The sequence below is a fragment of the Polyodon spathula genome, chromosome 6, assembly GCF_017654505.1.
Source record: "Polyodon spathula isolate WHYD16114869_AA chromosome 6, ASM1765450v1, whole genome shotgun sequence".
In the NCBI taxonomy this organism is placed as follows: domain Eukaryota; kingdom Metazoa; phylum Chordata; class Actinopteri; order Acipenseriformes; family Polyodontidae; genus Polyodon; species Polyodon spathula.
Window position 1 is genome coordinate 8,008,723 of NC_054539.1, and position 62,057 is coordinate 8,070,779.

Below are 62,057 nucleotides of genomic sequence, written 5' to 3' on the forward strand. Positions count from 1 at the left end.
CAGATATCAATCTGTGATTCCAGCTGGCTCCTACCCAAGCACAACTTTAAGAGAAGTCCCACTGTTAGAGTAACATTGGAAGTACATTGCGCCCTGGGAATGGTTCTTTTAGATCATTTTTGGGCTGTATACTGCATGTACCAGTTTACACTGGTTTACACTGGGAATGTCTGGAAATGGATAAAAAAGAACCTTTATCCGAGTAAGAGAAATGGACAATGAATTCTTAATTCAATGATCCAGAGGCACTTATACCCCTACAGCAGATGTGGGGCTGTGAGTTTATTTAATTCCACAGTAACTAATATTGTAGTTTATAGACCTGGCCTTAAAGCTAGAAAGTTACATAGATACATGAAAAGTCTCATTTTATTTGTATTTTTTGTTATAGTGAAATGGTTTATTTATATACAGTACAGTAGTTAAGCTTTATGCAAAAAAAAAAAAAAAAGATCCATAGATGTTTTACTTTTCTAAATAATATTTTGTTGTCAGGTCCAAATTCAAGGGATTGCTTTAACGTCTTGCATCAATGCAATTATGTTTTTGACTTTTTATTTATTTCTATAATTTATATGTGAAACGTGGACATAACCTATTTTTGATACTTGTATTGTGTGGAATAAAAACTATGAAACCTGTCTGTTTTTGTTTTTTGTGGGTGCTGTTTGGCAAGGAAATACAAAATTAATTCTCACCTTGAAGGTCCCCAAAGATTCTAGTTTTTACTTTTAATTTAGACATCTTTAATTTATACATCTATTTGTAATGTCGCTTGTTCATATAAGACTTTGATTCCAAATTATATGCAAATAAAATGTCACACCATGCAATAAAGACTTAAAGCAAGGTTATTTTTTAGTAACATCAAAACAATTTTCAAATGAGTATTCCTCATATGAATTCAAATCTGATAACAAAGTCACATTTCTTTCTGCACTACCATTATCACCTATCCAAAGAGAAACCATGGCAAAAAAATGTGAACAAGGTACGTACCCAGAGGTCTTGAGGAAACACCTCCAAACTTGCAGGCTTGATAGTCCCTCCGCATGTTCGCTGGAGCAGTGTTAATGGAGGCAGCACAGGGGCTCTGTACCGTTGCATGTCAGTCCCCTGGCTCTCATCAGCAACCCTATTTAGTCTTAGCTTTTCACCTCCCTATACCCACTATAACCGTGGGGAGCAATACCAACACCATGAATAACTAACAGGAATCCTTGCATTTAATCACAAGGGAAATGGAGACGGGGGCACTTTGCTGGGCTTCCAAGTTCACAAATATTTGTTGACTTGACTGTTCTGCATATACAGAACTTTATATCGACAATGTGGTCCAAACAGCCAATCAAACCACCAGCGTTTATCATCAATCCCAGGTCAGCCACTGACTCACTCAGCGTGACCCTGAGCAAGTCACTTAACCTCCTTCTGCTCTGACCTTTGGATGAGACGTAAAACCGAGGTCTTATTGTAAGTGACTCTGCAGCAGCAGTTGTGATGCATGGTTCACCCCCTAGTCTCTGTAAATCGCTTTGGATAAAATAGTCTGCTAAATGACTAATTAATAAGGTTTCAAGATCATTATTGTTTGCTGGATTAAAAAAATAAATAAATAAAAATAAGCGTTTTACAAAACAAGGAATCAAACCAACCTCGAAGCAGACACGTGTGATCTTAACTTAGTGTTTTATTACTTACTTTTGTTCAAAGTATACAAACCTAAATATTATAAGTTTATTTAATTCCTAACCTGAACACAGTAACTCTATCGGTACGCCACAATACTAACGAGGTCTTGCACTTTCCCTGTGTAGTTAGTGTCGGATCTTTAATGTTGCCGAAGACAAAATAGTTCACATTTACAAATCTTACCATTCAAACCTATCAATTTTGATTACAAATGTACAGTACCTGGAAAGATGCATGCAAAATGCAAACCATCAAAGTGTTAAAAAAAAACATTAACAATAACGTTAGCAACTAACATACAGTATGCAAAACAGACTAAGCAGTATTACTGGAAATACGACTGTACTTCAATTCATAGAAGGGAAGTTTTAATTGTTTTTATTTTACAAAATCTTATTAACAAATAAGATAATGAGAAATCCAAATGATTTTAATAATTGTTGTACTACCTTCACACAGAAAGAGTTTTTGAGGCTTGCCTTTATCACTAAATCGGTATAATTCCCCACATCAGCTTCATTTACACAAAATAATGCAAGCATTATGAAAACAGATGGCTATTGCATATGGATGAAACGAGCACCGGCATTATCATAGACATGCTCCAACAATAACTGTCAGACCAGGAATAGGAATAAGACTCCCACTGCATAGCAGTTGAATCAATTCCTGATTTTATTATGAGTTTAATAAGACACACCTGAGCTTGTTACCTATATACTGTGGCTAATCCAGATGGTAGTAAACCCTGGAATGGGTGTAACGGCTATGCAATAGGAGTATTATTTCCATCCCTGAAGACACAGAATACATTGTTAGCTCTCTACTTCAGGTCTCAGCTGCAGCAAAGATAAAATGAAACACCGGCAGACAGAAAGAACAGAACTATGCAGTACCTGAATTTACTGATCTGCTAAAAATCTGTTAAAATAACTGTGGCAGAGCAAAGCTCTGCCCTTTTTAAATTGGCAGGGATGGGGTTAATTTCTGCTACCTGCCTGGGTTTATTATGTTCAGGTGGCTGGGGTTGATTAGTTGATTAGGTTAATTAACGATCAATCAGCACCCAGCCACCTGACATAAAAGGAGGCCTCTGCTTCTCATTTGGGAGGAGGGAGTTGAGGAAGCAGGTTGGTGTTTTGTTGTTTGTATTTTTGAAAGTTTGTTTTTTGTACTGGTTTTTTTTTTGTTTAAATCCCTTAATTTTGCCCTTGTGCACTTTTATTTTTGTGTATTTATGCACTTGTCAACCCAGACTTAGAGTTTTAAAAAGTAATGTTGCTTTGCACAGTAATTCCAATGAAAACACGATTGACCAGTCCAGTTATACTGTATATAATTATTAATTCAATTGGTACAGATTAAAAAACTAAGGAATTTTAAAAAGGAAAAAAAAAAAATCATGACTAATGTATCTCATAATATCCCGTTCAGATTCATCTGACCGAATTCACTCACACGGCCCAGATCAATTTCACAGACTAGCGAATGCATCTCAACAAACTGAGGGTATATTCTTGGGCTTGATTACACTGCACATGATCCATGTATCTGTTACTTAGGGCTCGGTTTACTTCATCAACTACATCTTACAATAATCTGTGTAAAAGCCCTCGGTTAACATCTAGTGTAAATGAGTGAGTGACAGTATTCTGCTATCAGACTGTAAAATAATATTACAAGGGATTAAAACCCAATTAACAACAGAGTAAATAACCCAAAGGACCTTGAGTTCACAAGCTGGGTCAGCTTCCTTGGATGTGGAGCATTCTCTGCTTTATCCAATTATAATAGCCTTACCACCCAGCAGTGAAGAGTACAGCCTGCCAGCACTGAACCGATCCTTTGCGGCTGGCTAGCCCACTCTTCAGTTAGTGGGTTCTTGTGAATGTCCCAGTCCTCTGTTGAGAACTCACTCCACCCTGCTATGGACCAACTTGTAGAAGAAAGAATCCTCTCTCTGGCACAGAACCTTTGGGGTGTCAAACTCCACTACCTTCCCAGCATGCATCACCAGCACCTTGTCCGAATCCATGATAGTGTTCAACCTAAAACCAAATGAAATTGGGAGATGGAGAGAATGCGTTGAGAGAAGAGAATGCACATTTTTCTGTGCCCCCCTTTAGCACAGGAGGTGGTTAAATACCAGGAAGCAACTGTTTATGCTTTTTGATATGTAAAAATGTACATTTCTCCAATTACTAAAAAAAAACAGTGAACTAACAGATTTTCATCGCAAAGAAAAGCGGTCCACTGATAAGGTTGCTTAAGCTAATAAGAACTAAAAACTCATTGAAGCACATCAGGGGTAAGAAGGAATACCCCATCGATCTTCTGTGTGCAGATGAAATGAAATATTCACCTCCTGTAGCACTTGCCCTGCCTGTGGAGGCTCAGGTCTTTGACAAGGTTACCTGTGAGCGATTGTAAGGACAGTCTTGTCTTTGAATTTCTCCCGGATGGTTTGCTGGAGGATTTTGTCAGTTTTCTGGTCCACGCTGGCTGTAGCTTCATCAATACACAAAACCTACACAAAGAAAACAAAACAATAAGTGAAAGGTAAGCATCTTTCAACACATTTTTAATGCACTTCTGACGACACGAATCACTGTCATTTTAGCTTCAATGCTCAATATTATTTTGTCCTTGATAGTATCTACAGTATGCACTTTTAAGATTACATCTAAAAATCAACTGCAATCTCAATGCCACCAGTTAATTGATGTACAGAAGAATAAGTTAAACTGCAGATCTGAAACCGAGAATGAAATAACTATAAAATGACCTGTAAAACAACTCAATTGTAAGTCAATTCACCTTATTGTACTGCAGACCAATAAAACCGCCCTTATAAAAAAGTTTCCCATAGTAAAAGCATAGCAAAGTGTAACAAAGCACAGTGAAGGCATGGTAAAGCATTGTAAAGCCCAGAGGTATCACTATTTATATTTAAAAACATGGAAAACCATGGTAAACAATGGTAAATTCATAGTATAATTAAAGAGAAAAAAGGATCCGCACACCAATTTATTATTTAAAAACTATGGTTCCTAATGGAATGAATGTTGAATTTGACCTTAAGTCCTTTTTGCGATCTATGTTAACTTACATTAAGACACGTTAATTAATATATCAGATTATGTGGTCTCACATTGTCCTTCTCCGACTAACAAATCTCTGCTTCTCAAAAAACTTATAACTGATGCTAATCTTTATCTTCTCTGTCTCGCAGAGACCTGGCACTCTGTAAATGATAAGAACTCACTACATCTATCCACCCCAAATGGCTACTCGCTCTTTGACAAGCCACACCTCACAGGTAGAGGTGGGGGCACTGCTGTTATTGCTAACTCTGTGCTTGCCGCCTCAACTCTCTCTATGCCAGCGTTTTCTTCATTTGAGCTATCCTCCATCAAGCTCCCCTCTCACATAACTCTGCTTTTACTGCAGTTCTCGCAATTCCTCTCTCTAATCTGCACTTCAATTAACAAAATTTTACTCCTAGGTGATTTCAACATCCATGTCGATTTGACTTCTTCCCCTCTAGTGACCAACTTTGTCACACTCCTGGACTCTCTTGGGCTCTCTCAATCTGTCAACGTTCCTACTCACACCTGTGAACACACCCTGGATCTGCTCATCACTAGAGGTCTTGATATCTCCAATTTCTCGGTCTCACTGGTAAATCCATCTCAGTTACATATCTGAGCAGGAGGATGATGGGATATCTGAGAGGTCCATGCTGGTACATGTGAAGCCATCTTGAGGCAGGGAATGCAATTTAAAAGTTTTAAAAAAGTGGTCAAAATGGCACTATATAAAAATCATATTGACTGATTGATTGACTGGTCTGTATTTCTGTATTAATTATATGTATACTTTTTTTTTTTTTTTTTTTACTTATTGTTGCTTTTCTATTGGTGGTTATATTGAATTCAGTGTTTATAAATTTTATACAAGCCATTCTGATTGATTGTCATTAAAAATATGAACCATGGCAAAAACAGCAAAAATACCATGAAAAATACTGTAGTAAACTTTTACAGTGCTGCAGTATCTCTGGTGAGGATGATACAGTGCCGCAGTATCTCTGGTGAGGATGATACAGTGCTGCAGTATCTCTGGTGAGGATGATACAGTGCCGCAGTATCTCTAGTGAGGATGATACCATGCTGCAGTATCTCTGGTGAGGATGATACACTGCCGCAGTATCTCTGGTGGGGATGATATAGTGCCGCAGTATCTCTGGTGAGGATGATACAGTGCCGCAGTATCTCTGGTGAGGATGATACAGTGCAGGTACCTTTTATACGAGTAGTACAAGCAGGCCAGTGCTGCAGTATCGCTGGTGAAAATGACACAGTACAGGTACCTTGGCTTGTGTCAGCAGTGCTCTGGCCAGGCACACCAGCTGCCTCTGCCCCACAGACAGGCTCTTCCCTTTCTCCCCGACTCCTACTCCCAGCCCACCTGTAGGGGAGGCAAAGCCAGTTACAAAGCAGCACAACCAGAGCAGAAGATACAGCTAATGCCAGGGAAACAACCGCACTGAAACACTATCCGACAGGGCCTCAGCATAAACATAACAGAAGTGATCTAGTGATGTGATTTCACAGCTTTCATGACCACAAACGTCTCTTCTTCAGGTGAGGACTGCAATCTGAAGGTAAAGAAGGTTCTTCTTTCAGCTCAGTTCAGACTCTGAGAAAGTAAACTAGGACAATCCTTATGCGGACCAATGTTTACTGTATGTGTTAGATGTGGCTTCACTTCGGTGACGCTGCAGACCATTGCAACGCAATGGAAATTTAACCTTGGCACACACATGTAGTTGTAAATATACCACATAATTGACCAATTGCAGTTCAGTTACACACTTTTCCAAGCTTAATCATTCGCAGTTCCATGTTGCGTTTCACATTGAGTGAATTATTCTCATATTTTCAACCACTTTTAGTGACCCCATTTGTTTAAAAAATATAGTAATTTCTGTATTTGTACCTGTGATTACTGCTTGGTTATTTAAAACAAACAGGAGTATACACATTGAAATGGGTGCAGCTATTTAGATTTCATTTTAGTGTATTTGCATTATAATTGCAATTACTATTGCTTAATTGTAATTGAACAAAATATCAAACAAACAATGCGCTACACTAACGGTAATTAAGCCCAGGTGTGATTCAGAGTGCGGTGGAAGGAGTCTGTCGACTCACCCATGCGTGCGACGACCTCTCTCAGGTGGCACTGCTCCAGCACGTCCAGCAGCACAGCCTCAGAGTGCCGGCCCCAGGGGTCCAGGTTCTCCCGGACCGTTCCGCTGAACAGGAAGGGGTCCTGAGGGATGATAGCCAGCTTTGACCTGCAGGATCAGAAAGGAGGCATCCACAATAGTCACATGATTGTTTGGAGTACTGTAATTTCCAGAACATGGCTAACCTTTGCCCAGTGTTTGTCTGTCTGGTAACACCAAAATTAATGTATTCCCTTACCGAAACTAGCAGTAACATAGATGGTAAGTGAGAATGCTTGTTTTGTTTTGTTTTGAAATGCTGGAAAGACTGAAAAGTACGAGCATAATGAAAAATATCGGAAATACATTTTTTCAGGCAATTAAATGTTAATAATTTCTTCCAAAAAACTATGCGACAGACATTTGATCACCTGAGCTTCTGCAGCCTGACCACGTGGATGGCGACAATATTGATGAGGAATCAGACCCCCTCCTCACCTGAGCTCTTGCAGCCCGACCATGTGGGTGGCAATGTTATCAATGAGGATCTGCCCTTCGCTCAGCTCCATCATGCGAAACAGCGCCAGGAACATGGTGGACTTCCCCGAGCCTGTGCGACCCACGATCCCCACCTTCTCCCCAGGCTGGATAAGCAGGTCCACCCCATCCAAGGCATTTGGGAGACCGGGCCGGTACACCAGCACTGCCCCCTGGAACTCGATCAGCCCCTGTTGAGGCCACTCAGGGGCCACCTAGATCACATGCAGTGCTGCATTACTCTGTTGGCTGGGTTTCATCATTAGGCTGTATGCGTTCTTTTAAGTATTCACCCAAGTTTATATAGGCTATTCTAATAGGGGCCTTTGTAGTAGTGACCGCAATTGAAGATACCTTGTAGGAGAAATATGATAGGTCTACCAGACATGGAAATATATTGCTTTCAGACGGCTTGACACCATCCTGCGTGAACCTCAGAACAGGCTCAGAACCTCCATCCAGACCCCGAAGTAGTTTATTAAAATCCAATAGACAGAGTGCGAGACTAGTATAACATAAGCTCTAGCTGTAGATTGGATGCGGCTGAAAAAGAATCTAACAAAATATAGTCAGTGTTATATAGTCAGTGTTATACAGGCAATGTTATATAATCAGTGTTATATAGTCAGTGTTATACAGTCAATGTTATATAGTCAGTGTTATACAGTCAATGTTCTAACACACCTCTTGCTCACTTCTGTACGGGATCAGACAAAGTAATTACTATTGTCCTTGTTCTAGTGCAGGGGTGGCCAACCCTGGTTCTGGAGAGCCTAATTGGTACACACTAAAAAACTGACCAGGTCTTTAGCCATTGACGATTTACAGATACCTAGATACTTGCAGGAATGTGGCTCTCCAGGACCAGGGTTGGCCACAGAACATCACATCACAAGCAGCTCCATCCCTTTGTGCTTTACCTGGATAAGCCCCTCCTGCGGCTCGATGGGGGTGTCTGTGGAGTACTCCTCCGTCCGCTCCACACTCACCAGCTGAGTCTCGGTCTGCGTGAAGCTGAAGATGAGTCCTGAGAGCAGGGTGGTGACTGACAGGGCGTACGACAGAGCCAGGCCAACCAGACCTGTCAACAAACACCAAGCAGACCAGTGAGGGAAGTCATGAAGAGAAATAGCTCATGAAGAACAGGTTTAATGCTAGGTTTGAATATGCAACGTAGAGTGTGACCGGTTTTAGCAGTAAACAGACTGTTTCTTGATTATCTGGCATTGCATAAATAACATGAGAGACACTGAAGTTATACAGCACAGACTTCACCTTTTATTTTTTTCCTTCCTGAATATTTCTCAATGTAACATAATATATAAATGACTGGTAGGCCACTTTGCAATGATGGAGTGAAAAAACATTCACCGCAGAGCAATGATAGGCAATTTGATTTTTGGATCACCACCACAGGTCATAAAGTATAATAATTGCAAGTGCCTATTATCAGTAGGGTTAAAACTGCTATCCAATGTGAACATTACTTCCATCACTGAATAATGTTTTGTTTAGATTTTAATCTACAGGAGCACCTTGAAGTTGCATTCAGACTTTATCCCGGAAAAGATGACCTTTGCATGTGCTTGTGTTCCGTGTTACAGTATCTCGTTTCTAAATCTGAAAAGGTAAGTTCTGTGGTTCAGCTCTCTCCTAACCTGGATCGACAGATTTCATCTGGTGCTGGATAACCGCGATCGCAGCAATGGCGGTAACCACGGCAACTCCAATCATCTGCAGCCTCATGTCCAGCCACTGCATGGCAGAGTTGCTGGCGAACAGACACCGCTGGTTGCTCTCCAGACGATTCTCGTTCTCCAGCTCAAACCTTCAGGGCGAGGTAAGAACACTGCAGCATTACAGGACCTGGGAAACCACCAGGGAAAACTGTTCCTGTTTATGCATGCTCCTATCAGAGGTAGACAACTTTGACCCTTCCCCTTTGTTCCAATCTAGCCCTTAATTATTTAACTGAACCAATTAAATAAACACCACAGCTAAATTCCAACACGCCATAAAAATAGATCAGAAACATTACTCCCATTTAAAGCACTAACAGTTGGGGGAAAGTGAATTTAAGGGGTTAAAAGTTAAGGTTTGATATTACTGCAAATGTTCTGTTCTCAGTTTAGCTGTCAGTAAAATATACTTGAGATAGCAAAACCTACAACCAGATCTACAGGAATAAGGGGAAACCACTGTACCATATCTCAGGAAAATAGATTGCTAATCACAGAAACCATCAACTAAGTTGTAAATTAAGTTTTAAGCTGAAAAATGAGTTTAGGTCATTAAGTCCTACGAAGTAGTGAGAGAGTACATTAGAAGTGCCTTTGGAATAGGTTAGTGAGCAGAGGTAGAAGATCCATCGCTTCCAGTGTCCTCCACATGTCTCTGCTCTCCCAGTGGAAAGGATAATTGATCTCTATCTTACCTCTATACTAGACTGCTGATGCATTTATACAACGGCATAATATAAACTGCTTGTGTTTTCTTTTTGTATACTACAGTTGGGATTAAATAAAAGTGTTTCAACTTTAGTGATGTGGCTGTATTGTTTTATTCCCAGGAAGTATAAGAATTATAAATTAAGGCAATTGATTTTACAAAACCTCAAATCCCCCCCTCTGCTCCCCTGACCTGGGTGCGGCCCGGCTTGCCCGGATGGTGCTCAGCCCGGTCAGTGTCTCTGAGAACTGGGTGTAGATGGGGGAGAGCGTGAGGCTGTAGAGGCGCTTGAGCTCTCGGGAGGTGTGCCGGTAGTAGTGCTGGATGTAGTAGTAGAGGACGCCCAGCGGCACCAGGACCAGCAGGATCCAGGGCAGCCCGTAGCTCATCACCACCAGCATGCCCAGCAGCCCGAACAGGTTGGCCAGCAGGATGTTGAGGACGAAGGGCAACGTGTCGTCCACGCTGCACACATCCGTAGAGAAGCGGTTTATGATGCGGCCCAGCGGAGTGGTGTCGAAGAATGTCACAGTCGCCTGGCAACGGCAAAAACACAAGGGACGTGAACTCCAAATCATCCAGGTGTTATGATAACGGGGAGGGGGTAATTATACAATAACCAACAAAAATTATGAAGCTGTGTGGTCCAGTGGTTAAAGAAAAGGGCTTGTAACCCAGAGGTTCCCGGTTCAAATCCCAGCTCAGCCACTGACACACTGAGCAAGTCACTTAAACCTCCTTGTGCTCCGTCTTTCAGGTGAGACATTGTTGTAAGTGACGCTGCAGCTGATGCATAGTTCACACACCCTAGTTTTTGTAAGTTGCCTTGGATAAAGCTGTCTGCTAAATAAACAATAAATAATAATTTTTCAACACTGTTATTATTAACAGGTGTTCTTTCTAAAATAAATAGGAGTTAATTAAAGAATGGTGTAAACTCTTTGAAAATATGGTCCAGTGTTTGTAAAGGTAAAGCCATCATATAGTACCTTCAGGACTCGGTCTAACAGTCTTTTGTGAATGGCTGTTGCAGCACAGATGGCTCCGTAAGCAAAGAGAAACGCGCGGACGGCTGTGAAGATGGAATTTGCCGCTGCGATGGAGCCATACACGGTGAGGTAGAATTTCAGGTCCGAGGTGCTGTTGTGTGTGAGGGTGTCTGTTTCTGAAAGGGTAACGGGGTACCTTGTGCGAAAAAATAAATAAATAAATAAATAAATAAATAATATAAAATAATATGGTTCTAAATACATTTATAAATTGCTAAGGACATGCTAATCAGAATGAAGCACTCTGTTTAATTTCCAGAATCACTCACAATAGACCTCCGGGAGAGAAAAGCAGTAACCGGGGTGAAAGGTCAGCAGAAGAGAGGTCACTCTTGGAGGTGTTGTCCTGCTTCTTCAGACTTGATATCCAGTTGGACAGCCACCACTCTGAGATGTTCTTGGAGGCTGTATAATATAAACATTCAACACTATAAGTCACATTAACATTTAAATCACAATGACACACCATGTTCACAACATTTAAAGTTAGAATTACAGATGGACTTTTCCAAGATCTTGTTTCTTTCCAACCGACTGTCGGTATGTCAGACTTTTTTCATACATATATGTGCAGAAAGAGAGAAACACTTATAGAACTGCGATTAAACTTCCAAAGGACATTTTTAAGTACAAGTTGTGCATGTATCTAGGGAACTATTTTGACAAAATTTGGTTAGGCCATTTTTTAGCACTGAGAGTATCAATGGGTCTATGGAGGCATCTGTCAGACTGTAAATTATGTTACGTTTTTACACAAGCTTTTTTACGTGAGGAGGGTGTATGTCACATCTGTGCTTGTCCTACTCCAAGCCCCTTCTAATCAATCCTTACATTGCATGAGTAATAGAGAGAAGAGGATGGAGAAAGCCAGGCAGCTGCCCACTGCCAGCCAGTATGCATTGTAGACCTTCAGCGCCACGGCGCCCGTCTGCTTCTGCTCCTCCTCAATGAGGCTGTCCACTATGGGGGTCTGCTCTGGGGGCTGCTCCAGCTCCTGCTCACTCTGAACACTGTCTGGGGTGACAAGAAACGAGCAAGAACAAGAACAAGATCAGTGCCAGACACAGGCATGCTGCTCCCCATACTCAACCACCACTGGCAAGGCAGTCTGGTGTTTACGGTTTTGTCATTGGCTGCATGCAATTAACAACACAACGTGTAATGTACAGTACAGTAGTCTTCACATATAGGAACACCTTCTACGAGAATACTTCACCTAAGGGAACACCCTTGTGGTGAAACACATTTTTCCCCAATGTAAAAAGGAACAGGAACTTCACTTAAATGAACACCTTCTTGGCACCAATAGCAATTCGTTCACAATGAATACAGTACTGTTTTGTAACCTAATAACTCATCATCATCATCAAACTTAAATTAAAATGGTTTATTCAGTCTTTTCAAAAGTGACTTTGCAAGAGTGTCTTGAGGCACACTGATTGGTTTATTAAATATTTCCAGAACTGCCTTCATATCATCCAACTGTTCTGTATTCTGATTTCCAGGAGTGCAACTTATCGCTACAAAATGGCATGTAAACAAACTGCAAAATGAGCCGCTGTTTCTCTTGTTACACAAAGTTGGAAATTGTTCTAGCTCTTGAAAATAACCTGAATCAGACAAGTCGCTGAACAGTTTTGTGCTTCCTGTTCTGCATCACCATTCTGTTAAAGTGCATTTCTTGTACATTGCTGCTGCAGTTTTTAACGTGTGTAGGAGTGTGGTGTTAATTTAGTTTGACAGTTAGTTTATTAATGTTAATTTGTCTGTTACTTTATTATTAGAGTTTATTAACATACACTTGTCTATTGTTTTGCTTTTGCTTACTCAGTTCATTTCATATGCTGACAAGTAATACATATTTATTCACTCTCTCTTAGTGAACACTTTGCTTGCTTCCCAAGGGTTGTTCTCTTAGTCAGACACTACTGCATTTGTACTGAATATATTATATATTTTATATTATAATGAAAATAACAAACTATTATTACTCCACTACTATTATATACTACACCAGTGGTCCTCAAAGTAATCTGGGCACGGGCATAAATTGATCTTACTTGGCTGTTTGCGGGCACGCTGACTATTGCATAGGTTCTTATCTTAAACTGACAGAAGTGCACTATATATATACACAGTGTCATACGAGCGCATATATATATATATATATATATATATATATATATATATATATATATATATATATATATATATATAACGTGAGAGAGAGAGAGAGATTAGTGGGAGTTATTCTTGGCTCACTCTGATAAGGCCAAGTCTCAGGCAGTAATTGTGCATGCTGCGCTTATTCTTTTAAATAATTTATATAAAATACAAAGTCAAATATTTTTTGTTTACACAGATAACCATGAACAAACTAAAATAAAAGTACAGATAGCGTTTCGCTTTGTTTCAATTTGGCAAATTTGTCAACACTACTCTGTTTTAAACATCGTCATCTCCAGTACAATTATTCAGAGAAAGTGGATTCATAACTAAATCTACTACGGTGTTTTAGTTCTCTGGTGAAATTAAAAAATATAGCGAGTGAAAATTAAATTCTACATACTGAAATGTATTATTTTTCTCAATAACAGCCGACGAAATTCAGTGCTTACCTGGCACATTAGCACCCTGCCTCTGCTCACAAATGATTGGACAGATGTCAGATCTGTCACTTTTCATGCAGAATACTGTGTACACCCTCTGCTTGCTTATGATTGGACAGCTGCGTAAAACTGTTGGGCAAGATATTTGACTCTCCTATTGGTTAAACTTACTGTCAGTACCTGAAGCTAAAACAGACTCAGTTTATGTCCCACTCAGCTAACTTATGGCTGGGCTACCGCAGAGAAAATGCAGATATTCAATTGGTTGATCGTATCGCAGTGGACCTTCAGGAAAAAAAGAAAAAATGTCGAGTACTTACAAGCACAGCATAAGCGAGCAGCGCTGTCAACAGACTCTTATGAAGATTTTGTTGGAAAATGTATTTAAAGCTTTATTTTCCCACGCTACGACCTGCCAGAAATGTGTTCACGACCCGTAATTTAAGAACAGCTGCCGCAGGCACGATGGCCTGGCTTCGCGGGCACGGCTTTGCCTGTAGGCACCACTTTGAGGACCACTGTACTACACCACTGAGCTGCCAGTTTTGGTTTGAAAAGAAATGGTGCTTGGAGGATATTTATATACCAATAGCCAGGGACAGACATATTTACTGGCTATCCTTTAGGCCAGTGGTTTTGAAGCTTTTCATCTCAAGTACTAGTGTTTCCAGTAGGGACCGCCAGGTGTACCAGTAACTAAGTGCAATCTTAAACGGCTGTTGTAAAACTGACACCTACCCCATTACAACCGGTTTTCTCGCTGAAAATGTAATGGCATCATCTAAATTATTTCACCGCACTCAACAACACAGACTGGCTGCTTTGGTTCCCCGTCAGTAACTTTGAAAGTTCACAACAAATGCCTCTCATGATAATTTTTCATTTATCTGTGATACAAACAGATTGATACATTACAATGGTGCGATTGAGGGAGTGTTGTGGTTGAAGAACCATATCGTCATAAAGAACAATGCCAGTGCGTACCAGTTGCAAGCCACTACTGGTACTGCACCACAAGTTGAAAACCACTGCTTTAGGCTGCTTGGAGAGCACTCATACAGAGCCTAAATATGAAATATCCTACAAGCTTTCAGTTATTTTATATGAAACTACAAAATGGTAAATGGAACTTACAAGAAACAAGTTTATTTAAAGAAACGCACAAAGTAATGTGCCTAGCGCCCAACCAGAAGCTGTCTTTGACAACTGGACACACGTATGGTACCTTTTTCCTTTTTGTTCTCATTATTCTTCCTGGCTTTGGGAACGGCTTCAACCAGAGGGAGAATTTCGGCAGGGGTACCTGCAAAGTAAAAAAAAAAAAAAAAAAAGATGGAAACAGTAGAAAATATGCTGCAAAACTAGCAAATGCAACTGATTGGTCATGTAACAAATTTTTGGCACACCCCTAGAAATTAGATGTTGAATCTCGATTCGGATATCTTAAGAACGTATCTTAAAAGAAATATAGAGTGTAATGTATCTACTGTGTTTTGAAAACTTATAACGTTCTTAAGGTACCTGTTTTGACAATTTTCCCATCATCCATTAGAACAACGACATCTGCCTTTTCCAGGAACTCAATGCGGTGGGTACAAAGGATTGTGGTCTTGTGCTTGAGGATTCCCAGAATGCACTTCTCCAGGAGGTGATTGGCTACATCGGCATCAACAGCAGCCAGTGGATCATCAAGAAGGTAGATGTCCTTTTCCTGGAGGAAGACCTTCAGTAAACTTTTCACATGCGGCTCTAGCAAATTCCAATAGTTGGCATCCAGTATCTGTTGATGACTGCCAAGTACTGTGAACACCCACAATTGACTTTCAGCATGATTTGTAAAAGCTGGATTTACACACATATGGTCACATCTTTCTTCATGCGATTTCCCGCTGAACTTTCAACCATTCCTAGCAGCACAGGTTTATTACCACTGGCATTGAGTCCTGGTACTAGGAAATATTCATTATTGATAGGTGCTAGATGAGACATGACTGCAAGAGGCTACCTGTCAATGCCTTCGCTGAATTCCACAGGTGCACTGTTAAGGAGTGCACGATATAGCATATTCCACCTTCATCCTTACTCCAGGAACACTACAGTACTCTTCCCTTCCTCAACTTGAATTCCCGACCCAAGGAAGAATAGAGGGTTGAAGCATCAAGGCATGTACTAAATGTGATGTGCTTCAATAGTTGACCATTCTGGCTGAATGCATGTTCTCACTCAGTCCCAATGTCTGGGATTCAGATACACTACCATATAAACAGCTCTGGCCAGAGCCAGCCGAGCCTTCTGTCCCCCACTGAGAGTCACTCCATTTTCACCAACTTCAGTCTGGTCCCCTGATGGTAACATCTAAACAAAGAAGTGATGTCAGGAGCATGAAAAACAGCTTATTGTCAAAAACATTTTTTCTAAATTGCTACTATAGAGGCTTTATTGTATAAAGTTATGGACGAATAAGAATTAAACACATTGTACAATGCACAAGCCTTTCACCTCTGGAGAATCTGGGTTTGAATCTTGCTTTGCTCACCAATAATACAAGGCAAATGGTCTCAATTCAGCTCTCTGTTGACAGTAATCTACAATTGGTGGAATGAACCTTTATAGGAAGTCTTAAACAAGGGGCTATTGAACATAGACATGTGCACTGGGAGATAAACATGACCACTGCTTGCGCTATCTAAGTCGGTTTATTTATACAAGTTATGAGTTCTCACTTTCAGGTCATCAGTGAGTGCACAGGCCTCAATGACAGCCTGGTAGAAGCGGGCGTTGTAGTGCTTGCCGAAGAGGATGTTTTCCTGGACAGTGGCATGCTGGATCCAGGGCTCCTGCATGGCCAGGCCGAATCCCTGGTCTCGCCCCTGCACATACACTACCCCCTCACACCTACAGCAACAGGAATGGGAGAATCAGCAGGGGAGGGGAGTCTAATTTGCTTTACTGTTTTTTTTTTTTTTTTTTTTTTTTTTACCAGTTTATTTTTTACTGCACCAGAAAAGACATTAACCTAAGGTTTCACTGGCCCAGACAAACCATAAATCAGCCTAATGGGTTATTCTGTGACAAATCACCCAACAGGTTACACCCTATCATCTCCAATTTACATCAGACTTGGTTCTTGGGGTTGTTTCATGGAAACAAGCTCAAATGTACATTTTTAGACAAATCAGGTAAAGGGGTCAAAAGTTAGAGGGGTTGAAATCTGAAATCCCCCCCCCCCCCCTTTAACTTTAACCAACCTTTTACTCAGAAACAGTTTGTGCTACAGACGAGAGAGGTGTCAGTTTATTGGAAATCGCACCGCAAATGCAAAAACGGTTTGAAAGTTTAACTTTTTTCCTTCACTGATGATGTGTTATTCATTTACTCATGTCATATGATTCAAATTAAATGTTTGTTATCTGAAGATTATTCAGGTTTCTTAGAAATAAGGAGGTGGGCAGGTTAGGTTTAGATTTTTTCAAAGCAAACCAGAAATATTACAATATTACTTTCCTGAAGTTTTGCAAAGACGAAGCCGAGACCTTGACCTTTTCTTGGTCATTTGAGATTTTTATTCACCCAAAGGCCAAAGTTAAAAAACATTGTTAAGATGTGCAATTTCCAAAACAATGACACCCCCGACAAGTCTGTAGAACAAATTGTTTGAGTAAAAGGTTCGCATCCATCAACCACATTTTGACCTCTCCCACTTTTGACCCCTTTACCTGACCACTCCTAAAATGTCAACTTGAGCTTGTTTGCTTGAAACAACACAAAAACCAAGTCTGGTGTAAACTGAAGATGCTGGGGTGTAACCTGTTAGGTGATTTGTCAAGCTACAACTCTGGACTACATATCAAACAGATTCAAGATATAAAATAATATATAGGGTTCTTCTCTGGTAAATTAGGGAAGGGGAATCTGTCTCTGTCTCAGATAGATTTTCTAATTTACTTGATATTAGCCCTTACAAGAATACACAGCTTTTACACAGACTTACCTGTTGAGTTCTCCTGTAATGGCTGCAAGCAGGGAGCTCTTCCCACAACCCACCTTGCCAACAACAGCCACCAGCGCCCCCTGGCGGACAAAAGAAACACAACACTTCAAAAGCAAGAAAAAGATCCCCCACTTTAAAATGAATTAAAAATATGTTTGCATAACAGTACAAGAGTATGCATGACATAGACTGAAAGTAACAGTGTACGGGAAGTGCCTCTTCACAGAAGATTTTTTACCCTGAGGAGACACACTGCATGGGAGAAATTTATATCTGTAATTAAATGTACTTGAAAAAATTACATTTCAAATTGTCACGAGTGACCCTAAAACCGTCTTGTATAAGGTGCGAGCACCTTTTTTGAGTGAAAGGTGTATGCGGCAGAGATACATGGCTCTTTGATAGAAATAGCGAGACAGAGACAGCGAATGTAGAGATGGGAGCCCAGCTAACAAGACTGAAGTTTTTTGCAGGTATCAGGCTTTTAAAGACTGTCACCCACACCTGTGGTGGCTTTGAAAGACTCACTAAGAGCGGAAACTGACCCAAGACTGCCACCACTACTGGAAGCAGGCTGATCTTTGGGATACAAGTTGAACATTTGTGAAACTGCAGTTGTAATAACTCTGCTGTGTTTATAAGACTATAAAGCCAGCAGAAATACTAAACAAATTGTTAAAACACACTGCAAAAAAGTTGCAATATACTCTGTATTAACCTACAGTTATGTCAGAGGATTCTATATTCCTTTTTATTCTAACAGTAAAAAAATATTATTGGATCTTTCTAAGTCTGAGTAAAAGGCAGCTGGATTGGGGTCACGCTGACCAAAAAACACCTGTGAAATGAGTTAAGCCTGTCCTTGTCTGAGCTACCAGTGCCAAGGTTTATAACCTTGAGGAGAAAGGCAGAAACGAGAATCTCATTTAATTAACTCAAATGTTCACAGTCAAGTCTCTTATTTAAAGAAGTAAACTTGATCTGAAAGTAGTCTTTAAGCTAAACACATGTATTCTAGAATAATTCAAACAGAATACAAGTGTAAATGTTTTATTATAACAGAAGAACTGTAAGAGTTTGAAACCAAAAGAATACAGTGCAGAAATTAATGAAGTAAAAACTCATTCAAAACATAATGGTACCAGCCTGTGTCAGACATATCGTAGGTCTACCAAAGAAAATGTAATGAAGTTGGTAACCCTGTCTTTGTCTGAAGCGAAGCAGAACCATGTATAGGAGAATGGAGACACTCACTCTTGACAACTGAAGCTAGCTGTACTGGTCAGCAGTTTCAAATCCAAGGTTTCTATGATGATTGATCTTTTTAGAACTAGCTTCTGGTACAGGAAAGGGAGTCATGGTGAACTGTCTACGGCTTCATTAAATTATAGAAATTAATGAAGACTTAGTAAAACAAGTGAGGGGGGGGCAATTCTGTAAAACCATGTTTAAATCTAGTAAGAATGCAATAGATTTGGGAAAATGCTTACAGTAGAGTTTCCTATTAATAAAAACTGACCTTGGCAGGAAAGCAGGTGGTCTGAAACTTGCCTGAACAAACTTTTGTAAAAACAAAGAGGGAGGTCACGTTTAGTTTAAAGCATTCAATAGATAATACGGGACTGTTATATTTTGACTATGTTCTTGATAGCCTAGATTTAAGAGAAAATAGTTTCCTATTGCAGAACATAAACATAAGAACATAAAGTTTACAAACGAGAGGAGGCCATTCGGCCCATCTTGCTCGTTTGGTTGTTAGTAGCTTATTGATCCCAAAATCTCATCAAGCAGCTTCTTGAAGGATCCCAGGGTGTCAGCTTCAACAACATTACTGGGGAGTTGATTCCAGACCCTCACAATTCTCTGTGTAAAAAAGTGTCTCCTATTTTCTGTTCTGAATGCCCCTTTTTCTAAACTCCATTTGTGACCCCTGGTCCTTGTTTCTTTTTTCAGGCTGAAAAAGTCCCTTGCGTCGACACTGTCAATACCTTTTAGAATTTTGAATGCTTGAATTAGGTCGCCACGTAGTCTTCTTTGTTCAAGACTGAACAGATTCAATTCTTTTAGCCTGTCTGCATATGACATGCCTTTTAAACCCGGAATAATTCTGGTCGCTCTTCTTTGCACTCTTTCTAGAGCAGCAATATCTTTTTTATAGCGAGGTGACCAGAACTGCACACAATATTCAAGATGAGGTCTTCAATTGTACAGTTTTAACATTACTTATTTAAATTCAACAATGTATCCGAGTATCTTGTTAGCCTTTTGTATAGCTTCCCCACATTTTCTAGATGAAGACTATGAGTCAACTTTTCATAGATTCCTTCTCCAATTTCAATATCTCCCATATGATTTATTTTTATTTCCTGCGTGCAAATAATTGGATCTATATAATTGCAGACTGCCAGTTCTGAAGTTTAGATATGAACTTTCCGGCAGCCTTTATCCAATATGACTTAGTTCATTTTTAAACCACACCTATACATGAAAATAAAGCCAACCTATTATAACTGATGTTTTGTCTAGATCATTTTGAATGACCTTTGCTGCTGCAACAGTGTTTGATACTCCTCTTTTTTGTGTCGTCTGCAAATTTAAAAAAAATCTAAATCATTAATGTATTATATTTAATTCTGAGGTTTTTATATGTTAACAGCCCAAAGTGACTGAATCCCAACTGCGTTCAGTTTGAATTAATCTTTTGTGCGGGACTTGTCAAAAGCTTTATTATATGCCATGTCATATTTTTGCATGATCCATTATCGAAAATATATTAGAAGTTTGCTATGAACTTTCCGGCAGCCTTTATCCAATATGACTTAGTTCATTTTTAAACCACACCTATACATGAAAATAAAGCCAACCTATTATAATATATATATATATATATATTATATATATATATATATATATATATATATATATAGACACACACACACACACACTTGTATTTTTTATATGCTTGTAATGTATTCACCTGTGTTGTATTCAGAAACTCCCTGATACCAAAAAATGTGGGAGGTGGACTATGGGATGATGGCCAATTAACCTTATAGAAGGAGTTACCGGGCGTTTCTGAAAATATTGTTCACTTGAAGGACAGGAGCTGTCAAGGCAATGTTTAAGATTTAATTTAGACTTCTGAAGTAAGAAGCAAAGCAAAAACTAGGTAAAATCCTAGTTAAATATCGCTAGATTTGCTAACTACAAGTTGTGTGGTCCACGCTCTGAAGATCTCTAATTTTCTAATCTCTGATTGCTGTTTGGGTATTCAGAAGTCTTTTGCCTTTGAAGACAGTTCCTGTTTTTACATTATACTCTACACTTCCATATATATTTTTGAAGGTAAGAATGATTTTTGGATTCATATCTCATGTATGCATGCATCATGATGCATTGCTATAAGGTATAGGATTTATATTTTAGCTTTAGAGAGTGATATATTGGATGCTTTAGGATTTAGCGGTGGTCATTTTTAGCTCTTTGCACACATTGCCTAAGGGCTAGACATGTTATAACTATAAATGTACTGAAGTGTTAACGCTGTTATACCTGTGAAGGCACTGGGATGCCCAGATTGCCCGTCAGCTGGGATTCGAAGAAGTCTGTGAACTACTGGATCTATTATTAAGCATTTAATAAACTGAAAGGGTACTAACACTACTCTGATTTGTTAAAATTTCAAAGTGAATGAGTGATTCTCTTGAATGTTTAAAAATCATCTGGATACGTTGAAAACCCAGTTCACGAACGATCCACTTACAGGAGTCCAAAATGTCTCTGTGTCCTCCTTAAATGTCTCCCGAGTTTAAGAGTGTGTTTAGAGTGTGTGTGTGTATATATATACACACACACACACACACACATAAATAAAAAGACGTACGTATAATTTGACAAAATCTTAAACTATGAGACTTGAGATGCTGTCATGTTAATTTAGTTTGTATTCCCCGTTCCTTTCAGATTACCTGCTGTGCTGCCCTGACAATCTGATCTATATAAACAATGCAGATTTGTATCTGTTAATTTAGAATGTTTGTCCAAAAGACCAATATACCATTGTTTTTCCCTATAAAGACTGAGTGGGGAACCTACAGCCTGCAGCAAAAATGAGTAAATATGAGAATAGCACTTTTTAAAATGTTATTTATAGCACTTCCATATCGCGTGCATTCCATCCAGTGTTGCTCATTCAGGGGTGTGAGCAGTGGGGGGTTTGGTTAGATATTTGGCAAATAGGTTTAGAAATTTAAAGATGGCAGTTGTGGGGTTGCTAGGTAGTGCCATTTCCTTTCACGGGCCACGTGCACCACATTCCACATGCCTGTGCCACTCTGTTGTAAGTTACCGTTGTATCGTGGGTAGCTTCAAGAACTGTAAGAAAGCAACTTTTTCTGTGCTCCATTTATACATTATGGGGTGGGGGGGAAATGCCTACTACAAACAAAAGAAAAAAGATGTGTTTTAATGAAAAACTGACAAATTATTCTTTTTTTGTGGAAGTTAAATGCAAGCCACTACAACACAAAGCACAACAAAGATGAAGAATTTCAAGGGCTACTGTGCGCGAATAAAATCTAAACATTTTAAAAGCCATTTTTACAAAACCAAGAAAACAGCTGGACAGTGTTGTGCAAGCAAGCTATGCTGTAATTGAACTCATTACAAACAAACTTAAACCTCATATAGAAGGACAGTTTGTAAAGGAGGGCACAGTTGCGACTGCCGCCTTATTAAATGGCTTGAGAGTGTGAGTTTATCTCGTAGGACACTGGCGGATACAATCTCAGAATAGCAGAATGGCTAAATGGCACTGGGAATTGCATGCATTATTATTTTTGTAGTAGGTTTCATTTTTAATAGAAAAAGGGTAAAGTCAACGTGAATTGATTTAACATTTCCACAGTTTTCATGTGTTCTGCGGTGTTTATTGGCTATCCGCCGATTTCATTTATTTTGTATCAGGGGTGTTATGTCGGTTAAAACTGAAAATCAGAAGCCCTAACTAGATGGTTGCATAACCACCACCACCCCCAAAATGTGCAAAATGTGCAAAACGTCTAATACTTTTGCACAGCAGTGTATTATACATACACACATACACAGTGGCTCTCAAAAGTATTCACCCCCCTTGGACTTTTCCACATTTTATTGTGTTACAACATGGAATCAACATGGATTTAATTAGGAGTTTTTGCCACTTATCAACACAAAAAAAGTCCATAATGTCAAACTGAAAAATGCAATCTACAAATTGTTCTAAAATACATTACAAATACAAAACAGAAAATAATTGATTGCATAAGTATTCACCCCCTTGAGTCAATATTTGGTAGATGCACCTTTGGCAGCAATTACAGCCATGAGTCTATTTGGATAAGTCTCTACCAGCTTTGCACATCTGGACACTGCAATTTTTGCCCATTCTTCTTTGCAAAATTGCTCAAGCTCCGTCAAGTTGGATGGGGACCTTTCAATTCTTTCCACGTATTCTCAATTGGATTGAGGTCTGGGCTTTGACTGAGCCACTCCAGGACATTGACCTGTTTGTTTTTAAGCCACTCCAGTGTGGCTTTGGCTGTGTGTTTGGTGTCATTGTCCTGCTGGAAGATGCATCTGCTCCCAGGTGCCAGGTCTCTTGCAGACTTCAGCAGGTTTTCCTCCAGGATTTCTCTGTACTTTGCTGCATCCATTTTGCCCTCTATCATCACAAGCTTTCCAGGCCCTGATGCAGAGAAGCTTGCGCCATCCATAGCACTTAGCGTTGAGGCCAAAAAGCTCTATTTTGGTCTCATCAGACCATAGAATCTTCTTCCACTTGGTCTCAGAGTCTCCCACATGCCTCCTGGCAAACTCTAGCTGAGACTTGATGCAAGTTTTTTTTCAACAATGGCTTTCTTTTTGCCACTCTCCCATAAAGGCCAGTTTTGTGAAGCACCCGGGCTACTGTTGCCATATGCACAATGTCTCCCAGCTCAGCCATAGAAGACTGTAACTCCTTCAGAGTTGACATAAGCCTCTTGGTGGCCTCCCTGACTAGTGCCCTTCTTGGCCAGATACTCAGTTTTTGAGGACGGCCTGTTCTAGACAGATTCAGTTGTGCCATATTCTCTCCATTTCTTAATAATGGGCTTTACTGTGCTCCTGGGGATATTCAATGTCTTGGAAATGTTCTTATATCCTACCCCTGATTGATGCTTTTGAAGAACCTTATTCCGGATTTGTTTTGTAGTTTTTGTTAGGAAATGTACTGACCAACTGTGGGACCTCCCAGAGACAGGTGTATTTAACCCAAAATCATGTGAAACACCTTAATTGCACACAGCTGGACTCCACTCAGCTAAGTATGTGACTTCTAAAGACAAATGGTTGCACCAGAGCTTATTTAGGTGTGTCATAGGAAAGAGGGAGAATACTTATGCAGTCAATTATTTTCTGTTTTATATTTGTAATTTAGAACAATCTGTAGATTTTATTTTTCATTTTGACTCTATGGACTTATTGTGTTGTGTGATATATATATATATATATATATATATATATATATATATATATATATATATATATATATATATATATATATATATAGATACTTTGAACTTTTAATGTTAGTATATTGACTTAGTTATTTGACTAGTTAACCTCTCTTGATATTGAAACTGGAACGCATATTTTTATAACTTAGCCTCATTTCTTTTCTATTTTGTTCATAGTCCTTTTGATATACAGTGCTAGTCCATTATAACGCAACCTGTTAAAGTGCAGAATCGCTTATAACATGGTAAGGCCGTGGCTCCCATTTTCCCCCATAATGCAATTTAACTCGCAAACGCTGAGTGAACGTTCCACATCCTTTAAGCGATCCTGGTTATGTTATCGTGAATTATACTATAATAAATTGTAATAGAAACTCAAAAAAAAAAAAAAAAGAAAAACCTACAACAGAGTGACATTACCAAATTGAAACGCATTTAAGTTGAAACTGGGACGTACTTATAAAGCTCCTGTGCTTGCACTGTATTTCTTTTGGTTTTCTAAAAGTAAAAACAAACTGTCCGTTAAAGTTACAAAACAAGTATGAGACAATACAAGTGTGTATAAACATCCTTGGATTCGGTGTCATTTATTTAGGGTTTACATTTATTATAAAAAACACACAATTTAAATAAGTGGTGTAAACTTTAAACTGGTGGAATAGCAGTATCGATTATACTGTATATATTATAATGACCTGGGATTTATACTGTTGCAGGACTGGTCTATGGACCCTGTTGTGTGTGTGTGTTAGCAGGGAAGCGGTAAGTTTGTCTCAGCCGGGAATGGTGGGTGATATCCGGGGAGGCGGCCACATGAATTGGGAATGCACTGTGGGAATGTGCTGCTGTGAGAGAGCAAGACTGTTTGTTGTTTTTGGTGTGGCCCAGGGAATAATCGTCCCAATAAACCACAGATTCGAGTACCTGCAAACTGTGTGTGTCTCCTTCCTTCATTTTCCACTGTACACTACAATATTAATTTGGCTTGTGGGCATTGTAAATCATTTCAGGAACAAAAATGCCAACAATGTTGAACCCCAGCAATCGCATTATAACGGGGTAGCACTGCATTTGAGAAATCAACTAATGGAATTGTAAATCTAATTTTACAAGAAATATGAAATTTATGAAGGACTAAAGCCCTGGTTTATATTTAAATATTTAGCATATAATGGAGGCGTCGTCCTGTATATTAAGAAACTAATATGTTTGAATATTACCAACATAGTGGGGGGGTGGCCTAGGATATTGAGGTACTAATGTTAAATATTACATGTTAATAAATATGCACAGCAACTGTACCTTCTTGATGAGGAGGTTCAGGCTGCAGAGCTGCAGACTCCGCTTCGCACGGCAGTCCCCTGAGAAGGTCTCCGGGGGATCACTGGCTTCTTGAGCAGCCCAGGAGAAGGTGGCCCTCTTCATCTCAATGGTTGTCTGCGGATCCTCAGGAGCCACTGGTAAAACATTTGACAAGAGAAGGAAAAGACCTGGAGTCAATTACAAGTGGAATTATGACATGTGTAAATAATTATAAATACATACTGCATTCCTTTGCATTTAAGACACAGCCCAAATTTCTCATCTTCAATTTGAGGAAAAAATAAAACAATCAAATAAATCTGCATTTACAAAGACACATCAGTTACACATATGGAGGTAGTTTGCGGCCGTCTGCTATCACACAGAGCATTACAGTTATAAGCTGCTTCATTTCCAGTCTGCTATCACACAGAGCATTAGTGTTATATACTGCTTCTCATTTCCAGTCTGCTATCACACAGAGCATTAGTGTTATATACTGCTTCTCATTTCCAGTCTGCTATCATACAGAGCATTACAGTTATGTGCTGCTTCTCAATTCCAGTGTTATTGCTTGGAATGTCAAAAAAATATGGGGGTCTGATCTGCAGTTCCGATCTGTCCAAGTTCGTACAGTTTGTTAGAAACACTTCTTTGAAAATGGCTGCCTGAATGTCATGGATGATTCGAGATCAGGTAGTGAAGTTTTTATTCGTCTTTTCTTGACAGTCAGTCATGTTCCTGTTTGTGTACTCAGGGAGTGAAGTCTTTGTTGTCTTTTCTCGGCAGTCAGTCACGTTGCTGTTTGTGTACTCGGGTAGTCAGGTCTTCCGTTGCCGATTTTAATAATCTTAAATTCAAAGGAATATGGTAATTGTAATTGTAGATGGACGTTGGCACACATGTGGAATTGCAGCTGTAATTTTAATTACACGTACAATTGATCAACTAAAGTTCAATTACACACCTTTCCAAGCTTACATTTGCAGTTCCACATTGCGTTTTACATTGAGTGAGCATTATTTTCATATTTTCAACCACTTTTACTGACCCCATTTGTTTGGAAAAAAATAAGTTATACAATATGTTTATGCATTTGTACCTGTGATGACTGCTAGGTAGAATAAACAGAGCAAACATGTCAAATGTGGGAACTTTTTAGTGTAATTGTAATTATATTGCAATTACTGTAACATACTTGTAACTGTAATTGAACAAAATATCATTGTAACTGTAATTTCAGCAAACAATGCTGCTGTAATTGTATAGTTGACCACAGCTCTGGTGCAGAGTAAACAAATGCTAAACAAGATCAGCTATACCAAGGCTGTAATAGGAGTTTAAATCTTGGTCCGATAGCTGGAGGAAGCGCTGGATTCGATCCAGAGACACCTTGGCCTCTAATGTCCCGTTCACAACCCAGGGGAAGTTATTGAGGGGCAGGATCAGCATGCCAACCAGTGCCAGGGCAGTGAAAACCTGTAAGAAATTCAAACAGACCTCAGAAACACAGGAAAACGGCAGGGATGCTTACAAGCTGGTTGGATAAAGATGGGTCTAATCTTCCCGAAGACCTCCCCCGAGAATACAAGAACTACTTTTTACCAAGGAAATACTCCCCTCAGCATTACAGTACAAAAAATAACATTCATAAAAAAATCAAAACTAAAGTTGCAAATGCCCATGCCCATTCACCGCCATATAATCACCTGTAAGAGCCTACAGCTCAGGAAGAGATTACAGACTAGTCTGGTCAGTAGAAACGTTGCTGCCAAAAACACTGGGAGTCCCTTCTGTGTCGGGTGTTAACTGTACAATTAAATGTAACGGAGTTGCGACTTTATGAGGAACAACAGCACTAAGGACATCTGAACGTCTTCTAACGACACGCACACACACCTTGGCTGCAGTCAACTCGTGGCCAAGCAGTACATATGTGATGAAAGTGAGGATAGAGATGACTACAGGCAGTGCAGCCCAGGTGTAAACACAGACAGCATCCAGGTATTTTATGGTCTTCAGCCTCGCCAGCTCCTCCCTCCTGCAGGCAGAGATCTTCTTATGAAAGTACTTCTCCCATGTGTAGAACTTTATCACACGCATGCCAAACAGGATCTCAGTCATCAGCTGAGTATTTGAAAAAAAAAAGAAAAAAAAATACATCAAATCCATCTCCCCACCCTTAATCACGTCACTGGCCTTTATAAAATTATTAAGGGTAAATACATCTTTTTAAACCTTTCATAAAGAAACAAACTAGTGTTAGAATTAATTGTTGTTCTTTGTGAAGTAGTAAAGTATGAAACTGGAATCACTACAATTGGCTAATGTAAGGGGCTGTCACTTGGAGAGAGTGACAGCAGTAAAAGAGAATAGGAGAGTCATGTGAGCAGCAGGCAGGAGGACAGACAGGCAGGCAGACAGACACACAGACAGGCAGAGAGGCAGGCTAGCAGGCAGACAGACAAGCAGACTGGCAGACAGAGCATACCTTGACACGGGCATCCTTGTGCCTGAGCATGTGCTTGTTGTTCTCCATGATGCGGCTGGCGATGACCTTGTTGAGAGGCACCAGCAGCAGTGCCAGGGCCAGCCCGCCCAGGAACGCCACGCCCACCTGCAGGTAGAGCAGGTACAGAGTGATGGCGAACTGGACGGGCAGGCTCCACAACTCGTGGAAGCTGGGGAAGAAGTTGATCAGACGGTCGGTGTCCGTGCTCATGAAGTTGACCACCTCACCCAGGCTGAAGCGTGCCAGGGTGGTGCTACTGACCTGCAAGGCCTTGTGGTAGATGGCGGAGATGACAGAGGCACGGACTGACAGGGAGACCTTCAGAACTTCGAAGGTGAACCAGTTCCGGAGGACGGCCCCCACGAAGGTGCTGGCAAAGAGCCACAAGGCGCACCACACCCCGCGGCTAATGGGTGCACTGCCGGACTCCATGAAACCCACAAGCTCGTTTAGCAAGAGTGGCCCCGTGAATCCCAGCATGCTCCCAGCCAACTTCAGCAAACCCAGCAAATAGTACCTCAAACCAAACGCCTTGTGCAGGACCCACAGGAGCTGGATCTCCGGTTCTTCAACGGCTTCAGCGTCTGTCCCGTGTTCTACCCGTTCATCCTCCAGTTGGTCTGGCCTGCTCCACAACCCGTTCTGGATGTTTCTCCCAGCAACATGTAGCCTCTTGTTCAGACGTGCTGCCTCGCTCTCCACTCTTTCCTGCCTGCACGTCTCCCAGCAGCGGTCAAAGTGGTCCCGGATGACTCTGGTACGGAGCTTCCTAGGGAGGAGGTAGACGTCGGTGGGCTTGTTCAGCTCCTGCTGCTGGCCCCTTTTCATCAAGGGGTTCAACCACAAGTAGAAGAGCCGAGAGACCCAACTGCTTCCATCCTCTGCGATGATCTGCCCATCCGGCCCCAAGAAGCTTGATCCCGGCAACAACGGTGCGCTATCCGAGTCGTTGATAGAAAGAGAATGGTCTTCTACATGCCATGGAACCGCAAACGCAACCAGGTAGATCAGCAGAAGAAACAGCTGGGCCGACAACAGAACCAGGCGCAAGAGCCGCAAAGGCTGCGTGGGATCAAGGTAGCTGCTATCCTGGCAGTACGATACTAAGGTGATGATCAGAGTAACGACAGGCAAGAGGGCTAGAACCAGCAGTGTGGACGGGCCCCTAGTTATTCCATAGACCGACCACTGAAGCTTCACCAGCGCCACCCCGTGGATGATCCATGCCAGTGCAGAAACTCCATCAGCCAGCACTACCAGATAGAGGGAGGGGTCGCCAAGGAAGGGAAGCACGCCGACGTCTACAAGGAAGAGCAGTGACAGAAGGAACGATGCAGCAGCCCTGCAGCTCCAGCCACACGATGTAAAGCCCAAACGCCTGTTCCATCTTTAAAGAAATAAAGCAAAACATAACATGATTTGAACCTTTCGGGCACACAATGCAGTAAAATACAAACAAATTAAATTACCTCTGCTTCCAATTCCTCCCTCTTTCTAGAACTGTTTAACCCATTAAGCGCCATTGCCCTGATTTGAGAACAGGCTACTTTGTATTATTTTTTTTTAAATTGTAACCAGTTATTTTAATTTTCCCTTTAACTATATTGTTATGATAACTTTCTCTAATTGTGCTCATTGCAAAAGTTTAAGTCTAAGTGTAATGTATCAAATTAAATAGAGCTTGTGTTCTGATTTTTTCAAAGAAAAAAAGTAGTTTGGTATTTAATAGGTTAATGTAGATCTTACTTACAATGGCAAAGAAAACACCAATATACATAACATTCTGCTTTAATGCACATGTGGATGCTTCAGGGACGGAAATAAGGCTCATATTGCATAGCAGTTCCTCCCATTCCAGGTTTTGCTATGCGCTTGATTAGCCAAAGTGTATAGGTAATAAGCTCAGGTGTGTCTCATTAAAGGCATACTAAAACCAGGAATGGATCAAACTGCTATGCAATGGGAGTCGTACTTCAATCCCTGTGCTACAAACACAAGAAAGCAGCTAAAGGTTTAAACTACCTTGGGGTACTTAGGTACCACGCACTGGAGACAGCAAGCAGAGCGTGTGGCAATGCATTCAGAACCAACTGGTTAAAGCACAGTCCAAAGGTGCCATTTTCCCAAACTGGCAAAGGGTCGAGGGGGTCAGTGTGGCAGAGGTCTGCCAGAAAATCAGCCATGTCTCAAAGCTGAACCATGATCTGCAGGGGAGAAAAGAGGCTGAAATGAAGAATGTATTATATTTTTAACAGAATCGTCAGCAAAAGTGCAGACTGATTATGAATCTGCTCTATCTAACAGTACATAAAAATGAAATAATATTGCGCACTGTACAAATTGTAGTTCTCAGTAAACGCTTTAGAATCGGGTACAGCCTCACTAGTATAACTTAACTTTGTCGTAGGATACCCTTGAGACACCTGTCCCTGTTTTCCCTGGATCATCCCGGTTTTGAGGAAGGTGTCACGGATTTCAATATGCATCTCCCGGACACTAAAAGATCTTTGTTTAATCTTATCCTGTGTTTAATTGTATGCTTCCACGTCCGTGTAGATTATACAGCAACACCGCAATGTGTGTACCGTAAATTGAAATAATATTACTGCAACAGACGCACGCTGTCTCAAGATAGAGTGAGTGAGTGAGTGAGTGGTTTAGCTGGAACAAATAAGATTCAAATCATACGGTGATTTGTCTATAGTAGCGCTATCTGAATGAAACAGCGCCTGTACTCGAGTACCACTGAGATGCAATTAAACGATGTGTTTGTACTTCAAATAACAACTAGAAAACCTCCAAGTAACAACTTCTTTGTTTCTGTTTTTGTTGTTTGTTAAAAAAAAAAAAAAAAAAAAAAAAATGCAAAAAAAAAAAAAAAAAAAAAAAAAATGCGAGCCAAACCGTCAATTGCTAGAGGGCTGTCAACATTAATTTTGGTTCATCGCAGCACCTGTCTTACTGTTTTATATATTCTTCCGAATTAGTTGACAGTTTAAGACGGGAACTGCAGCATTTCCTCTTTCTTTCATTGGGAGATCATTTCCATAAGGATTGACAGAGACCCACGCCAATCAAGATGAGAAACAACGACTAAATGCAAAGGATACAGCGCCTCTGTAGGAGAGGATGACTGACAACATACTGAACTACGTCAATGCCACCTCAAAAAAAAAGAAAAAAAAAATTATTGTACTCCGTGTTATATGTTGTGTAAGTACATTTACATCCAGGTATATAGGCTACCTACTACAGCAATATACGGTAAATCAGATGTATTTCAAAGAAAACTACATGCCCCGCACTCCCAGTGAAAGGGATGTTGGTTTCTGAGGGGAAAGTCACTCTCAGCCAGTTTCAGTTAATATTGTATCTAATGTGTGTCATGCAACCGAGACCTTGTTCAGTACACATACAAGAAACCTTAAGTAGATTGAGGGCGTTACATCGGTTGCCAGGCTACATTCCAATTCGTCGCTTTACATCCTGGGGTACTGACAGCGCTTGAATATACAATGTACAATGTCCAATTGATGTAAGTGTTGTTGTAGCAGGAGTAATCTTTTTCTTTTTTACTTATTTATCTCACATATTGACAAAGTGGCAAGACAGCTTCAATAGAAGAGGAAGCGAGTCCTTACATTTGGGGGATGTAAACAAACTGGACTGTCAACAAGTATATTTTGAGGTGTAGTACAGTGCTTATCCAGAACTGGAACAATGTAGCTAAGACACCACAGAGTTATAATTTAGTGCAATCCGGTCCTGATTGTGGCACAGGGCAGATTTAGTTCAGAAACAGAAGGACCCACTTAACACGTGACCAGTACAAATTGTTTCAAATACCAGAATTTCATATGGGATATCTGATGATCAAATAAGTAATTTTTGTAGCATTAACTTACTTAATGATAGATTATATAGATTCATTGAACTGGGCCGGCTGATTGTCCTACCTAAATTACAGTACATTAAACATTAAAGAATTATGAAGTAAAACAACGTGAATCAAGCAGTATTTCTAAAATCATTAGCTGAAACCCATGGAAGAAAAATGAAACGTACCTTTTATAAAAGACGTTGTGTCTGCATTCCAGAACTTGAAGTGCACTTCACTTTTATCAGCAGGGTTGATCTGCTGTCCGGGTACTTTGACCCTAATCAATGAATTATTAAAGATATAGTCACACCTTTTGAACCTAAAACTTACAAATCAACAACACCGAAATGAAACCTATATTGAAATAACGCCAGAACGGCTCTGAACATAAAACATACTGGTATATATATTGTTAGATTTCTTAATACAGTAACACCAAAAAATACTATCTCAATCAATGTACTTCATGTTCTTGTCAGATACACCTCGTTTAAACATGTGTCTCATTTTATTACTCAGATTCATGTTGTACTGTTTATCTTATGATAAAGTCTTTTTTGGATGTGGATGACAAAGCTGTATAGCTACAGTGCAAATGCCGTAGAAGCAATGGTGTTTAGTTACTTACTGACAAACTTGAAACAGCAACAACAATAATAATAAATAATAATAATAATAATAATAATAATAATAATAATAATGTTTGTGTTAACTTCAAAGCGGTCTTTTATTAATTATTTAGTAGTAGCACGAATGTCAAGTCCTGTCATGTATTTTTTGTAAAAGCTTGGTTAATCTAGTTGTGAATTCCTTCATCCATAACAGCTTTAAAAAAGGAACGCCTCACGATTTTACAAGTGCAATGAAAATGCGATCATTGTTTGATCCATGCAGAACTAACACAATAGCAGATATAAACCTGGAAGAACGTTGGAAACTAAAACAAGTAATCTGATTGGTTACTGAAATAGTAAGTAGATGCTAGTAGCTGATGACACTGCTACTCAAATTCCGGGTTTATTTTCTACTGGCCGGTATTTGATTACGTTCTGTAGACACGGTTTCAGTAACGTATGGTAGACTAGTCAAAAACTGACAAGCAGTACAATTCAGATATCTTGTGAATAGTCCTACTGATTCACCTTCAAAAATCACTAGCAGTTTTTACATTTTGAAACTTACCGGTACCACAGAATAAGTTTATGTTGTATTATTGTCGTTATCTGCTGTTTGTGTTTTAGATACTGTTTTGTTTGTTTTTCCTTCAATCAAGATTTTAAAGAAAACATAAACTTTAAAACCGAATGTCCGTGTTTTCCCTAATTGTTAGTCCCCACACTCGACTGTCTGCAGGCGCTAGTATGGCTGCCATCTTTATATCGGTGCTTTTAAACTCCAGGTTTGGTTTAGTTGGCCATCTGTGTTTTGTCATTTTCAATGGAGAAAAAAACAATAGCGGCGAGCTTGCATGCCGAAGAAAATGTATAACCATTATAACCAAACGAAAGCCAACGCTGGACTTAAGTGACTGTTTATGAAGGGCAAAGAAAATCAGACAGCGGAAAGTAGTTTGCACCGTTACTGTAGTTATTTTACCTGTTTTTCCTGCAGGCCGCGATGTTTCCCAGGTTGCCGTTTCGCAGCGGAGAGAACCATCAATTCAACATGCCTTGTCGCCCCGGCCAGGAACAGGTAGGCTAAGCTGCTTACAGCCTGGATCAAAACGCGTTGCGCTTGGGCTTTAGAAATGACCATTTTAAAACAGATCGAAAAACTGAATATCGTCTGTGTAGCTCCCGGTGAAGCTTTTCAGTCAAATAAATAATTCCATGCAGACTTAAGTTGCTGCTGCACGTGTAGCATTTTCACAACACGACCCTATCCTTAGTGTGTGGCTGTTTTAGGAGAATTGATTTCAGTATCGTGTAGTTTTTGCTGGTTTTAAGTCTACTATTACAAACATATACCCGAAGCCCCTGCCCTAATTAATTAGGAATAAAAGTACTTTAAATCCTGCTTTTCATGTGACCACAATGCTGTAACCTTATTTTTACGTTAGAAAAATTGGCAGTTTAACAGACCTACAAATACATAAAATGTGTGTACACAACCTACACTGTTGCCAAACAGTTATACATTTGGAAATGATTAGATAGTGTTGCAATAATGTTTTGTTTTTCTAAAATATAATGCCAGCATATTTTATTCTGAACACTTCACTTTGCCAGAGCCAGAAGTCTGACTGTCCAGTTTGATTGGATTGCTAAAGGTATTTTTCAACTGCCTTGTCAGTCACTATACATTATAATTAAACAGGCACCCTCCTGGCCATTGATGGGCACTATGATGAACGAACCGCAGATTGTTTGAACAGAATATTTCAATCGGATTCAATAGACAGAGAGTACAAGTTATTTTACTTTTCTCATCTCCAGTTTCTTGTGCAATGCTAGAATACACAGAAGATTATCTGCCCTTTATTGTTTTGCTTGCAGGGTCCCGATTATATCCCATATGACCATCCCGGGACAATGGATGTTCAAATCGGACCTCCACCCAGGTACAGCATGTCAAAAATAGCTTGTAATGAGTCACAAGTGTAGTTTATCAGGGCTAACCAAGACATACTTCTTGGGTGATCTTGAGAGTGGGTGTGTTTGTATTATTTACTATTGCTTTCTGCTGTGTAGTGCAGTACATATAGCAGAAATAACAATGATGCAGGACATGTGGGGGAAAAAAGTCATCAGTCATTTGGATTCAAGACGCGAACAGAAAGTGTTGTGTTTGTAGAAAACCAGAAGAGGTTGCATTTTAAAGTCTGCTTTTTACAAGTTGTATTAGATTATTCATAATGTGCTTCCATTTAATAAAATGCTGCGCAAAAACGCTCCCAAACCTTTATTGATGTACTAATGGGTCTTTTTCTCAGTGCTCACAATATGGCAGGAGAAGTATGGTATCAGGGAGTTATCTCTGGAGTCAAGGTGAGGTTCACACCAGAGCTGTGCATTTATATGGGATATAGTAGTGGCAAAAAAGTAACTTGTCTTCCTGTTAATATTGTTTCAAATAGAAGTCTTTTGGGTTCATCGAAAGGGCGGATATAGCACAGGAGATCTTCTTTCACTACACTGAATTTTGTGGGAACCCAGAGACCCTGGTGGTAGGAGAAAATGTGGAGTTCACTATTGCTAAGGTTAAAGTGAGTACTCTTTATTGATTTAGTATGAACATAAAATAGATTTTTGTTGAGTTTCGTTTTGGGAACTGACTTGGTTTGCATGCATTTAAAACAACCATAGGATGGTACGCTTTTTGTATGCTGCATGATACAGCTCTGATTTTTTACATTTAAAGTCATGGCGAGATAATCTCCAGTATGGTTTTGTTAAAATTCAAGTACATCTTATGTTATGCCATTCACAGAAAACTAAAAAAAGAACAACATGCTTTTTATGTTTAATAGCTATGCAATCTTTGCTTTTGTAATTTTTAAAATAAGCCAATATGTTGTGTGTAGGGTGTCTCTTATTGTAAGAGATGACAGATAGCACACTTTGAGGTAATCTGTACAGTAAGACACCCTCATCAACTTAGCACCTCAAGAAATCAGTAAGCGCCAAATCAAATGAAAGGTTAGATTCTCTTGGAAAAAAAACATCTTGAATAACGGAAATGGGTGTTTTCTGTCCACCACCATTTTAGTGAATCCAGTATTTTGTGCCTACAGGGAAGAGAAGTAGCCGTGGGTGTACGGCTGCTGCCAATGGGAACAGTTATTTTGCATGACATCAGTGTCAAGTGGTTTGAAGGGACGGTCATCAGAGTGAGTCACTGAGAATTGTTCTAATGTAAAATATTTACTGAGCAGTATTTTTTGTTTGTTAGAAATTGAAATCATTACAATAGCCACAGGCTGCCTAGTCAAGATGGTCTTTATAGAAATAAATATAGATTAATATAGATTAAAGTGTATTTTTTGGACGTTCCTTGTATACATTTTTTTTTTATTTTGCTGGGACGAGTAGTAATCTTCCCTTACTGTATTTTATTCTGCTCACAGATCAAATCTTTGCCAGGCTGTATCCGAGCGACGATTAACTGCACCAAGGAGCTGTCCTTCACAGTCAATGACATCAGGACGAAGGCAACACTGTTGGAGGGTGATCATGTGCAGTTTAACGTGTCTATTGACCGGCGTAACAAACTGGAGCGAGCTACAAACATTGAAATCTTGCCAGACACTTTTCAGCACACTAATGAAATCCGACAAACGGTGAGTCATGCAGAGACAGCTTATATCAAATGTTCCCAGTCCTCCTCTATAGGTACCTTCTAAGATTTGTTCTGCCTCAACAGTAGAACAGGTCGGTGGTACCTCAAGATTTCCAGTTTCAATCACTTGAAGCCCAAACCAGACTCCGATCCTCGGATCATAGTGACATCAAGTGGAAGCGCTTGATCAAGCACTTTGCTTGCTGTAAAAAAGTAAACCATGTAATATTTTTCTCTCCTGTCACAACACTGCAGGGATGGAAATAAGACTCTTCTTGCAGAGCGGTTTCACCCGTTCCAGGTTTTAATACATGCTTGATAAAGCCACAGTGTAGGGGTAACAAGCTCAGGTGTGTCTTGATCAACTTGTAGTAAAACCAGGAAATAATCAAGCTGCTTACCTTTGGGGAATGTAAACGAACTGGACTCTGAACAAGTATATTTTGAGATATAGTACCGTGCTTAACCAGACATGGAACAAGGCAGTTAAAACACCAGAGTTTTAATTTAGTGCAATCCGGTCCTGATTGTGGAATGACAGGGCAGCTTTAATTCAGAAGTCTTGTAAAAACTGTTCAGAAACTGCAGGAACCACTTCAGTGTAACTGCTGTGCAGTGGGAGTCTTATTTCCATCCCTGCACTGTCAAATTGTGATCCTGATGACGGCTGATTTAAAATAATAAAAAAAAAAAAAGTGTGTTGTATGGCATGCATTGTAGTTTTTGCAAAACAGAAAATGTACCACAGGCCTTATAGTCGTACAGACTATGGGTGCTATTTAATGTGCCCTGTCGATTTTTAAAATACATGTGAAGTTCTCAGAACTGGAGTTGGGAACTACTGTCCTTGGGTGAGCAGGGTGGTGACTATTTGCTTTTTGTCCTCCTATCTCTCCAGGGCTTGGTAGTCGCAATGAATAGTGACTTTGGGTTCATCAAGTGTTCTGACCGCAATATTTCCAAGATGTTTTTCCCGTACAGTGAGATTCTGGGGGAGGTCCAACTGAAACCTTCAGACGTCGTGGAGTTTACAGAAATCCCTGTGAGTACAGCATAATCTGTTTTACAGAATATGATATGGGCTGTTCATTTAGTGCAGGGGTGTCAAACTCAGTTCCTGGAGGGCTGCAGTGTCTTCTGGCTTTCGTTCCACCCGAGCTCTCAATTACTTAATTGGTCCAATTATTTGATTAAGTGGACACATTTAACACCTCTCTTCAGGCCTCAAAATGTTTCATAGGTCGTTTGCCTTGAATCAAGTGCATTTTTAAAACCAACTGTAAAAGACCTTGAAAAATATTAAATATGTCAAATTGAACAAATAGTTAGATCAATTATGGTAATTGAGAGCTTAAGTTGGAATGAAAACCAGAAGACCCTGCAGTCCTCGGACTCTGGTTTGACACCCCTGTTTTAGTGCTTGTTGTCCACAATTGCAACATTCTCTTAAACCAGGGCTTCTCAAAGATAGGGGCTCGTTACAACTTCAAGATTTAGATTCATGTTTTAATGAAAAGTACTGTCAATCTCTTCATTAACTATATTTCTAAAAAAATATTAAATACTTTGCTAACATTTACTTGGTAGGGATGAGAATTTTAAACGTATCAACTCCAAAGAAGTGTTAAACATTTAATAATATGCTAGACGTATAATTAGTCGCATGACAAATTTAATCAAAAGAATATTTTTGTAATGTATTCATTTTAGTAATTTATCATCATATACAGCGGTCTGTCGCTTATCCTACTGCTGTAAGGGTGGATATTATACAAAGGAAGGGGTTTGGCAATTGCCTCCAAGTAGCTTTTCTAATTGGTGCAACAGAAAGATTGACACAGGGGTGGGCTTTATTCCCGGTCGATCTGGCGCGTCATTGGTGCGCTCTCTGTGTCATGTTGTAGTAGGCGTGGTATGGTATCCGGTTCACAAGGGGTTAAAAAGTTAACGACAAGCTTTTTTTCTGATGTTGTATATTTTGAATAAAACGGCATCTCTAGTCTAAAATGAACAAGGCAAAGCCACTTTTGGAAGTATTTTGAGGACTCGGATGAGAGAACCGTGCTGTGTAAATATTTATGCCAAACAACGTTGACGTACCACAAAAAGGCATTTATTTAGTCCTTACTGTACATCCCCGTGAATACGTATTAACACTATTTTAAAAGGATTATTTGTTTTCAATATTAATTCAGAGAACACAAGTGTAAATAAATTTAATGTATAGGCTTTAATTTACAGTACACTTTTATGCAATAGTTTGTTTAAAAAATAAACAAATAAATAAATAAAATCTTTATCTGTGTAATTTGTCAACAGAAGGGAACATTAAAAAAAAAAAAAAAATGTATTTCCCATTTGTGGCACTGATCCCTGAACAGTAGCTATAACAATGTATTGCAATCTGTGCATTTGATAGGTTCTATAACACATAAGCTGTATTTTATTATTATGATTAGTTTTGTTTTGTTCTTTGAATATAATATAATTTGTTTATTAGTTTATTATTAAACTATAATTAGTTTATTCACTAACAGGGCCAGAACGGTTACATCTCAACAGTGCAGTACAAATACAAAGAGAGACATTTCCTGAGAGAAAAATAATACAAATGCTTTTAAAAAGACAAAATTCCCATTTTTAATTTTTTTTTGTATTGCATGCAAGACAGCTGCTATAAGATCATTACCTTTATAAATAATGTGCATGAATTAATTTACCGATGAATCAACTAATGCCCATAAATTAGGCTAACCAATCAAAAATGTGAATCGAGTGACAGCCCTAATTTCAATATGTACTTTGTGTAGGTGTTTATTTATTTATTCTAGTTTGTAGTTAAGTTTTTGCAGTGTTAAAACTATTTGCTTCTTTAGGGTTTGTTTGCTTAGAAAATATTAACCAGGGCTGTCGGTATACATCAGAATGTGTATATGGTTTAAACGCTGACATAGCATTAATCGTTCATAAAAAATGTACCAAAAGACACTAGTAAAATCACTAGTACTTGGACCAATCATTTTCCTTTTGCATAGGTAATGTGTAATCAGGCAAGATTTATTAAAAATGATTTATTATCCTACCTCCTGGCTTCCCTTTCCAGGACAAGTTTTCAGAAAAATGCTTTGCAGGAAGGATTAAGAAGCTCCCCACACGCCCCTCAGAAATAGTGTCCATGGAGCGCTATGTGGGTGTAGTGAAGGAGGAAGCCGTACTCACCGCCTTTGAAGCCCCCATTCAGGGCAAAGAAAAGGTTTGGAGAATGTAATCATTCACTGCATGTTGTTCTTTCAAGGTTTTACACCCAGCCTGTATGCTCCTGGGGTCAGCCACACAGGGTTTAGTGCATTCCAATATAGTTGAAAGGGTTTTTTTATTTCAAATGAAAACTTTACATTGTCAGATTAAGTGATATTGCTTGGGAAGAATGTTGTTTCGGGGAAATTGCTAGGTTCGTCGTTCTTGGTTTTTTTTTTTTTTTTTTTTTTTCCCAATGGAAATTAGCCTAATTTAGAACAATCACTTTTACAAAATCTACCCGGATAAATCTCGGTAGTGACTGACACTGAACTTTCTCCAGTGTGAATGTGTTTTTTCCTCTCAGTTAAAACAAAGACTTTGGTAGGCTAATCTGAAGATAAGGCTGATTCATAGATAACCTATTGTAGCGCGCATCATGTGTGACGTATGCATCGTCACACACACTGCAACGATGGCAACCGGCATGAGGGGTTAACAAGATTGAAACAGCGTGCGTTGAGAAAAATATGAAGCAATCTACCCTGGATATGCTTTTCAAGCAAAAGGGCATGTAATTACTGTATTCAGCATGTAAGTGTGCTTTTTTTAAAAACTTTTTTCTTTTAAATGTAGTTTACATGTTGATCAATGTGAAGTTGTCTTGAAAGAACTGCTGTATAAAGGTGTTCAATTCAATTTGGGCATTTCTTCATTATTCTGATGCAGCAAATTGCCAAACCCTATTATAGTGAACCACCTGATGTAACAAACGTTTCTCCAGGTCCCATGGGGGTTTGTTATGATGAAGTTAGACTGTATTTGGTTACAGGGCTCTTAAGTTCTAAAAACACATTTTTGTCTCTTCCCTCTTTTTACTGTGTTTTGTTTCCTTCAGAATTGAATTATATTAATTAAAAAAAAAAAATGCTCATAGTGCAAAACAATTACAAAGTGGTAGCTTCATTAGTTAAAAGGAGTCAGATGAACCAATTGGGGGCTATTGTAGTATAAAGGGGGTATAAAACTGCTGCTTTAATACACTTGCTAGTTCCAGTGGACATCTGTTAATTAACATCTTGCACATGTAAACATTTGTTATGATACAAAATGTTACTTTTGAAAGAAAAAAGCCAGATGGTGTTCGAGAAGGCTGCTGTAATTTTGAAAATGTGCCGTCTCTTTCTGCCCCTAGGATGTGGTGAGCGGTTTTATTACATACGAAGAACATGGTATGGCATTGACTGTTCCGTACTACAAAAATGATTTAGAAGGGTCTGCCTGTCCACAGACTGGGGATAAGGTAAGAAATTCAACCATAACATAGCGGGGCCCAGTTGGTAACCAATTTATTATTAAGTGAATTTGCAGCAAACTTAAATTTGTACTCTTCCTCCTCTTTCCCCTCCCCCTTGTTTCCAGGTTGAGTTCAGTATCTGTAAGATGCTGGAAACGGACCAGCGGAGAGCGGTGCAGGTGACAATCTGGCAATGGAATGACAATGCTGGCCTCCATGGCAATGCTAGTCAAGATCAGGAGATGTTCCAGTATAGGTGAGGCATTATAGTAAACACAGACAGAATTTTATTTAGGGTTTCGGTATTTTGACACCATTGTTGATGTTTTTGGTTATACCTTAACCAGCCATCACTGGCACACCTAGCGTGTTGTTTTTATTTATTTTTTTTTTGTAGGGGGGGTGGGTCTAGGCAAGTCCATCCTGAAACGTAAAATAAATAAGTAAATAAAATACCCCTACTCTGTTTTACAGACGTGCGTGTTATATGATGATGATAATAATAATAGTTGCTTTGGCTTACTTTTGCCAGTCTTTCCTTTTCCATCCATAATTAGCTTGTTTGGACAATCAATTTGAAAATGAGATTTGGGGGGCGGGACTGCGATGCCTTGTTTGCTCATAAAACAGCACAGTCTTGCATTTACAGGGTGCATTTTATTGTGTTGTTTTTTCTTTTTTTAATGTCAGACTTCTGGTGTCTTCTGAATGACTTTCCATTGTTTTGTTATTTTAAACCTTTTAAAGGCAAAAGGTAACAATAGTAGTGTGTACAAACTGAGCAAAAAAAAGGACAGAGGGGCAAAATATATGCTGGTAGTTTGCTTCCCCTGTTAGTTCAACAAGAGGAAAAAAACAATCTAAAAGTTCACAGAAATCAAGTGCATGCGAAAACATTTTTACAGTTTTCTACAATAAAAATGTATACAGTGCTCCCTCGCTATAACTCGATTATAACACCCCTCAGATGTAACGCCCCTACGGCATATCCCCCAATTCCCTCTAATAGTGATTCATGCAAAATTTCTAAAGTAAATACAGTACTGGTGTTCAAACTGTAAACAACTTTGCAGTCTAACTTCTGTTTCTGTCTCTCCCTTTTGATAGTGTCTGAACTGAAAAAAGCTACGCTGACACTTTGTAACACAGACATCTTATTAAGCATTCGTTTTAGATCTAAATAAATATTAGCATATTACGTAGTTCTTTCCTAATGTATTTACTTTATTACTGCGAAAGGATCTGCATCATTCTCTGGGAGATGAGACGCTTCAGCCCCGCTCCGGCAGCCGAATCTGGGGCGAGCCCATTCCCTCTTCCCCTCGCCCGACCCGCTGTCCATCTCACACTTGGTTTATTTGTCTGTCGCTTCGAACTGAACTCCCGACCGCTGTTTAGCTAGGCTAGTTGTAGTTTAAAAACTGCCAATTAAAATGATCCACAAGTGGGAATGTTACCTCTTTTTTGTAAAAAAAAAATGTAGCGTTGATTCCATGGTGCTTTATGCATTTTTGCATAAAGCACATTATAGAGAGGGAGTTATTTTGTATTTTGATGTGTGTTGTGTCCTGTGGGGGCCCCCCTCCCCGTTTATAACGCTCTGACGTTGTAACACTCATATTGTCTGTCCTCTGAGACCCGCGTTATAGCGTTATTTGGCATTTTTATACAAATCATATGAATGGACCTGGGTGAGATCATTTTGACTCTCTCATCCATGTGTAATGTTGCCCTTTGCAAAGGTTAAGCAACGACCTATATTTCTTCGTTGCCACAGAACATAAACAACCAATTACAGAACACGCACACACACACAAACGGAACACACAGTCCAGTGGTCACACCCCCTGCTCATGCCGCAGTTATGACTCTGAGCTCTCCGCTGTCGGTCTTGCATGCAGCATTACAACACATTCGCTGTATAAACATTTCCCGGCTGAGAAGTGTTTTAACAAGGCTGAGCTGTTATTGAGGTGTTACTTGCTGCTCGCTGTGTGTTATTGTTTTGTTTTAAACATTGATATCCCGTCAGTTAAGAAAAGGCTCAATTCAAAGCTTGTTTTAACGTTGTCTTTATTACTCCGGCCAGAAACCCACAATTACAACTGCATTGTCATATTTTCTACAATTTCTTTAAATTCTCAAATTTAATAAATCAGAATCAGTAAAGAGAGACCCATGTAGCGTATGGCAATTTAAAACCCGGGTTTTTGGGTAACCATGCCGACATCTACCTCTCTCTCTCTCTTTAAATGTTCGATCAGTATGTATTCACTAGACGTGACAAACATACCTTCCACTTGTTTAACACCTCACCAGAAGTTTAAAAAATGGCAGTTGAAAAAGAGCTCCGTGGGATATGTGAGATGAATAAACCAGATTTTGTGTGCAGACATGTAGTCATCCCTATGGAAAAAACGTGTTGTGCTGCTTTAGAGTGAGTCAGTCTCATGGGACAGAAAAACTGTCATGCTGAAATGCCTTGCTTAAACAGTGCCCAAATTACTAGAAATTGTGTGGTGATTTTTATACAGATTGTATATATTATTTATTATTGTTATTATTATTGTTATTATTGGTTCCCATCACTATTCTGTTCTAAATACAGAATAATTTTTTAGTCTATTCTGTATGGACACTGCCATACTGTGGCACCCCTATTATCCCGTGTGAGTGTTACATGCCTTGGTTTCTTTTGTAATGCAGTGAGGAAAATCAGGAGCACTATAACAGAGGCCCATCATCACAAGTGGCATATCCCTCAGTTGAACAGGGAGACATTGGCTACCCCTGGGAGGGGGGCCACTGCACCTCGTGGCATGAGGAGGAGTCTGGCAGAAGCAGCAGGGAAAGGGACGAAGAGACCATACAACACAGGGGCAACCTGTGGCCTGAAATGAGAGGATGCAGCTCTGAGAGGCCCCCTGAACAGATCGAGAGGAGCAGGAGCTGCAGTCGCACCCCGCCCTCCCGACAGTTCGACAGTAACACCAGTGCGAGTTTGCGGGAGGTGGAGCTGGCCCGCAAGAGGAAGCAAAAGGCAGAGCTGGAGCTGGAGATCGCTCAGCGGGAAATGGCTCTAACAGCAGAGTACGGAATTTCGAGGCAGGCTGTACAACTGACAGAGGCTCCCAATCGTGGGCAGCTCCCACACAATGTACACACTCCGAAGGACAAGTTTGAATCCACAGCTAGGTGAGGCAAACCATATACAAAGCATAGAATTATCTGTGTCCCAGTGGTTTAACCCTTCCAGGAGTGAAGGTTCTGCCGTAAGATTGTTGCTATTGTTTTCTTAGTTTTTTTTTTTTTTTTTTTTTTAAATGTATCTACCGTGAAACTTTAAATAAACCCTCCGACGTTTTTTACAGTATTTGCCAGTAGGCCCAGCGCCTATTGGAGAACGGCGACTATTTGAGAGACTGCGTTTATTATGCAAGATCAGTACCGTCTGCAGATATTTCAGATGCAATCATGAAAAAGCTGCCTGCACACAACCTTATAGAAACGACATAAGTAAATTACAACATTCCAGCAGTGTCATTAAAGGTTGTGTCAGTGGGTAATAAGTTTGTATTGTAATAATAATAAAAACAGTAAAATCCACTAAAGACAGCCCTGTAAATATCGGAACACAAGCGTGTATTGAGGTAGACTTGCAGCACAATAAAAAAAAAAAAAAAGGTTTTAAAATTAATAAAAGTAGTAAGTATCATCTTGATTAACACATTATATTTATACTTAACCCTCAAAACATTTACATTGGTAAGCATGGACAATCGATGACACATTATCCAGCAACGATCTCCATTGCAAAACAACCTCATGAAATACTGTGTTAATACGAAAAATAAGTTCATACTGTTGGCCCACAGCACACTCAAAAATGCTTCAAACTGTTTAAAGATTAACAATAAAACCAATACAAGTACCAGTTTCATCACAAAACTACAACTAGTTTGTTTTTATAACGTGTACATTGACAAATAAGAACGCTGGAAAAGGAGCAAAATATGAACATTCATTGAAAGACTCAAATGCACGAAATACTGTTAATACAAAAAAAAACACGTACAAATGTGTATTATATTATTATTCATAACCCGGCGTCTATTGATCATATTTCCAAGCAGCTCCCGTGCTTATTAGAGACCCGTCGAGTATTGGAAGTTTTATGGTATGTACTGTCTCCAGTATCACTATTATATATTATCCTCCACTTGGTGGGAGGAGAGGGGGCATGCATTTACCTGTGTTTGTACCATGACAATTGTTTTTATACCCAGGACTGATTTCAGCACAGTTATAACCTGGCCTGTTACCTTTTGTACACCAGGGGGAAACTTGAGGAGGATTACAGTGGAATCTCTTCATCTCAAGGCAGAAATCCTTTAAATCACAGGCGAGACATTGATTGGGGGAGACCACGCATACAGTGTTGGCAAGAGGAAGGGTCCAGCGGAAGCAATCTGGAAATGGACAGGGAGACCATGCACTCCACTGTCATTCAAGAACCCCAAAGCAGGGCTTACAGCTCGGAGAGCTTCCAGCAGCACGAACCCAACAGGGACCGCAGTCGTAGCCCGCCCTCCTGCCATTTCAACAGACGAACTGGCGAGGAATACCGGGAGTTAGAGCTGGCACACAAAATAAAAAAGCTGGAAGAGCTGGAATGGGAGAGGGCTGGAACAAGAAGGTATGACATTTCAGGACTTCCCAGCCGGGCCACTGAAGATGTCAAATGTGGACCGGTCCAGACCGATGAAGGGTCGCCAATGCCCAAGAAGTCGATTCTGAAGAAACCGAGTGAGCCCGATGTGGATCCAGCCATTGGTATTGAGGTGAGAATGCTGGTAAAGTCTCTGACCTGCAATGCTTTGTGAATGAAGAATGTTTCTCTGTCTTTTAAATCTGACCAGGGCTGCAAATACTAACCATGACCAGGGTCATGAAAATTGGAATTGTTTGCTTTCCCAAATTTTGTATTTTTTCTGTTTCTGTTAATTGTTGTAGTCTTGTTTTGAAAGCGTTTTGTTTCGTTTTCTATTGGTATTATAATATTTCTTGCTGACCCCCTGGAGAAATATCCAAGGCTCGAAGTTAACGTATATTTGGTAGCATTTTGTTTCCCCAAACTATTAATTTTTATATATATATATATATATATATATATATATTATCTATATATATATATATATATATATATATATATATATATTATATCAAAATATATTATAATATGTAAATATTAGTTATTTATTTCTTTTTTTAATGCAGTAACATTATTCTGATACCTTATGCTTCAGTAACTGAACCTGAATGAACACATACCTAATTACTGGTATTAGTTTTTGGGTTTTTTTTTAACACTTACATTATTAGTATCTTTCAAAGCGGGAAACCATTGTTTGATAGAGCTTTGTACCGCCCCATGTAGATATGCGTGAGGCCCACAATGCAAGTGGTGTTGGAGTACAAATACCTACAGTACTATAAAACAATGTGGATACTAAATTTATTCAGTCTATATAAAATGCTAGTTATAGTCTGTGATGGAGATTTATTTTATTGTAATGCGTGTTTCATCCACGCTAAAAATGAACACTTAATAGGTAGATAATTATTACTTCATCAAAGTTCTGACTATCGAAAAAAAACAAAAACAGGAGCAAATAGCTAGCTATAACGTTACCGTGGTCCAAGTAACGTCTTCCTTGTTTTATCGGTACGAATAGACTAAATACAATCTTGAGGTGCGTTAATTTCTGTTTTCTTTTAATAACAGATTATCACTACCTTGTGTACTTCTCCTGTTTAATTGGTGAAATGTGTGCTTTAACCCAAAATGTTATGTATACACACACACGACTAACTAATGTCACTGTTAAATATATATATATATATATATATATATATATATATATATATATATATATATATATATATATATATATATATATATGTGTGTGTGTGTGTGTGTATATATATATAATATATTGTGTACACACACATAATCTATAATATATAATTATCTATATTATATATATATATATATCCAATATCTATTATAGATATACATATATATATACACATATAGAATGTGTGTATATATATATATATATATATATATATATATATATATATATATATATATATATAGATATAATGTGTGTGGGTGTATATAAATATATATATATATATAATATGATTATATATATATATATATATATATATATATATATATTTAAATTTATAGCAACTATAATGAATAAACAAAAGAAGTATTTACTTATTCTGTTGTTACTTCATTTCTTCAAAATTGGACAGCATTTAAAAGTGCAGTGAAAATTATTTATTTAACTTTTTTTTTAAAACCATGCATTTACAGAGCAGTGATGACTCCAGACAACCCCCGGTCTCTACACAGACGAAGCGCTTCCTCAGTGCACTCAACAGATGTCTTGGCTCTGGCCTCTTCTCCTCTCGGCTCAGAGAAGCAAGGGAGGAGACCCAGCGACAGATCTCTGATGACTCTGTCCACTGTGAGAACCGGTCTAAAGGTTCAACTGAAAATCCTGAGGAGAGCATTTGTGAATTCCTCCTCCCACATGAGAGGATCAGTCAGGATGACACTGGGTTTTCCAGAGTTTTAGGAATTATGGGCGATAATAACCCTAGCCCACGTGAAAAGCGGTGGCATTCTCCCGATATTGAAGATGAGGAGAAATTTCTCTATGGAGAGGGCAAAGAGAAGTCATTAGGTCAGACATCCACCCCCCAATCCCAGTCTAAAGTAGTAGCCCAGTCTGAGATTGGCCATTGTCCGGTCGGTCGATCTGGAATTGCCCACCGTCAGATGAGCCAGCCAGGGGTGGACCACCTGCTACGTAGAAAACCTGCAGATGGCACGCAACAAAGAACGACTGGCATTGGTGGTCTGAGGAGCAAGATTGCACCAAGCAGCCATCAAGAAATACAGCCTGGGAATTTGAATCGGCCTCAAGAAAGCAAGTCAGGGACTGGTCCACCTCAAATGAGACAACCTGACAGTGTTGGAAGTCAGCAGAGACAACCTGTGGTTGACCATAATCCACCAAAGCCTACTGAAAAGGACCGGGATGCCCCTGCTGTAGATGAGCCTCAGGATTCGCAGGAGTTTGAGAGAATTCAAAATCTGCTTAAAACAATTGGTCTCGATATTGGAGAGGCTGAATTCAGCAAGATGGCAGCGCGGACTCAGGAACGTCTTTATGGAAAGAAACCAGCAGCAGGGTCTTCTCGTCGTTCCGAAAGAGAGAGAGAACTCAGGGGAGTGGCAAGGAGGAGCTGGGAGACGCATCGCAGCCCAACCAAGTCTCCTGAGTCAGATTACAACCGCTCCATCTCTCCATCCCCAACTAGACGGCCGTCATATGAGTACTCCAGCAAAGAGGAGGGAAAAGAGTTGAAGCAGATTCAAAGACTGGGGGAAAACAAGCACCCTCCAGCACCACATTCTGAATTTCAGCTTCAACAAGCTGGATACAGTCAGTATGGAAACTACATGGACACCTGTCCATCACAGGAGCCTCATTCCAGTACTTCAGTTCACGAGTCCAATCTGCGAGTCATTGAAGCAGTGTCTCTCAATGAGAACAGAGTTCAGCAGAAGTCATCCAACAGAATGAGTCTAAAGGTATGTCTGTACATTCTAATGTGTTTTTTTTTTTTTTTTAAGTAAAATTGCTAGTACCTTTATAAGCTTGCTTGTCATGCATCTAATTATAAAGGGATATGCAATTTTACTTGGTCTTTAAATGTATAGTAGTTTTAAATGAGGCAATTACAGATGGACACAAATAAATACAGTATGGTAAGACAGCTTGTTTAATAGAAACAAAATCTATAACATTGGGGGAAAAAAGAAAATAACATTGGTGGTATTCTAATTCAATTAAGAGTGTTAAAATACACTTTGAGTGTCTGTTAGATCTGAAGTTTTGTGTTTGTAGAAAACCTCAGATTGAAACGGGACAAGGGAGTCCGTGTTCTGTTGTTTAATGGCAATGTAAAGTTAGCACTGAGGCTGATAATCTGGCACTTCTAGGTTTTAGGGGAAGCAGAGAGACTGACACAAGAAGAGGAAGCCCGTTTGAAAAAAAAGGAAAATATCATAATGGAACTGGAGAGACTGCAAAAGCTGCAAGGTACTGTTCATTTTCAGTTAGTGTATGGGCTTTGGAGATAGATTCCATCCTTGTAATTGCCTTAAAGTTTCCATCCAAGTGTTGCTTTAAAGTTCTGATGGTTTTGTTTTTCCTGTCTTGTTTATTAAAACATTTCAGAATGGATTTGTATCTAGTATCTTAGATAGCATTTGGATCGACACTTGTTGTTTTTGATAGGGGTCTGTTTTTTGTGTACATTTTTTTCTTTTCTTTTTTTAAACGTGTTTTGAGTACTCAAGTTTGAGTGTTGTGTCTGTAGATTTTAGTTTATTAAGTATCCCGTGAGGATAGCTTGTAGAAGTTTGCAAATCCATTGCTTCTTAAACATTTAAATGATTGTATTCTACGATATTTTAAAATTAATAAGTAGTATCGTAGCAATACAATATCATAAATACCATAGTAAGCGCAGCAACTTTAGTAACCCTGCTTGTGTGGGGTATAGTAGAGCTAGCTATGATTCACAGCCTTTCCCCTCTGATAATTCTCCTAGCTGCAGCTAGTGCAGTGGCAATGCTGAAAGATTAACAGCTCCCGATGGATTGTGGGATGTGTTGTATTATAGAATGCTACAGCTTATCTCAAGTTCTCGTTTAAGGCCCAACTACCAGGGCTGTGGCAACATTCAAGGCTCTACTAGTGTGATAGGCAAGCCGCAAGTCAGGAATGCCTGTCCACACAGTGCAAAGTCGCTGGTCTTTATTGGGGATTCATTGGCTTGGCCCCTACTGGCCATGGAACCGTTGAACTCAAAGCAGATGCCTCCAGAGTTGTGCCTTGTGCTCCAGGGACCAGTAGTTATTTTTTAGGTAAAACTTGTCTCTGTGGGTTGTGGGGTATGTTCAGGAATGCTCTAGCTTCCTGGGCTGAACTTGCCAGGTTACAAGTTAATGACATTTTGATACGTATCTTGGTGGCAGGTTTGATCTCGCACATTTTTTAAACCTAATCGGGTAACTCATGGTTTGACAACACAGAACTAGTTCCTGTAGTTTATTCAGTTCTTAAAGCTTAGCCACCTTGTTTTCTTGGTCTGCTGTGGGTTTATCTTTTATATATAGAAAGAATAGAAGAAAGTGCATTTACAAATACAGATGAAACCAATTTAGCAGCAAGGTGATTGTAGACGTGCCTATTGCTTTTTCCTTTGCCAGTATCAATGATGCAGACCACAAGTTTTGAGATGGTGTCTTTTTGAGTTGGTACACAGCTTGTATTGTACAGTTCTCTCGATTTTTGACTTCTGTTACAGGTCTTCAATGGTGTTTGAAAACAGAAGTCATAAAATCATAACAGTAAATATGCACTTATTGGAGCTATTTATTGTTTGGAGAAGAGTTTGTGGAGTGTTCAGATTGTCTGGGGGTGTGCTCATGCTCAGTGAGGTTCTGTGCTGTATGAAATCCTGTGTTTCAAAAGCAGCGTTTAGAGAAGAATTATCAGATGCAATTTGGTGGCTGTTATTAATAGTATTAATTATTGTTATTTATTATTATTATTTACTCATTTGAAAACTTTTTTATCCAAAGTGATTTAGAGACTAGGGGGTGAACTATGCAACACAACTGGTCATGCAGAGTCACTTACAATAGGACCTTACATAGCCTGAGTATCTTTGCAGTTGACACTAATATCTAGTCTATGAGAATGGGAACAAGATTTCAAGGTCAGATGCTCCGTTTAACAATCAAAAATAAAATAATTATAAATATATGTATATACTTATATTAAATGAAGCAGTGTGGTCCAGTGGTTAAAGTCCAGGGCTTGTCACCAGCCCAAATCCCACCTCAGCCATTGATGGTCACCGGTTCAAATCCCACCCCTGCCATTGACTGACTCACTGTGTGTGACCCTGAGCAAGTCACTTAACCTTATGCTTCATCCTATGAATGAGATGTTAAGTCAATCTTCTGTTGTAAGTGACTCCTCATATAATGCACAGTTCACAGTCTACCTCTGTAAAGCGCTTTGTGATGATGGTCCACTATGAAAGGCGCTATATAAAAATACCATAGATTTAGATTTATTTTCATTTAACAGCAGCTTCAGGAAGCTTGGCGCAGAATCGCAGCCACACCGAATCTCCAGACCCCTCCCCAGGCAGTTGGACTCCACATGGTGAATGTTCCTCCTCCTTGGTATCAGTGCATGCCAACAAACCGGAGGGAAAACAGTGGTGGGAGAAGCCTAGTCCTGTAGTGTTGTCATCTGCCCCTACTGGCACCCCCTCACCCACTGTATTTATAACCCCCAACCCTCCAGCTCCTCAACCTATTAACTTTGCACCCTCTCCTCAACGTGTTAACTTCCTTCCTCCGTCCCATTCAGCTCCACAACATGTTGCTTTTATGCCCCATGCAGTACCTCAGCACCTTCCCTTCCCACCACAGGCAGGTGCATGCTCTCTGCCAGCGTACTCTCAGTACCCACCTCAACCTGGCCATGGACAGTATGGAAACTACACCCCTGCCAATCCCATGCCCCAAGGCTGGCCAGTGTACCCACCCCAATCACATGGGCCTCATCCAGGCTCCCACCACGGTGCTCCAGAACGCGGTCCTTCGTTTGTCAAGCAGAAGAGATTTAACCCGCTGGCTGTGCGCAATCTCAGCGTCCTTAAAGCTGTGGCTGTCAATAAAAACGAAGCAGAGACCAAAGGAAAAAAACAAAAGAAAAGTGGGAAAAAAAACTTGCAATAAAAAAGGTATGTTTTTATATTTTAATCTTAATTTGTCAGTTAAGTCCAAAAGCCTGATCTGTCTGTCTTTTTTTCTACCCGTTCTAATATATATATATATAAATAAAATATTCAAATTTGCAGAACTTTAACTGTCTCTGGACATAATTATATTATTTGAAGTAATTGTAGGTTATGTAGTTATTTTTCTAACTTCTCTAAAATGTTACACTAACAGCTACAGGAAGCATATGTGGCAGTGAAGGATGAAACCTAAAGCATTTGTGTATTTTTTTTGATATAACAAAATTGTTGTTAAAGTCAGTATTCATCAAAACCGCTAAATGTCTTAATCGTAGACTTTGAGTTTTTCCTGATCACTTCACAGTCATCATTTTGCTACTAGCCAAGACTTGAATTCCAGGACAGTGTAAGCTCATGTGTACAGCAGCAAGGTCCACCTTCTGTGCAGGGTTGTTGCACCTTTGCCTTGGTTGCCTGAGACTGACATGCTGCCGTAGATAATGAATCAGATTAGGAGTCTGGACCAGGCCACCCCCCATCACTGGCTTTCATTTCTTACTAGTAATTACAGTGTATTTTGTATCTTCATCATGTGCTGGTCATTGTAATGATTCACAATGACTGCCAAGCATATTGTCTGGTCTTGCCTTCTCTTTTGTTGCTAGAACATGGGCGTCATTTACACAGGCACCGAGGATGACACGTGCCCCCCACTTTTTCATTATTAGGTGATTGTTTTAGAAGAACTGTTGCCTAAGTTATACCAGCCATCCTCTTTACCCCACACTATTGAAACCAAATTTGGGCTCGTGTGTTGGACCTTACTGTATGTTGTTGACACTACCTGATTATCAACAGGCGAATCTGAAAAGATGTATATGAGACACAACATATTGGCTACCATCTGAACTATTGTGCTGGTGGCTGACTGCATGTTGTGAAATAATGGATATGAAAATACTTTGTTTTTATGATTTATCTATTACACTGCTTGCAAGAAAATGTTTACACGATGGTGTATGTTGTGGCAAAACAAGACAGCCTACTGGAGATTTAAAAAAAAAAAAAAATCTTCGGTTTATTCCTCTTGTGTTAAGGTTGATTTAGAAATTGTATAAGGATCTTCTCACAGTAAGGCATGGGGTCAGAATGTGAGAAGTTTCAAAAATCGATTTGTTAAAACAACTAGAAAGAGCAGCCTATTGAGTTCAATCTTTCTCTGAAAGTAGAGTTGCTAGACTTTTGTTAACAGTGCCTAGGAAAAACAAATAGTGGAAGAATGTTTAGGGGGGTGTAAAGCATTTTTAATTTCATGATAATAGTAACATGTTTGACATGAACAGGACTGCTAAAAAGGGAGGAGGTTCTGTGCCTAGTTCCATTTATGTTTTAATGTCCTCTGTAGGCTGTTCTGTTTACAGGGTGCAAAAATTGTAATGCAATATTTATGTATTGTGCTTTACAATATTGTATTTTTTTTTTGTCTATAGCCTTCCATTATATAGTTTGTACAAAATATTTAGTTTTGTTATTCACAATCTGTTAGCATGCAAGTTAACAAATATTGTAATTATTTTGTTTTAATGTAAATGCGCAGGCTCTGAATAGTACAGATAGGTGAAATGGACCAACATTGGGTGTTTTAAAAAGAGACACGTTACGGCTACATTAAAACTGAGGTGATGTCGAGTTCTTTCAGTTGTATTCATGCACAGATTGTGTTCAGGCCAGGTTTCAACTTTCATTTGGTTTAAAGTAAATAGAAATAGATTTGGTCTGTGTATAAGTCTTTGAATCACAGGCAAGAGAAAATGGACCTGGTTAAAAACCATTCGCTCACTCTTTTCTTAATTGAACATCCTGTTTTTTTTCTTAGTTTTGAAGAAAAAAATATATTTTACTTTTAGAAAAACAAATGCAGACATTGCACTGGAGCAGAAACATAACTCACTGCAGTGTCTTCACCTAGACACTACATACTTCCAAGCAAATCTGCCAAGTGCAGCATGCGTTTTTAATTTGGAATATTGTGTGCAATGAAGTAAAATGTAGTATACTTTAATACTGTAATTGCTGTATACTGTAATATTTGGAAGACCTGGAAAATTAAAACATGTTTTACAAATGACCTGTTTTTTGTGTGGTTTTGGTGAACGGTTGTGAAGAGACGCCAATAAGTGACTGAAAGCAAAAGATGGGAATCCTGGAGGACACTTTGGATTCATTGGACTCCACTAATGAGATCCACAAAATGTCCATTCACAAAATGCTTATCCAAAAACATACTGTATTGTAAAGATCCCACTCCAACTTTGGCTTTTTTGTCATCATGGACAGGATCTTGATACACCACTGTACTTCGTGACTGTGAAATGTGAACTTTTAAATAAATACAAGTCAAATGTGTATGTATACAATTCAAATGAGTTTTTTTTTATTTATTTTTTATTTGGTTCAGCATATATGAAATAGCTTAAACTGTAAAAACAAAGTGTGTGTGTGTATATATATATGTGTGTGTTTGTGTGTGTGTATATGTGTATATATATATATATATATATATATATATATATATATATATATATATATATATACATACATACATACATACATACATACATACATACATACATACATATATATATATAATGTGTGTGTGTGTGTCATGCATGCACACACCATCTTTCTTAGAACTGTACTTTTGTAAATCTATCCTGTTGGATTCAACCTTGTTTAAAATCTGTATCGTAAGGATTATAATGTGGCGCTCTCACATACCGTTTTTGTACTCGTTCACAATAATAACTCGTAATTGGTGAGCTATTAAAAGCTAGACCTGTGAAAGGGCAATTGTCATTGGATTAGCTGTAGGTAATTCTGCTAACTGCTGTTATGCTTTGCTTGCACTGTGACCATGTTTTAATGTGCCTGACCCAATTGGTTCAGTTTCAAGAGGAGGCTCAACAATCCAAAAAAAAAAACTAAATGACAAAATAATTGTTTGTTTGCATAGAACGCAATAACCCAGTCGCATCTTTCCTGGATGTTTTTTTGTAACTGGTTGTCAAAACCATCACCGTCATTTTTAAGCAATATTTATTTTTAGTATGGTCATCATCTTGAGATTTAAGTATGTTTGTAAAAGGTTGCATTGCAAACTTTTGAATACTGATCTATAACTGGTGGAGAGAGACCACATATGCGAGTTGTTCATGTGCGGCATACTGCAAGTTCTTGTCAAGTGACTCAATTTTGTAATTTATTGTAAACTGCAGTTTTAAGGTTCCAACTACCGGAAACACAGACTGGATCTAGAGATGACAAACCCAGAGCCAGCTGTCCCAGTCCAGGATCTTTGTACTTCCCTCTGTCCCTGTTTTCATGTAAGAACAGAAGAGAAAGATGCACCAGCAACACCTGCTTGTCCCCAGTAATACTTCAGCAGACAGTCCTGCCAATTGCATGAGGCAGAGCTAACGGCTCTTCAGATGCAGTATGATGAACCCCTTCAAGAAGAAGAGTGTTTGCTGTGTGTCCAGGATCACAGACCATGGAAACCTGTGTTAAGATTAGCTGAGGAGTGTTCTTTTGTTTTAATCTGAAGAAGGCAGTCCATACCTGTAGAAGGTAATTTAACCCTTTTGGTACGGTGCCACTAAAAATCGTTCATATGTGGACGATGATGTAATGGTGATGTTACCGTTTTAAGCCGTTTTTACCAAGTAACCCTTGGTTGCTTGCCAAATGACTGACATCTCCAGAGGCTCCAACAACCAATCGGATGGTTTTGTATACTTTCAGAAGAAAAGTAAAGAAATATAGAAGAGTGTGGTGTTGTGTTTTATTTTGTTTTTTTTCTGTTGGGAGATTTAGCCATCACAAGTACAATGTTTATATACCCAAACATAAATTAACATATTAAATGTAGTAAAGTATTCATAGGATAAATATCACAGATGGCTCTCCAATCAAAATGAATTTCATTAAAGCCCAAGGCCAATAGACACGCCTTTTATTATGTGTTGCAGCATTTCAGTATCTTAGGGTGTGGGTTTGATTACCGTATACGCCATGATTTTGAAGCACAGTATTACCGGAGAGCATACTAAATTGCTTCACATAACCAAGAACGCTTACCGATCTGAAATAAAAAATATATATATATTTTTCACATGTTGATGAGTTCACACATCTATCTGATAATGAAATTCTTCACATTACACCTGTCAAAGAATTTGGTGCAAAGTGAAAACTAGCCATGGTATTTATACTATTCTTTCTGATCTTAGTTCCTGAGAGTTGTGGCTATCACTGACTTGTACAGTTTGTAGATAGGAGATCATTAAATTACACTTATGGAGACATTTCTAAAGAGAAATAAAATTTCAAGTACATTTTAAAACATTTTTGACATTCAAATTAGGTAATCGTAGGGTATATTTCATCATGGAGTGAAAATGTTCTCTTAATAATCGTCAGATTCTCAGCTGTTTAGAAAGGTATAATACGGTATACCTTTGGTGGATATTTGTCCTGATACACAAGCCAAAAGTCACATTGTCAGTCAGACTTCAAACAGGTAGAATGTTCACCGGAGCAAAAGGGTTAAAGCCTAATGTAGATATGGATAAGCTACCACTGCACACATTTTATGTATGCCTAACAGCAAAGTAAAAAGTAAAAGGATGGATAAAGTAGTCAAACGTTGTCTCTATTTAATAAGTTCATATTATGTGGTGGTGTTTGAAGAATGTGGGTGAAGGTCTGCCCCATCCTACATCAAATTGCAGTGATAATGTGTTCCCATTGTTTGTGAAATGTATATATGATTGGCTGGGGGCCATGTGAACCAGAGTGGGAGAGAGTAGACATGGGGACGGGTTGAAGGAACAGTTAAAATGGAGACTTCATCATTTCCAAAGACGACCCCAAAACTATTTTTTTTTTTTTTTTATTATTTTTTTTAAAGTTAGTTCAAATGCACCAACGTGGATTAACCACCAACCCAGATTAAATCAAGGATCTTATCTGAATCATGTTACACAATTTGCAACCAGGTTTTATATGTAGTTCTTGTCTAAAAGTAATCCAAGGTTAAACATTTCTTAAACATAAAAGATTAAAATATAATCACATTGCACTGCCAGTTTTAATCCATGTTTAAATGTGAAAGGTGGATTAAATGTAAATTTGGACATAATGGCAGCATACTTCAGATGTATTGAATTACAGGAAAGAGTTCCACCAAGAATTTTACAGCAATCAGGAATATTGTATATTTGAGTAAAAGCAAAAAAAAAACCCATTGAAACCAAAGTATATCCTGTTGTACATTTTTTTAAAACAATAAAAACAGTATGCGGCATGTTAAGTGTGTACATATACGCAGGGTTCATTGTGCCGGATCACAGTGGATCCTAGATCTTGTACCTTTTTGTCTGACAGGTGAGAATTATACAGTTTGCAATGAACCGTATGAAAAAAAAAGTATGTTGCAAATAAGAACTGTATGTACATAACATGTACAAAAAAACTCGTGCTTGTTGCTCCTGTTCATCAGATTAGCCGGCCCACTCCTGGTATTGTTCAAACCTGAAGATTATATTAAAACAGGGCAAGGCAAAGGTTGGCATGCAGCTACTAACACCAGCAATAAGGCATAAAACCCACTGTACTAGCTACTGTAAATCAAGGGCAGTGGAATATGGCAGAATAAATGCTATCCCTCTTCCTTAATTATAAGAATTGGTACATTTTTGTTTACAAATGAACCCCTGCATGAACAGTTAATTAAAAAACTTTAGTGGCCTTGAATGTTCACTCCAAATGTATCGTCTCCAATAAATTAATACTTTGTATCTTTTTTGCCTGAAACAACGTAATCAAGGACAATAAAATAAATATATTAGAATTTTCCACTTTAGGTAGCCTATAAACACTTTCGCACTGAAATAAAAATTTTACGCAAAGTAAAACAAAGCTTTTCTTAGTTATTTGATATTCAGAATTAATGCGGCACAACCTGGTCGGCATAACTAGAGATCAGGTTAAGGGTTGTAGGAAAGCCGCAGGCTGCGTGTGGGGCCTATGTTGTTGCTTTTTGATAATTAATTTAAAACATCATCTGAGCAGATAAATAGTATATAATAAGTACAATTAATAAATATAAATGCTTTCTATGCTTTTACATGTGCTAAATATGGTGTATACAAATAATGAGACTGCTAATGAGAAATCTTAGTCCTGCTTAATCCTAGTTTTACTAGTTTTGGTTTATATTTGTGTGGTGCAATGTAACTGATTAAAACATAACCCCAGATCAACTAACACTAGATTAGCACTAAACTAAGTTTTATTTAATCCACGTCAGTGCATTCGACCCAAAGATTCTTCACATATATTATAAAACCTGTATGGTTTATATATACTCTGTATATTTCTGTATAGTTTATTATATTTCTAGTTTCTCTGTAATAATAAATGTAATGAAGACAGAAAAAAGAATACCTTTTTGTCTGTATACATTTTCTGCATAACATAGAAGATCGCTTACACTTGATTGCCAGACCAGTTCAACCTTTGGCCTAATTTCTTTCTCGTGAAACTGAAGTAGTTAACTACCATAGGGCCTGAACAGATATTTAATTGGTTCAGTTAAAAAGGTTTATATCAGGGTTGCAAATAAGACTTTGTCCTCCCCTGATTTAGTGGATCTTTGTGCAAAGCTACAGCCAACACAGTTGTTCATCTTATTAATCTCTAGAAAGCATATTCTACACAAGGAGGTTCACCACTGTTAGGCAAGAGCAGGAGTTCTTCGCTGCTGTGGCCCTATCTGCATCAGTGATGTTTCCTGTGACCTACCAGTCATGGTCCATGGATCGGAAGAAAGACGAACCTGCCTGTTCCACTAGGCATGCAAGACGCAGCAGTGCAGATTGATGGCGCTTATGAGAAATGGGGTTAGTTGTCAAGTTGGTGATTAACTGTTCAAATGTATGTGTTTTTTGTTTTTTTTTTAAACTGATTCTGTTCAAATAAGAGTGTTCTGTACAAGTCTGTTCTTTTCCATTGTTTTGAAGGTGTATTGCGTCAAAGATAAAAAAATAAAAATCCATGAGTATTCAATTTCTCTTTTCATAGTACTGTAAATAGTGATTATTAACACAAAATACAGGTGCTTATGATTTTGCTGAGTATCTTGTAGGACCAAATGAAATAAATGTTGTGTTTCTGGTAGCAATGTGGGGAGGGGAAACATTTTCCAAAAATAGAATGCAAAAACTGTATATAGCAAAAGTTTTGCTTTTGTGGATGATGAAAAGTTAGTTAAAAAAAATAGAAGGTTCTTTCACCAAGAATAAGTAAAAGAATTGTGAGGAAGGTTCGAGATTGACTAGCAAAGATATTCAAAGTGAACTGGCTGCAAGTCAGACTGGGGTTTACATTTCAACCAGAGGTCGAGGATTGCATGGTGAAGGGCTCAGTGGTCGCAGGCCAAGGGAAAAGACATTCTTGGAAAACGTCACATGGACAATCTCTTAGTCTGGATGTGAGTTCTGGTGAAAGGTTTTCTGGAGTGATGAAACAAAAATTGAGCTATTTGGTCACGCTGATAGTCGTTACATTTGGCGAAAGTCCGGTGAGGCGTACAAAAAAAAGAACACCCTATCTACTGTCAAGCATGGTGGTAATATCCTTCTATGGGTTTGTTTTTCCGCTAATGGCACAGGAAATTTTATTCCAGTACATGATAAAATGGATTCCATAGCATACCAAAAGATATTGGCCAATCATATGAAGCCCTCCGCTACAAAACTTGGTTTAAAGCGCAACTGGACATTACAACGCGACAACGATCCAAAGCACACATCAAAATCTACTTCAGAATGGTTAAAGAAGAATAAAATCAAGGTTCTGCAATGGCCAAGTCCAGGTCTAAATCCGATTGAGAATCTTTGGTTGAAGTTGAAGACGGCTGTGTACAAGAGAAGTCTTTGGAATTTGAATGAACTGGAACAATTTTGCGTTGAAGAATGGTCAAAAATCACTAAAGAATCATGCTCGTTGAGAAATATCCTAATCGTTTAAAATAGATTATTATTGGGGGCTCCTGAGTGGCGCATCCGGTAAACACACTCCATGTGGAGTGCAGGATGTGTCCTATAGCCTGGAGGTTGTCGTTTTGAGTCCAGGCCATTCCCCCGTAGACTGGCCGGGGGCTTGCCTGTAAGCTGACCAGAGCAGTGTTGTCCTCCGACACAGTAGCTCTGAGATGGCTGCATGGTGGGCCTGCAGAGTGAAAAGAAGCAGACGGCTGGCGGAACACGTTTCGGAAGACACGTGTCCGTCTTTGTCTCTCCCGAGTCAGCGTTGGGGTGGCAGAGGTGAGCAGAGATTGAAATAAAAAAATTATTGGGCTTTCCAACTTGGGAAGAAAAAAGTAATTGGCGATTCCAAATTTAAAAAAAAAAAAAGTTGATTATTATTGCTAAAGGTGCCTCAACTAGCTATTGATTTCATTTTCCTTGTCAGGGTATGAACTTTTGAATTAGCATTTTTGTAGTTTTGCTAAATAAATAACTGTTAATCTATTTATTGTAATTTGGTTTTTCTCTCATCCACAAAAGCAAAACTTTTGCTATAATTTGAGAAATTTCTAGTAATTATAAATTCAAATATAGTTTTTAGCTCCAGTATAACTTCCTCTTATTTTTTATACAATTCTATCATTAGAAGCTGCTCTTCTGGGCAGTCTCACTTGTAGTATTTGAACAGGTTTCATTTATCAGGATATTTTGTGGTTTTATTGTGTGATGAACAGCCTGTAATCCCGAAAACTGCATTGCTTTTGGAAACGGTTTGTGAGATGTGAGATGACCCAAGGCATGACAACCTAGAGGTATAAGAGGGGCTTGGTTTGAGAGCTCTTTCTGAAGTTGCCTGTTGGGGTGCTGTCTTTGACATCTCGCTCCTGGATAACTTTGGTGAGAATCTTGAATTCTTCTTACATACTGTATATCTGTAATCCATGCCTGCTCGAATAAACAAGATTTAACTGAACTAGTTTTATCTGAATCCTTATTTCATTATAAATGAATAATTGAAATATTAACCTGGCCTAAAGGGTGATCCCTGGTAAGTGTAACTGGTATGCACAGGAATACATAATTAAAATAATAAGCTCATTTAAGCAACAGCTTCATGAAAACCATACCAGCAGTTTGCATGAAATAGACTTCAGGAGGCTGTGTGGTCCAGTGGTTAAAGAAACAGGCTTGTAACCTGAAGGTCCCCAGTTCAAATCCCAGCTCAGCAGCTGACTCATTGTTTGACCCTAAGCAAGTCACTTCACCTCCTTGTGCTCAGTCTTTCAGGTGAGACTTTGTTGTAAGTGACTCTGCAGCTGATGCATAGTTCACACACCCTAGTCTCGTATCTTGTAAAGCGCCTTGTGATGGTGGCCCGCTAGGAAAGGCGCTATATAAACATTATTATTATTATTCAATCAGGCGTCAGTTATACCAGCAGTGTCAATCTCAGTACAATTAATTGGGCAGTTCTGATATGTGGGCTGTGAACTGTTTTGGTCTGCATTGAGCTCAGCATAATAATAATTAGACAGAAAAACCGGGTCATTGGACTACATGATCAACTAGTAATAGGGATTGGCTTTTATTTAAGGTTACAAAAAATGGTTTTGTATTATATATAAACCAAACACAGAAGACAGCACCAATAACACCAAGTAAGCACTATTTATTTAAAAAGTATCATACTTGCAATAAAACCACTTCAGTGCTGCTTTTTTTTTTAATGGTGGTGGGAAGGCATACACATTTTCCACTTAAATATCTGATGAACAGCAACATTTCACCATGGATGTTATAGTGTGCATATGATTTAAAATGATGAACAAACAATAAGTTAAATTTTTTCTGCAGTGGTTTATTTAAAGTTTTAAAGTGCACCTTTTTCCAATTTCTAATTCCTTTTCAAAATCAATTCCCTTTTCCCTTTTAATCAATTCCCTTTCAAAGTCCTTCAAAAGGAAATGTAATTGATTCATTAAAAGGGAATGGGAAATGTAATTGTAATTGAAAAAAGAAATGCGGTAACCGTTGACGATGTATACAAGTATGGTAGTGTCTCAGGTTATTATGGGATGTCATGACTGCAACATTCTTTTAGAACAGTTTAAAGGTCCATTTTGATAGACTATCAAATTAAAATGTCTGTTTCCTTTTCTTCAAGTTATGGTCTGCATTTGTGCTCCCGATATGTGTTCAGGAGTCCTCATTTTTAAATTCAAGCAGATCACTTAATTGAATCTCTATAAAATACATAAAACTGTCATAATACATAAAACTGTCTTGCCACATGTGTTTTCCGAAGCCATTGCATTTGTTAAATAAAAAAGTAAATGGTATGCTTCTTTTTTGCTGGACACTAAACCAGATGTTGAACCAGATCTCTGACTGCTCAATTCCCTTGAGTGGTTGCTTGAAGAAATCACATCGGCACTGATGTGAAAGAGATAATTAT

At 39.0% G+C, this 62,057-nt stretch overlaps 2 protein-coding genes across 8 annotated transcripts; one reads left to right on the forward strand and one right to left on the reverse strand.

Annotated features, from left to right (window-relative positions):
• Positions 1-2,862: 2,862 nt before the first annotated feature.
• On the reverse strand, positions 2,863-33,126 carry abcc10 (ATP-binding cassette, sub-family C (CFTR/MRP), member 10). Of its 7 annotated transcripts, none has more exons than XM_041251938.1 (23): positions 32,972-33,126; positions 31,975-32,066; positions 29,932-30,113; positions 27,889-29,296; positions 27,297-27,524; positions 26,720-26,876; positions 25,398-25,552; positions 17,560-17,639; positions 16,292-16,463; positions 15,825-15,923; positions 15,090-15,279; positions 14,794-14,871; positions 11,791-11,973; positions 11,229-11,364; positions 10,900-11,095; positions 10,103-10,446; positions 9,121-9,290; positions 8,383-8,543; positions 7,424-7,677; positions 6,909-7,054; positions 6,065-6,162; positions 4,107-4,219; positions 2,863-3,740 (listed from the first exon to the last, which is right to left on the reverse strand). In XM_041251938.1, exons 3-23 carry the CDS (start codon positions 30,090-30,092, stop codon positions 3,605-3,607), a joined length of 4,665 nt encoding a protein of 1,554 aa, XP_041107872.1. In that variant the 5' UTR covers positions 30,093-30,113; positions 31,975-32,066; positions 32,972-33,126; the 3' UTR covers positions 2,863-3,604. The 7 variants fall into 7 exon arrangements, with proteins under 7 accessions (XP_041107872.1, XP_041107874.1, XP_041107873.1 ...); XM_041251940.1 differs by having other exon boundaries at positions 29,932-30,132; XM_041251939.1 differs by lacking the exons at positions 31,975-32,066; positions 32,972-33,126 and adding an exon at positions 30,872-30,988.
• A 95-nt stretch (positions 33,127-33,221) lies between these two features.
• LOC121316771 lies at positions 33,222-53,640 on the forward strand. Its single transcript, XM_041251945.1, has 15 exons — positions 33,222-33,481; positions 34,285-34,349; positions 34,722-34,776; positions 34,866-34,994; positions 35,523-35,618; positions 35,856-36,068; positions 36,966-37,109; positions 39,171-39,320; positions 40,500-40,607; positions 40,727-40,857; positions 43,308-43,796; positions 44,938-45,442; positions 46,990-48,276; positions 48,688-48,787; positions 50,852-53,640. The coding sequence occupies exons 1-15, from the start codon at positions 33,407-33,409 to the stop codon at positions 51,508-51,510; spliced, it is 4,206 nt and encodes a 1,401-aa protein (XP_041107879.1). The 5' UTR covers positions 33,222-33,406; the 3' UTR covers positions 51,511-53,640.
• The last annotated feature ends 8,417 nt before the right edge of the window (positions 53,641-62,057 follow it).

Bases quoted from the DNA above. Each gene is read 5' to 3' on its own strand.
- LOC121316771 (XM_041251945.1), top strand. From the start codon at position 33,407: ATGTTTCCCAGGTTGCCGTTTCGCAGCGGAGAGAACCATCAATTCAAC. The intron at 33,482-34,284 runs GTAGGCTAAGCT...TTTTGCTTGCAG, and splicing joins GTCGCCCCGGCCAGGAACAG to GGTCCCGATTATATCCCATA. The intron at 40,608-40,726 runs GTAAGAAATTCA...CCTTGTTTCCAG, and splicing joins GTCCACAGACTGGGGATAAG to GTTGAGTTCAGTATCTGTAA.
- abcc10 (XM_041251938.1), bottom strand. From the start codon at position 30,092: ATGGCTGATTTTCTGGCAGACCTCTGCCACACTGACCCCCTCGACCCT. The intron at 27,525-27,888 runs GTATGCTCTGTC...TCAAATACTCAG, and splicing joins ACAAGGATGCCCGTGTCAAG to CTGATGACTGAGATCCTGTT. The intron at 15,280-15,824 runs GTAGTGTATCTG...GTCTTCCTCCAG, and splicing joins TGGCCAGAGCTGTTTATATG to GAAAAGGACATCTACCTTCT.